Source organism: Leptonychotes weddellii, chromosome 6 (assembly GCF_054177405.1).
Source record: "Leptonychotes weddellii isolate Sample4059 chromosome 6, ASM5417740v2, whole genome shotgun sequence".
NCBI lineage: Eukaryota > Metazoa > Chordata > Mammalia > Carnivora > Phocidae > Leptonychotes > Leptonychotes weddellii.
In genome coordinates, this window is record NC_138374.1 from 14,810,502 (window position 1) to 14,882,590 (window position 72,089).

At 39.2% G+C, this 72,089-nt stretch overlaps 1 protein-coding gene across 2 annotated transcripts; it reads left to right on the forward strand.

Moving 5' to 3' along the window:
• Positions 1 to 11,021: 11,021 nt before the first annotated feature.
• Positions 11,022 to 58,846, forward strand: CCDC186 (coiled-coil domain containing 186). 2 transcript variants are annotated; one of them, XM_031039057.2, is made up of 17 exons: positions 11,022 to 11,237; positions 18,337 to 18,474; positions 21,402 to 22,094; positions 26,581 to 26,707; positions 30,864 to 30,992; positions 36,198 to 36,410; positions 37,338 to 37,457; positions 42,012 to 42,116; positions 42,575 to 42,673; positions 42,842 to 42,928; positions 43,973 to 44,115; positions 47,032 to 47,287; positions 48,177 to 48,366; positions 49,537 to 49,617; positions 51,316 to 51,526; positions 54,245 to 54,464; positions 55,098 to 58,846. In XM_031039057.2, exons 3-17 carry the CDS (start codon positions 21,436 to 21,438, stop codon positions 55,179 to 55,181), a joined length of 2,724 nt encoding a protein of 907 aa, XP_030894917.1. In that variant the 5' UTR covers positions 11,022 to 11,237; positions 18,337 to 18,474; positions 21,402 to 21,435; the 3' UTR covers positions 55,182 to 58,846. The 2 variants fall into 2 exon arrangements, with proteins under 2 accessions (XP_030894917.1, XP_006743261.1); XM_006743198.3 differs by lacking the exon at positions 18,337 to 18,474.
• The last annotated feature ends 13,243 nt before the right edge of the window (positions 58,847 to 72,089 follow it).

Genomic DNA, 72,089 nt, shown 5'->3' on the forward strand with positions numbered 1-72,089 from the left:
AAAAAATTAGAGAAAAAAATTAACTGTGATACCTCTACTAGACAGAATATTAACACTACCATTTAGAATCCTAGTTTTCAAAAACATCGTAAAATGTTGTAAGAATAGCAAATGAAAATCAGAAACACTGTATAATAACTGCAAAAAAAAAAATAACCCCTCCATGTAAGCAAGATCAATGACATACATTAAATTTTAAAAGAGTGTTATGGGGAAGTAGGTTGACAAAAGCAATTTTTACAGTCTTTTTCATTTTCAAATTATGTTTTTTTTTTTAAGATTTGACAGAGAGCACATGCACGAGTGTGCAAACACAAGCGGGGGAGAGGGTGAGGGAGAGGGAGAAGCAGGTTCCCCACTGAGCAGGGAGCAGATGCGGGGCTCGATCCCAGGACCCTGAGATCATGACCTGAGCAGAAGGCAGACGCTTAACCAACCCAGGTACCCCTCAAATTATGCTTAAAAATGAATTACTTTAATAGAAAAAAGCATTTTAAAGATTAAAATATTAATATTGCATTTAAATTAGGCCTATTTTTCCTCGTGTGGCTAATTCTAAATCAAGTAAAGGATCAATATTTAAACCACAAAACTAGGATATAGTCCTTTTCTCAAGACACCAGTGGGACCCTCAATACACAACAGGTAACTCCTGAAATAGCCTTTCCTCTGTCCTTATTTGGTAGGGCTGACAGTCAATCCACAATCAGCTCCTTTCTATCCTGTAGCACAGTTAGCTATAGACAGTTATGTCTGTGTTCTGGATTATTTTAAGTACCTTGAGTGCAGAAACCAGGTTTTATTAGAAACATTAACAAGGGCGCCTGGGTGGCTCAGTTGGTTAAGCGACTGCCTTCGGCTCAGGTCATGATCCTGGAGTCCCGGGATCGAGTCCCGCATCGGGCTCCCTGCTCAGCAGGGAGTCTGCTCCTCCCTCTGACCTTCCTCCTTCTCATGCTCTCTCTCATTCTCTCTCTCTCAAATAAATAAAATCTTTAAAAAAAAAAAAACATTTAAAAAAAAAAAAAGAAACATTAACAAAAAAAATACCCTGATTTCTCATGGCACCTACCATGTTTTGTACAATGAGGCATTCAAAAGATAACTGTATGACAAAATAATTAAAATGTACTATTGCACTGTTTTCATGACAATCTGGACAGTGAAAATGAAATTCACTGACTGAAATTACATGTGGCAGTCTTAAATGGAGAATTACATCACGTTATGAGGGTTTCTGAAATTTAATAGCAAAACTTCAAGTCTTATATCCACTCTTCCAAAGTCCAAAAATTAGTAAATAAATTTGACTTCAGAAAAAACAAGTCTTAGAAGTTTAAGCAGCAATTAAAAAGGATTTAAGCTTAAAAAGAGCTCCACCTAGAGTGGAATATGTAGGTTAGAAAGACACCTCACTTGCCTCACCCTATTCAGGAATTTTCATTACAATGCCCAGGGCAAATAGATGTGTAGGCCTGTTTTATAACTAGAAGCTTCTAACTTCTTTAATTTTGGACAGCCAACTGTACTGCACTCTTCTTTATGAAATGGTTCACTTCCCAACTGACGGACTCCTGTTGCTGTTTCCATAACCTTTCAAATACCTGAGATGTCTACCATATCCACTTTCCTCCAGGTCCTTCACCAGTTGATGTAACACCTTCCAGGGTCCTCACAAGTCTGGACTTTCTCTAGTTCATCAGAAACCCTCACATAGACATCCTTCTCCTAACTGAGCACAGGACTAAAGATGAGAGCCAACAGCCAGTCAGCAGAATCATCATACTACCCCTTACTTTGAAAACTACCTACTTAAAATTATGCACTAGCTTTTGGAGTAGCAACCAGGACTACTGTGAGTACACATAAAACTTGCAGTTACCTAACATCTTTTGGAATTTAATTTTTTTAAAAAATGTGTTTATCATATAAAGATTGCCTTTTTTCTTTTGATTTACAGTCCTATGAATTCTAACCCATGTATTTCAACGTTAAAAAACAGCCGTAAGAAAACTGCAATTATCCCTACTTGGCTTCATCCTGTGTCAACCACTGGGCGTATCTGAATCTGGAGTGGACAGACACTATTCCATAATGCTGTGCTTCCCAACCTTGGGCTGCTGACTTCTGGTATTCAGGTACAGGTGTGTTACAGACATCGCTCCAAGGGTCATGATACCTCATGGGCTAATCTTACCCAGTTTTAAAACAAGCAGTTTCCCCTATATACAATCTACTGTTTTTTTACATGCTACTGGTGACGAATAAAAATGTATTTATAGGGGCGCCTGGGTGGCTCAGTCGTTGGGCGTCTGCCTTTGGCTCAGGTCATGATCCCAGGGTTCTGAGAGCAAGCCCCGCATCGGGCTCCCTGCTCGGTGGGGAGCCTGCTTCTCCCTCTCCCACTCCCTGTTTGTGTTCCTTCTCTTGCTGTGTCTCTCTGTCAAATAAAATCTTTAAAAAAAAAATGTATTTATAATCATCCCCAAATCCAAATTAGTTATATATTTCCTTAACACAAGAGGTTAATTAGGAGGGTCCCCAAATTCCTTCATGTTAAAGGGATCACTGATGTAATAAAAGACCAGTGGAATGGAAGTAACTGCTATAGTTCTACAGGCAAACAGAAGGCCTTGGCTTTGTATTGTCCTTTTGTTCTGTGCTTCATGATCTGACACTAATAAAATGTGAAGCTCCCGAAGGGGCAAACCCTTTCTTGCACTCTCTTGGAATCCTGTTGCCCCTCCACCATCTGGCCAAGAGCATCCCACAATACACCTGCAACCAGTGACTGTAAGCCCTCTCCTTCCTTCTCAGAAGAATAGAAGCTAGAGTAAAATTAATTCTTAGCACAGTGAATTAATTCCTTTAATACCAAAAGTACTTGCAGCAGATACATAGCTATAATTTTCTTTTTCTTCTCTAATGTTTGCTTTTGTTTTCCTGGTAACCACACACATTCAGAAAGAATGGCTACTCAAAGGAAACATTCAGTTTTTTGGGGTTTTTTTTTTTAAATTTAATTTTATTTAAATTCAATTAATTAACATATAGTGTATTATTAGTTTCAGAGATAGAGCTTAGTGATTCATCAGTTGTATATAACACCCAGTGCTCATTATATCACGTGCCCTCCTTAATGCCCATCACCCAGTTATCCTATCCCTCTAACCTCCTCTCCTCCCGGAACCCTCAGTTTGTTTCCTATGGTTAAGAGTCTCTTATGGTTTGTCTCCCTCCCTGATTTTGTATTATTTTTCCCTCCCTTCTCCTATGCTCCTGTTTTGTTTCTTAAATTCCACATGAGGGAAATCATAATTGTCTTTCTCTGCTTGACTTATTTCACTGAGCATAATACCCTCTAGTTCCATCCACATCATTGCAAATGGCAAGATTTTTTTGATGGCTGAGTAATAGTCCATTGCATACATATACATTTTCTTTATCCATTCATCTGTCGATGGACATCCGGACTCTTTCCATAGTTTGGCTATTGTGGACATTGCTGCAAACCAAAGAGATAAAGGATCTGTACTCTGGAAACTATAGAATATTCATGAAAGAAACTGAGGAAGACACAAAGAAATGGGAAAACGTTCCATGCTCATGGATTGGAAAAACAAATATTGTTAAAATGTCTATGCTACCCAGAGCAATCTATACATTCATTGCAATCCCTATCAAAATACCATCAACATTTTTCACAGAACTGGAACAAATAATCCTAAAATTTGTATGGAACCAGAAAAGACTCCAAAGAACCAAAGGAATGTTGAAAAAGAAAACCAAAGCTGGAGGCATCACAATCCCAGACTTCAAGCTCTATTAAAAAGCTTTAATCATCAAAACAGTATGGTACTGGCACAAAAACAGACACATTGATCAATGGAACAGAACGGAAAACCCAGAAATGGACCTCAGCTATATGGTCAACTAATCTTTAGCAGAGGAAAGAATATCCGATGGAAAAAAGACAGTCTCTTCAAATGGTGTTGGGAAAATTGGACAGCCACACGTAGAATGCAACTGGACCATTTTCTTATACCACACACAAAAATAAACTCAAAATGGATGAAAGACCTAAATGTGAGACAGGAATCTATCAAAATCCTAGAGGAGAACACAGGCAGCAACCTCTTTGACCTTGACAGCAGCAACTTCTTAGGAGACATGTCTCCAAAGGCAAGAGAAACAAAAGCAAAAATCAACTTTGGGACTTCAAGATAAAAATCTTTTGCACAGCAAAGGAAACAGTTGACAAAACCAAAAGACAACTGACAGAATGGGAGAAGATATTTGCAAATGCTTTATCAGCTAAAGGGCTAGAATCCAAAAATCTATAAAGAACTTATCAAACTCAACACCCAAGGAAACATTCAGTTTTAAAGCTATGGAACTCAATGGTTCAGCAGAACATGAGCTTTAAAGTGGGTCAGACCCAAATCTGAGCAGAGTCTCATCTTCCTCATTTAGCTATGCTATCTCAGGCAAAATCACTTCATCTTTCTTGGATTCAGTTTCTGTAAAATGTTGCCAATCTTAGTAACTTCCTCATAACTCTGAACTGTGATGATTAAATTCAAGAATGTATGTAAACTACTTAGCGCAGTGACCGGTGCTTACTAAGTTCTTCGGAGGCAGCTATTAAACTTTACTTTTAAACCACAAAGAATTTCTTCCTTTCATGTGTAACTACTTTGCACACTGAAATAATCTGAGGATTAAAGCATTCTTACTTCCTTTATTCCTCCAGGTAAGTAAGGGAGACCGGAGCAGATGAAGTAACTTGCCAACCCCCTCAGCGCAAGGGCCCTTACACAGCTGAGCTGAACATCCAGGTCCGATTCCTAGGCCATGCCACTTCCCATTCAATACCCTGAGGGCTCAACAAGGGAACTAGAAGCAGCTTCTCCTACTCTAGAGGCCAACAGGGCCAACGTATTTATATCCGGGACCCAAGTGCCAAGAAATGCGATTGGCACACAGCAGACACGCTACAAACATGCAACGTGAACCAGAGCCGGTTTACCCGTACCTAGCCAAAGCCATGGTGCATCCACCTTTCCTACAGAAGGTAGGAAGTGTTAGTGTTGTTTGCACTGCAGCTTTGAGTTAAACAAAAGCACTGACTGAATCCATAAACTAGATTCTTTCAGAGACAAGAGCAAAGAGCTCCTCTATCGGGATGCCAGCGGACGTTCACATTTCGGAGAGTCGTGCCTGGAAGTACTATTTTCCAAACCTACTACAGGGCCCCCCTTTACCCAGGGGCTCAATTCTCACTTCCCTTGCCCCTCCCCCACCACAACCTTCAACCCTAGACCTGCCCTTCCCCAGCCAAGGCTCCATCCTCTCTCCACTTCCAGGCCCCCGGTGCCCGCTCAACGCCCGACCTCAACGTCCAGCGCCCAACGTCCGGTCGCCAACGACTGAAGCCCCGCAGCCCTCACGCAGTCCCTTTCGCTCCCTGCCACGTGCCTGGGAACCCTGACCTGGTAAGAGGCAAAAGGGCCGCTGACCCCGAGCCGTCTCTGAAGGCTGGCCGTGGTGGCGTCCACTGGTGCCCGGCAGCCTCGCCGCCCAGACGCGCTCTCCGCGTTCACCTCACCTCCAATGGCTAGCTCTGCGCCAGCGCGGCGCCTGCGCAGTCCGCTCCCACGTGCACCCTGCGACGCCCACGCACATCCTCCGCGCGCTGCCTAAGCCGCGCTGTGCCCCGGGGGCGGGGGGCGTCGCTGTGCGCCAGGGTTCCGTGCTCGCAAAGTTTCTCCGCCGAGACTATATAGTTATTCCAGCTGCTTCTAGCAATGTAGCCCTGAGACCTCGGATGGAGTTCGAGCTCAAAGATGCAGACGGTATCTCGGTAATGGTCACTTTCGGTCGCATTAACCGCTTAAAGTCTTAAAAGGTTTTTCAAATTAATCCGCTAACTCTGCCTGAAAAGTAAATACAGGTGATCACTTTTTCCCTGACTAAGCACACCTGGTTATATGTTGGTGCCGCTCAAATATTTCTAAACCTTTTTTGGGAGGGGACTAGGGACCTTTCAAACAAATTCGGGAGAAAAATGGTACCCCCATGTATTTATCAACTAGTTTCAACGTTGTCAACTCACGGTCAGTCTTGTCTGCATCCGTACCCCCCACACACTTCTCCCATTGTTTGGAAGCAAATTCTGACTTGAATCTTTTTTTCTTTGTAATAGGTTTTTTTTAGAACAGTTTTAGATAAAAATTGAGAATTGAGAAGATAGTACAAAGTTTCCCAGATTAACCATACCCAGTTTCCTGTATTATCCATATTACATTAGTAGGGTACATTAACTACAATTAAGGAACCAATATTGATACATTATTACCGAAGTCCAGAGTTTATCTAGATTTCTGCAGTTTTTACCTATTGTCCTTTCTCTGAGCCAGAATTCCATTCAGGATACCACATTATTACATTTAGTTGTCATGTCTTCTTAGGCTTTTCTTGGCTGTGGCAGTTTTTCAGACTTTCCCTGTTTTGGTGATCTTGATAGATTCCAGGAGTACTGGTCAGGCATTTTGTAAGATGCCCCACTGTTGGAGTTTGATGTTTTTCTAATGATAAGACTGGAGTTAAGGGTTTTGGGAAGGAAGGCTATAGAGGTAAAGTGCCATTTACACAGCACCGTATCAAGTGTACATCCTGTGAAAATGATTCATGACAGTTGACATTTTCAACCTGTAGGGAGCAGGATGGTGTCACTCGTGTCAAGTAGTGATATAATCAGAAAAGAAGCCAAGGATATTGCAGCTAAGACCAAATATCACCAAAACCAGTATAGACTGGGAGTACCAAGGACTATAACCTGTAAGGCCTAGAAGAACTAGGAGCTGATAATCACTAGAGACAAAAGAGGCCTGCAAAGGCACAAGACTGATTAAACTCTTGTAAAAAGAGGATTTCTACAGCAAACTGCCAGACTCTCTAGACACTGACCCTTCCTCATCTGACCACATTAAAAGGCAACTGCTGTGGTGGGTGCCTGGGTGGCTCAGTTGGTTAAGCGACTGCCTTCGGCTCAGGTCGTGATCCTGGAGTCCCGGGATCGAGTCCCACATCGGGCTCCCTGCTCGGCGGGGAGTCTGCTTCGTCCTCTGACCCTATCCCCTCTCATGTGTTCTCTCTCTCTTTCTCTCTCATTCTCTCTCTCTCAAATAAATAAATAAAATCTTAAAAAAAAAAAAAAAGGCAACTGCTGTGGACTGTGCCTGATTGATCTCTGAACATAATAGAGATCCTCCACTTTTAAAGATTTTTTTTTTTTTTTTATTCATGAGAGACAGAGCGAGAGAGAAAGGCAGAGGGAGAAGCAGGCTCCCAAGGAGCAGGGAGCCTGATGCGGGACTCGATCCCAGGACCCTGAGATCATGACCTGAGCCGAAGGCAGACGCTTAACCATCTGAGCCACCCAGGCGCCCGAGATCCTCCACTTTTAAACATATTAAGCAGTAAGTGCCTAGAGCTGGCCTAGACCTGACCAAGTCCTCATCGTAACTGTGTTCACAGACTGACTTGGTTTGATTCATTAAGTTCTTTTTTTTAAAATTTTATTTATTTATTTGACAGACACACAGCGAGAGAGGGAACACAAGCAGGGGGAGTGGGAGAGGGAGAAGCAGGCTTCCCGCTGAGCAGGGAGCCAGATGTGGGGCTCGATCCCAGGACCCTGGGATCATGACCTGAGCCAAAGGCAGACACTTAATGACTGAGCCACCCAGGTGCCCCTGATTCATTAAGTTCTTACCCTTATTGTATCTTGTTTGTTGCATAACTTTGTATTGTACTTTGTGTGATGTGTATGAAGCCAAATTAAATGCACAGTGAAATGTCATTGAGTTTAGAATCCTGAACCTGCTTTCAATTGTATTAACCTTGCTTTATGAATGAATAAAGCTGACATTGCAGAAAGACACAACTCTTGTACACACCTTTATAACATACTCGAGACACCACCACCTGACTAGTGTTCTTCAGGTTTCTAAAGTTACTCTTGTTTTCCCTCCCTTTGCATATTATACACTTTGGAAGAAAGTTATTACACACAGTCTACACCTAAGAAAGAGAAGTTATGCTCCCCCTCCTTAAGGGCCAGATACCGAAATTATTTCAAATTTGTTTACATAGATTTGTCTCTTCTCCATTTATTAATATATTTGATCATATATACTGTATATGTATTATTATGAACTCATGTTTATTTTATACTTTAGGTTATAATCCAACACTACCTCAATTCCTTGCTCAAATTTTTCCAATTTTGGTCATTGGGAGCTCTTTGAGTTGGCTCTTGTTATCCTTTGACATATTTCCATCAATGTGGGGTTGTTTTTATTTTTATTTGGGGGATTTTTTTTATCACTTTTACTTTTGGGGATATTATATCTTGTTATCTATACATATTTATGTATCTTTAAAAGATAATAACTTTTAAAAGCAGCACCAAAACTTAACAATTAACAATTTAACATTTTCTTAACAACTTCTGAATATCATGAAATTAGTGTTTAAAATATCCGGAGTCTCAAATGATTTTTAATAATTGGTATGTTCAAATCAGGCTCCAAACAAGATCCTATATTTGTATTCAGTGATGTATTTTAAAAAGATATTTCCTTTTAATCCTTTTCTTGTAATTTATAAATTGAAGTAATGGCAGTTTTTCTTAAGTTCAACTGTGAGCATATCCCCTCTGGCAAGTATACTTCACAGGTGGTATTATGTTCCTCTGTAGCATCACATCAGAAGACACTTAATATCTAGTTGTTTCTCTTTGGAGGATACTAAAATTGATCTAGCAGGTTCAAGTGATGTCAGCCCCATCTACCCATTATAAAGTTTTCCACGGGCTTTTTGTCTAATTCTAGACTCACTGATGATTGTTACCTAGATCCATTATTTCATTAGGGTTTGCAAACTGCTGATAGTCTGTTTTCTGCATTTATTATCTGGAACTCTATAAAGAACTTTCCCACATTGACTATTTGATTGAGATTCAGTTTGTAACAGGAAAGTTAGGATGCTTGATTCTTTTATCAGTTTTCAGACTGTGATGATTCTTTGGCATCTTCCAAAGGTGACCAGTGATGTTTTAAAAAAATCAACACACATTAATTTTTGACATAGTAGAAGAGTCTCAAATGCTGTTATTATTTTTAATGTTAAATTGTCCTTTGACCAGTGGGCACACTTTTGAATTGTCTCCTGAGTCTTTGACACAACTCCTATTATTTTTCTTCTTTGCTTTCTGATACACATATCTTAGACTTTCTTTCTTGCACCTTTCCTGCTCCAGACTTAGAATCAGTCCCTGATTTCCAAGGGGAGTCCAAGTGACTTTTTGTGGGAAATTATATTTAGAAATGATGGGGGATAGGGGTGTGTATTGTGCTGATTGTTATTCCAGGCCTTTTTAGTGGACACTTTTAATGAAAAAAAAAATACCATGAGTTCATACTGATATTTCTAAATTCAAATTTAGAATTACAGAATTTTTACTTAATTTCTTTGATTTTGTATTTGTATTTCCTTTCTCTAACAATGAAAATCGTGGTATCCAGAAACAATTATTAAATGCTTTAAACTAATATATATATTTCAGAAGTAACACTGTGAAGGTTATTACTAACAATATGAGCTGTGAAAAAGGCTTACATTTTTTCCCCCTTGGAAAAATATATCTCACTAGGAATGTTTGGTCGATTGACTGTTTTTTTTGTTTGTTTGTTTGTTTTTTTTAAAGATTTTATTTATTTATCTGACAGATAGACAGCGAGAGAGGAAACACAAGCAGGAGGAGTGGGAGAGGGAGAAGCAGGCTTCCCGCTGAGCAGGGAGCCCGATGCGGGGCTCGATCCCATGACCCTGGGATCATGACCCGAGCCGAAGGCAGACGCTTAACGACTGAGCCACCCAGGCGCCCCATGGTCGATTGACTGTTTTAAAGTCAATTTATTACTTCACTGTCAAAAACACTTTAACTGCAAAGTATGTCTCACTGCAGTATTTTCATTTAAGGAGGGAGGTGCCGTTTCCTGTTGAAAAGGAAAGAGGAATAAAGTGACATAACGTTGATTTTTTAAAGTGATTCCCCCCCCTAGCAGTTAGCGTCAAAGAAGCTTAACAGAACAGGAACAAGCTTTGCTTTACAAACTCTCACGTTGACAACTTGACAGAATTAACTACTTTCACTCATGAGTTGGATGAGTAGGAAGTCCTAAACCAAAGAACATCACTGGACAGCGTAGATTTCAATTCGCAGATTGAAACTTCCCCTTATCTGGACCCGATTAGGCAACTGTATTCAACACACTTTTTCCTCCAATACACTTTTTGTTGCTAATTATTGAGTAGCTCCTGCATGTCAATCCCCACAATGCGAACCGGGACACCCAGCCGGGAGAGGACACTTCCCGCGCTCAAGGCGCTCACAGCCTGGTGCCAGGGACGAACGCACGAACAGTTTATTATTAAACAATGGCAGTGTGTGCCAGGTTGAAGATACGAACGCGGTGTTATGGAAACCCCCAGAATCTCTCCCAGGGTTGAATTGTCAGAGGGACAGGTAGGCTCCTCCTGCTAATTCCGCCTACGTCAGGTGCAAGGTTTGCGCATCAGAGCTGGGAAGTCACAATTTCGAATTCTTTTATTGCTTTATACCCCTGACTAATAAGAGAAGAGTCAAAGAGTGAGGTGGGTTTATACCCAATGAGAACGTCCTACAGAAAGAGAACAGGCTTAGGGTGGGAGTGGCGTGAGAGACAGGACAGGACTAGCAGGATTGCTGGCTAGCCGACTCAGTCTGGGCGTGGGTGCCCAGCGAATGTGAGTGCCGGGCTGGGCCCTACGGGGGCAGGAGGCGGTGCGGCCCCGGCCCCGGCCCCGCCCACTGCAGACAGGTTACACTGGCTCCGAGGTGCGTCGCGTCACACCGCCCGCGCCTCGCTGATTGGCTCCTCCAGGGAGCCCCACCCCCTCAGCTGTAGTGGGGCCGGATTCGGCGTCGCCGCCATCTTTGTTGATGTGTCAGCTCCGCGGGGGTTTGGGGAAGCCGTGGCGGAGGGAGCGCGGTGTCGGGCTTGTCCCTGGTCGCTGTTTCCCCCCCCCTCACCTCCTGGTCTGCTGGACCCCGCTATGGAGAAATTAGGCCCTGAGCCGTAGCTTCAGCGGCCTCGTTAGGGGTGCGGCCTGAAGCTCGGAGAAGTGGGGTGAGTGCTTGACGGGCGCCCGGAGCCGACCGCAGTCGCGGTGGCGGCGCGGAGGGACTGCCCACCTACCCCGCGGTTCTGCAGGTCCTGGGTCGGCTCTCCGCCTGGCCTCTCTCGCGGGCAGTGGAGGCCGGCGAGCGCTGGGGGACGGAGTTAGGAATCCCTCCCTCTCCCTGCCTTGTTCCCTGGGTCCCGGGCCGACTGGAGAGGAGGCGGCCGAGGGATCTGAGGGGATCGGGGGCCGCGCCTCGGGAGCGGTGCTTGGAGAGCAGCTTAATTTGGGCCGATTGCCTGATCTCCCAGCGCGAACTGCAGCTAAGCCCCACCTGCTCGGCTATTTTTCACTCAGTTGCCTATTTCTCTTTCCGTTTTCAAGTTGACTGTTTTATGTTTACTGTTGTGGCGACTTTTTGCCGTCTTACCAACTCTTCCGTTACTGTGATTTTAAGTAACTTAAAGATGGTTCTTTGGGATTTTGGTTTTGAGAGATACTATTATTGGTTTTTATGTTGCCTTTCTTCAAGCAAGGACGTCAGGCATTTGATAAACCTTGGCTGGTAAGGATATTTCAAATTTGTGTCAATCAAACTTGTAACATGGGAAAGCCTCTTTTACGTTTCCCCCAGCAGCAAGACTGGGGAAAGCGCAGGTGTAATTAATGCTTAGCTGTTAGCAATTTAACAACTGTAGCTAATATTCACATCTTCGTTTTGTTTAAAGAGGCCTGAATTTAGCGTCGGAGCATCTGGACTAGAATCTGCCTCTTTCGGGACGCCTGGGTGGCTCAGTTGGTTGGGCGACTGCCTTCGGCTCAGGTCATGATCCTGGAGTCCGGGGATCGAGTCCCGCATCGGGCTCTCTGCTCAGCGGGGAGTCTGCTTCTCCCTCTGACCCTACCCCCTCTCATGCTCTATCTCATTCTCTCTCTCAAATAAATAAATAAAAAGAAAAAAAAAATCTTTAAAAAAAAAAAGGAATCTGCCTCTTTCACTTGATAGTTTTGTTACCTGTGAGGATTAGTATAGTAAAAATAATGGTGTATACAGTGCCAGGCATTTGGCAGTTTTCTTCGTGTGTGTGTTTGTGATGTTCCTTGATGCCTAGCGTTTTTACTTCTTCCTAAATGATAGGCTGGAAGTTTTTGTAAGAAAAGTGTGCAGTAAGTCAGTGGAACAGTATTTCAAAAGGTGTGCTGGTAGTCATTAAAAAAAAAAAAAAGATTTAGTGTGTAGGTATGCAAATTGTGGGTGTAGCCTTCCTAACTACAAACTACACTTTCATATTTGCAGAGTTAATCTTGTGGGAAAGATTAAGGTTCAAGAGACATTCACAGTGAAACTGAACTATCTCCTTGTGAATAAAATCTCTTCTCTGTACAGCTACTTTTCAAATTTTATTCATCATTGCAAAAATAGAAAAGTGATGATTGGCCTCTTAATTTTATTTAAAATCAGTAAAGGTATTGAGTAGTTCACAAATCTTACAAAGAATTAAAACTCCTTTTTGCATTGTAGTAGGCAAACATATACTCAAGAATACCTGGAAATGCCTCGCTTGTGTTTATGTCTGTGTTTTTCCCTGGAAATGCATGGATTGTTTTTATGTTGATGTTATTATTTTTGAAACCTTGTCAAATTCAGAATACCAGCATATAAACCTAGAGATTTCTTTAAACAGTGAAGGTTCCAGAGGGTGTCATTGGTATTTCAGAGTCTTACTGCTAACATGAAAGGAGTGGTATAGCACAGTAACTACTCTGTGACCTTTTAGTTCCTTCACCCATAAATGCAAGAGTTGTCCTTTAGTACTATTCAATGATAGCATAGCTGATGGCAATTTCTTAGTATATTCAGTTTAAAAACGTCTATTTACATCTATATGCTGACATCAGCAAGTGGGGTAAAACAGTACAGAATACTCTTAATGAAGAGATTAATAGGTCAAAGCAGCCTCTTTTAGAAATTAGAAAAATCATCTTTCCCTTTGAAGAATGACTAGTAATCTGTATTAGTTTTCCAAATTCATCTAACAATTTCATGTGAAAGAATCCTTGACCTCAAGTTCTGCTTTTTTTCTTTCAATAAAATTTAGGTTTTTCTTTTATCCCTTATTTCTGGCTTTAAATAATAAAGCCAAGGGGCACCTGGGTGGCTAAGTCAGCTAAGTGTCTGATTTATGCTAGGACATGATCTCAGGATCCTGAGATTAAGGCAGCCTGGAGGTCACTACTCAGCCAGGACTCTGCTTCTCTCTCTTCCTCTCCATCTGCCCCCTCCCCCAGCTTGTGCTCATGCTCTCTCAAATAAATAAAATCTTTAAAAAAATAAAGCTGATTCTTGAATTTCTCATAAACATTCACTAGGCTTAGGGTATTGCAAATGTTATATTTAGTGTTGCAGGGCAACAGTAGGAGGATAGATCATTTAAATTTACAAATAACCCTCTAATCTTATATTTTTTCAGACTTCTTGAACTTTTTTAGCTACTGATATTTAAAAAATCTATTTGGACTAAGTAAACAAAAGGAAAAATATTGACATGAAGGGACAATAGACACAAAGTCAAAATTAAACCCACCAAAGAAAGTATTGATTGGATTGTGAGTATATTTGTCATTAAGACATGAACTGATAGTCTGCTGTAGGGATGATTATGTAGTAAGTACTAATGAATAATGTTTTTGGTAAACTGTATCATACCATATTAACTGAACGCAGGCCAAAGGTAAGGTTTCAAAATTTAAACATTAACCAGAACCCCTTAATAGAAGGCAGACTTACAACTTACCTTTAATTTTTTTATTAGTCTTCCTTTTTGAAAAGGAAACTATAGGTCAATCTTTTTTTTTTCTTTTAATTTTCAGATTTGGGAAAATATTAGACAAAAATACTTTTTGTATTTCCTGAGACTCATTAAAGTTTATATAGTGAGTGCTCTACAGATAGCTTCAAAATAAGATTTTTGTATTAATAACTTTTTGCTTTAAAACTTAATAGAGTTATAAAATTGCATTGTCTAAGAGTAAACTGATAATATGACAGATAACTTGATAATGTGATAGATGGTATGGCCACTTACCTCTTTTTCTTTTTTTTTTTTTTTTAAAGATTTTATCTATTTATTTGACACAGAGAGAGAGACAGAGAGAGAGCACAAGTAGGCAGAATGACAGGCAGATGGAGAGGGAGAAACAGGCTCTCCGCCGAGCAGGGAGCCCGATGCGGGACTCGATCCCGGGACTCCAGGATCATGACCTGAGCCGAAAGCAGCCGCTTAACAGACCGAGCCACCCAGGCGCCCCCACTTACCTCTTTTTCCTGGAATCCTGATGGACCATAATTTCTCTTTCTCTTGTTATCCTGTCACAGGATTTGGTACTATTTGGGGAGGGACTCCTGCTGCATCTGTTGCCCTGAGTTTTTTTTTTTTTTACGATTGATTGGTTAATTGATTATTAGAGCACGAGGGAGCAAGCAAGCAAGCACAGGAATGTGAGGGGCAAAGGGAGCGGGGGAGAGAATCTCAAGCCGATTCCAGCACTGAGCGTGGAGCCCCATGCAGGGCTTGATCTCAGGACTCTGAGATTACAACCTGAGCTGAAACCAAGAGCCACTCAACCAACGGCACCACCCAGGCACCCCTTGAGTCTGTCTTTCTGACATCTTTTTTTGTAATGTAATGCACATAACTGTAAAAATTACTCTGCCCTGAGTCTTAGGTGCAAAGCTAAACAAACCCCCACAGGGATAATTGACCTTGGTTTCATACTCTTTTAACTGGTAGGATAAAGGCAACTTTTAAAATCTAGTGGTATGTTTCACAAAAAGGAAACTCATTAAGGTTAAATTTTACCTACAAACTTAATTAGAATGTGAGTACCATACAAAATATTTCTCCCTTTTGATAGAATTTAGAGTTCTTTGAAATTGCTAGCTTAGTCTTTTTTTTAGTTTTTAATCTGATTTGCATAAATTCACCTGTTAACTTCAGTGTCTGGTATTTTCATCATGTGAAACAAAGTTTTCATGTTTTTTTTTTTTTTAAGATTTTATTTATTTATTTGACAGACACAGCGAGAGAGAGAGGGAACACAAGCAGGGGGAGTGGGAGAGGGAGAAGCAGGCCTCCTGTGGAGCAGGGATCCCAATGCGGGGCTCGATCCTAGGACCCTGGGATCATGACCTGAGCCAAAGGCAGATGCTTAACGACTGAGCCAACCAGGCGTCCCAGTTTTCATGTTTCTTACACAGGTTCCTTTCTATTAGTTTAAAACTATGTTTAAAAACTTTATCCAGGAATGTGTTTGTATTTTAAAGCTAACCTCCATCAAAAATCACTTACTTGGAATTGTGATCAGATTATGTTGGACTATGGATGCATTTTTGATGTAATTTATTGCTTCTGATTTTAATTGCCATATCAGAACCTTGTTAGAACTGGTCAGATAAATTATTCTTTTGTTCATGCTGCTTTTAAAGTTTATTTGGGGAATATGTGAAAAACCTTTTAATGTGCTTGGCCTACAAAGGACAGTTAACCATTATAGTGAAGAACAGGAGTGCTCTCACAGACTCAACTTGCTTATCTTAGTGGAGATGATTTTAAGAAATATACAGGTGGTGTTTGAGATTCATATGGTATAGTTTGTAACTTAAAAATTTGTTGTTTGTTGTAAATATTTATGCTGAACTGAGCCAGATTTTTCTGTTGGATTTAAAACATTTATGTGTATCTTACATAGCTTCAGGGGGAACACGGACAGATGTTCATATTAAAATGCTGTAAACACAAAGAGTAAAAGATTTAAGATGGAGCTTTTTTTTTTTTTTTTTTAACATAGAGCTTTTACATATATTGGTCCACTATACCCGAACGTAAACTCCCTAACGGATGCGTGTTTTCTCTACTATCGTGTTCCCAACGCATAGAACAGTGCCTGCACATAATATGCGCAGTACATGTTTGTTGTATTAATTAATAGCTCAGAAATGTATTTGTAACTTGGTACTTTTCTATGAGGCTTGTTTGTTTGATAACCTGTTGCCAAATATCTGTGGATTGGATTCATTTGTATTTGCAGTTTATTGAGTAAGCCTGTTTTTTTTATTTATACTGCTAATTACTAAGAAAAAAGGTAATTGTACTAAAAGCTGTTAAAGACAGTGTTTTTATTTGTAAGGCTCTTAATATGGAAATAATTTGGTAGAAATAATGAGTTCTTGCATTAAGAAATAAAACAGAGGAGGATAATGATTCGCTTTAAGGTAAATAAAAAATGTTTCTTGACCAGTTGCCTACAGCTGATGAGCTCCAGTAAGAGCGAAACCAGTTCTCACTTCTCTGATACTGAAGTGTGAATTGGTCCTGTAGTACTGTGTCAGAAACAACTCTGAAAAAAAGTGCTTAAACTGAGGAATTTTGTGACTGTTAAGTTTTAAATATAGTATTTTCCTCTAATGAGTAAGAGTTGCTAAAAAGTCAAATAACCTGTATTTTTTTTAACCTCAAAAAAGGAATTGATGTAATCTGTATCTTTATATGTGAGTATGGATTTGATTTGTATAAGCTTCTTTTTAAAACAATCTTGTAAACAAATGTCTAGTTTTATATCCTGTCCCTTTAAACTACTCTTAGGCTATTGGATCCTCAGTAATTTTGATGACAACTACTCCTGTCCCCCAAAGAAAAAACTTGGACACAACCAGACTGGCCCAGATCTGTATGGCCAGCTGGAGGCCCACAAGAGGACTCAGCTCACTGTTTTTTTCCCCCCTCTTATTACCTGGTTAATTATGGATATAATCAAACTCATTGTGGTGCCTCTCCCCCCCCGCCCCAGTCTTTTGCAGTTACTTAATCTTTGATGATGGCTTTGTTGCATATATACACATAGATTTTCCTTAACCCATCTCCTTTTCCTTTTGTGTCCAACTAGTATTCATTTGAGCATCAGAAAACTCAGTTTGCAAGCTAAGTGGTTACCAGATGTCAATTTATGTGAAGACTTTTTCAAAGGTCAGGGGCATATTACTGATCAACAGTATAGAAAGTACTTGTCTTTTGAAGTTAAACTTAGTTTTCTTTAATTTACAAAAGGATAATATATAAAACAGTCTAAGCTGAGGTAATCATAAACACAGGCTTATTGTTTTGTTTTGTTTTTTTTAACCTAGACGAATATTCAGAATGAGACAAACTTTTATTGTTCTGCACATTACAAGTCTCAGATCATTGTATAAACCCAGTGGACCCCACCCTCATTGAGAACTGAAAAGCATTTAATATTTGCAAGAATGAATGCAAATGTAGTAGAGAATATATTTGTTGATTTATTATCATTATTGCTGGAGATTTAAGAGGTTTGATTCAGTTCAGAGTGATGTTCCTCCTTGCCAATACAGAGGTCATTTAAAAGATTGTTCAGAAGTGTCACAGGGAAGGCTGTGACTGTGTGCTTAATGAGTGTAAATGCAGTATGTTTTCATTTACATGAGAGTATTTTTGTACTTACAATGAGAAAATTTGGAGGAAGATGAGGTGTTAAAATTGGACCTTTAAGTATAATTAGGCTTTGGATAGACTGAAGAGAAGGACATTCTAGATGGGAGCAAAGCCATGGAAATGTTAATGTGCAGATTGGAGGAATCTTGAGTAGACTGGTCAGGGACTGGCAGATTATAGCGAAGTCCTAGGATTTTAGGAATGTGTTGAGAGAGAAGACTGGGAAAGTAGTATGATTGGTTTACTGAGGAATTGCAACTCTGAAGTGTAAACATAAAATGGTTTTAGTTTTTCCTTATTGGGTCTCCCATCGTACTGTGTAAAACGCCCCCATCCTTTCCACTTCCCTCTGAAATATAGTCCCCTAATAATGTACTAATTAGATGTCATATCTTTCTGCCACTTTTGATTACTAGAGAAAATTTATTCCAGAAATTAAGACAGGTTTCAATCATTTAAAAAAAAACAAGCAACAAAAAACATTAATCACAAACTCCTTGTTCTACCTGAAGAAAGGTTGAAAGTGTTAATTCCCAGCTGCTTGGATTAAAGAAGAGGTAATTTGGCTCTAAAATATGTCCTTTCTTTTTTTCTCTAGCTAGCCCTTTTGGAGTTGGGGGAAGAAGACCAGCCAGTGGAAGCAGAATTCTTATTACAGGAACCTCTAAAGAGGGAAGAGATAGCCCTGGCCTCAGTCTGATTCGTGTGGTTGCATTTGGTGGAGGTCTCTGTGGAGGTAGTGTGTGGATTTTTTAGGGTCAGTGTTGTAGCTCCCTGGTCCCCTGTGCTATCGAGGGCTAGCCCACTTCATAGGGCATCTCCTGTTCCCTCTTGGCAGAGCCATTGTAGTACACACTTCAACCCCTTCTCTGAATTGGGTGACACTTGACCTGGTGCTGTCTCAAGTCACTTGCTCATTTCATGGAGTAAGATTGAGAAACCAACATTTTAAGTGTTACAGGTATGAAGTGATTACACCTGGATTGGGTTACAGGTAGGGGACAGTGGCAGTAGAAAGGAGGGTATAATTGGAGATATGAAATTGGTAAAAGAATATGAGGGCAAAGGAAGGAAGGAGTCATGACTAAGAAAAATGATACCATTGGAGCGCCTGGGTGGCTCAGTCGGTTAAGCATCTGCCTTCGGCTCAGGTCATGATCCCAGGGTCCTGGGATCAGCCCCACGTGGGGCTCTTTGCTCAGTGGGGAGCTTGCTTCTCCCTCTCCCTCTGTCTACCACTCTGCCCCACTTGTGCTCTCTGTCAAGTAAATAAATAAAATCTTAAAAAAAAAAGAAAAAAAATGATACCATTGACAGAAATAGAAAGGATTCACTGGGAGTGCTCAATTATAGGAGCTATAATTTGCTTTGGGATTTATGCCATTTTGAGTTTGAGGTTATCGTGGAACATCCATTCAAAATGTCTGTATTCAGGTGAAGATTTTCATATGGACATAGAGTGAAGGCAAGCAGGTAATTTGTTATCTGTAACTCAAGAACACAAGACTGAAAGTAACTAATGTGGATATCAGGAGTTGTTGGTTCAAATTATCAAAGTGGTTGAATTCTAGGAGGGAAAATAAAGTTGAAGAGTGAATTGTGGAGAATATGAAAGCTGGATAAAAAGATAATTCTTTACAATTGATGCTTTTCTCTTGACAAAGCATGGCACACATTCTCTAATGATAGTTTCTTCTTACTTGCTTTATGCTGGAGAGTCATAATCCCTTTATATATTCTCATTTAAACAGATTATCTGTTTTGGTCTGTTGCTATTAACATTGGTTATGATGTGAATTCAACACATTCACAAGTTGCATCTTAAAGTGACTTACTTTAGGGAGAACTATATAGTCTAATACCCCTATCTGAGAATTACTTTACTTTGTCCTTGATTTTGGGATACAGTGTGCTTATGAGGCCTTTTATTAACTTACTGCATTAATTTGTATTGTCTAAACCAAGCCTTTAATACTAGTAGGGGCTTTGTCTTGTATATAACATAACATATGCAGCAAGATAATGATAATTTCTTTTTTTTTTTTTAAAGATTTTATTTATTTGAGAGAGAGAGAGAATGAGAGAGAGAACACGAGACGGGGGAGGGTCAGAGGGAGAAGCAGGTTCCCCGCTGAGCAGGGAGCCCGATGCGGGGCTCAATCCTGGGACTCCAGGATCATGACCTGAGCTGAAGGCAGTCGCTTAAGCAACTGAGCCACCCAGGCGCCCTGATAATGATAATTTCTATTTGGTTGTTTGGAAATATGTTATATAGATAGTAATTTGTAGTGTTAAGGTCAATGTCTATACTAGTTGATGGCCCAAAGGGAGAGAAAGCAGAGGAGGAAGTCTATATACTTCCTTTCTTAGAATTATTCTTCCCCATTTTCTGCATTCCTAGAATAATGTTCCTCAAATACTAGTTTTATCCTACCACTTCTGTACTTTAATTCAATACCCGAGAATCTGTGTGCTAGAAACTATAGTATAATAAAGTATACAAGTCTATCATGATTTATTGTCATAAAATTCACTTCTGCATATCATTCTGAGGATTCTGACAGTCTTCTCTTACCCTTTTTCACCACCCCCCAACCAGGACTTTTATCACAGACCAATAAAAACATCTATCTTTCTATTCAAAAATTTTATATTTGTTTTATTTTCCATAAGTACACCTTCCATCTGAAATTACTTCTTTTCTAGTTTGTCAAAGCTCTGATTTGCCCCCTTTTTTATCCAACCTTATATGACACTGATAACTCATCAACCCTATAGGTGCTTTGTTGATGTGTGATGAAAGAAGATGACAAGTCTTTTTCATCAAGATTGCTGGAATATTTTGTATTTATCTGTCTTAGGATAATTTTTGAAGTTGACTAATTTTCAGAAAATAGCTAAAATAGCAACCATCATAATAAACAGCATAAAAATGTATTCTAGTTGTTGAATTAATCAGTGTTTCCTTTATGAGCTGGGCAGTGCATATGGGCTCCATTTGAGTTGCACTGAACATTGTTTATTCTTGATGAGAATGTTTGGAGATACCATGGTACTTCTTGGATTTTTGCCTGGATGGAAAACAAATTCGTGTCAGGGATCTTTAACACCCAGACTTATTTTAGCTCAGCTTTAGGTGCCTGGGCTATAGATAGTTGTGTTTTTTTATTTAGTTTTCCTTCTTAGTAAATTTTTATCATCATTAATGTGTTTTATAATCTTTCTCTTCTAGTGTTTCCACTGCTATCTTATTTCCCCAATATTTTCTTACAGATTCTTGAAATGGTCTTTTCCCCCTCATGGGCTGAAGAATTCTAAACAATTGAATTCTAACAACTTAAACTGTAGATATTTCATACCCAACATCTTATGGGGGTGACTAAGGAATGCCAAACTGCAGCTGAAGTGAAGTTGTGTGAATGAATTAAAGGAGGAAAGAGTAAGACTTTGTAGGACCCTACTGATAGCAGCACACTTGGATTGTCTGTCCTATTTGGTTTTTGTTCTCCCCCGCCCCCCACCAAAGAAAGTCTTTTAAAAGAGTTACTAGTGGTAAAATTTGTGGCCTCAGTTATTCCACATCATGGAGTTTGTGCAAATACATATGAGGTCTTGGTTTAAAAAACTTTATTTTTTTAAATTTTGATGTTTTGACTTTTTTAGATGTAAAACGAAGATCAGGAACAGATTTGAAGAAATGCAGAGTGAAGTGGTGTCAATCAGCATGTCAGAGACAGAGCATATAGCTTCCATTTCCTCTGATAAAAATATTGGGAAAACATTTGAATTAAAGGAAGACTTCTGCAACTCGTTTTCTGTTGATGAAAGCAGCAGCTTAGAAAATGAGTCTAAACTGTCGTCATTAAACTTTGATAAAACATCATGTCAGCCTAATGAACATAATCAAATTGAAGCACAGGAAAATTGTATTCAGGATCATGGTGGAGGTGAGGATTCTTGTGCTAAAACAGACATATGCCCAGAAAATTCTGAACAAGTAGGTAATTTTCCTGGTGGAGATTTGACAAAGCAGATTTCAAAAACAAATGAAACGGAACAGACAGTAACACAAATATTGGCAGAATTAAGGTCATCTACATTTACAGAAGCAGCGAATCAAAAGACTTATTCAGAAAGTCCCTACGATACAGACTGCACCAAAAAACTTATTTCAAAAATAAAGAACGTTTCAGCGTCAGAGGATTTGTTGGAAGAAATAGAATCTGAGCTCTTATCTGCAGAGTTTGTGGAAGAACACCGAGTACCAAATGGAATGAATAAGGGAGAACATGCATTAGTTATGTTTGAAAAGTGTGTACAAGAGAAGTATTTACAGCAAGAGCACACCATAAAGAAGTAAGTTTTTAATTTTTTAGGGTTTTCTCCCCCTGCCGGGATTAAAGATTGAATTCTTTAAAGAAAGGTATCATCTTGTCCATTCTTAATTCCACAATAGACATGCCTGTTGTAGTTGATCAACAAATAATGTATTTACTGAATAATTGAGCAAATGTCAAGTTTGTCTAGTTATTTAATATATGCCTAAAAGAATAAATACTAATGTGAGTTCATTAAAGATCTAGAAATATTTATAAAGACAACTCAAGTTTTTCAGTTTTGAAAGAATGTAGAGCATAATATTGTCAAAACTATGAGAAATTCAAAAGAAAATGAGAAGTCTTACAATTCAAAAAGATTTTCTTAAAATTTCCATTGTAAATTCATTGGTTTTAAAAATTAAAATTTAGAGAAGAGTTGGTTATCAGTAATTAAGAACACATTTTTAGACTTCCCTTGGATTTTTGAAGTTAATTTCTATATTAATGATAGTTTTATTTTATCCTTTTCTAATGGTATTATATCATCCTGTATTTTTATTCTAGATTTTTATATCTAAGTGTTGCAAATGTTTAGGTAGTCTTTTTTTTCTTTTAAGATTTTATTTATTATTAGAGAGAGCTTGAGCAGGGAGGAGAGGGAGAAACAGGCTCCCCGCTGAGCAGGGAGCAGATCCTAGGACCCCAGGATTATGACCTGAGCCAAAGGCAGACATTTAACTGAGCCACCCAGGTGCCCCTAGGTAGTTTTTTTATAACGTTTAAGAAAGGAAAATAAAACATGCTAGCCTTCACTAAAATACAGACTGATTCTCTTTTTTTTAAATGATACTTAAAAAAAAATTTGGAATGGGAGGTATGTATGTAGAGAAAGCGGAGGAGGAAGTCTCTATACTAGAGGAGGGTGACAGAAGAAAATATACCATAATCCAACTATTGCTAGATATGTAACTGGCTTTTTTTTTTTTTAAGATTTTATTTATTTGAGACAGAGAGGGAGAGATAGAGAGCACAAGCAGGGGGAGAGGCAGGCAGAGGGAGAGGGAGAAGCAGGCTCGTCGTTGAGCAGGGAGCCCGATGCGGGACTCCATCGCAGGACCCTGGGATCATGACGTGAGCCAAAGACAGTTGCTTAACCAACTGAGCCACCTAGGCGCCCCTGTAACTGGCTTTTAATGATCTACTTGCTCCTAGTGTTTACTCTTCTAGATTTTCTTACTCAGTGAATCAGTCTTCCCCAAACCAGCTTACCCTTCATTGGTTTATCCAGTGAACTTTAATCTCTTAAGCATCCAGAACTCTTCCTTTTTTCTATTTTTTGTTTTTATTTTAGATTGTGACAAAATACACATAAAATTTACCATCTTAACTGTTTTTAAGTGTACAGTTCAGTAGTGTTAGGTTTATTCACATTTTTGTGCAACCAATCTGCATAGCTTTTTCATCTTGCAAATCTGAAACTCCCTACCCATTAAACAACTACCTATTCCCCTGCCATCAGCCCCTGACAACCACTGTTTTACTTTCTTTTTCTAAAGTTTCCTCTTGTTACTTTATATAAAGTGCAATCATAGTATTTGTCTTTTTGCAACTGGTTTATTTCACTTAGCAAATGTCCTCAAGGGTTATCCATGTTGTAGCATCTATCAGAAATGCCTTTTTAAGGGTGAATAACATTTTATTGTATGTATATACCATATTTTGCTTTTCCATTCATCTGTCAATGGACGTTTGGGTTGCTTCCACATTTTGACTATTAATAATACTGTGAACATGAGTGTACAAATATCTCTTGAGACTCAAAGCCCTTAATACTACTCCAAAATTAATGGCTGCTACTTTTATTCATATCCTTGCTGGAATGCTGCTATTATGAATGAACTATGTGATTTTGAACTTAGACCATTAGTGCTTTTACCACTTTGGTTTTTTAGGGTAACTTCCTCATTTTCCTATCTGTACCTGTTCTTTCAGAACTTTTTTTTTTTTTGAGATTGTCCTTGATGCCTCTTCCCACTTACCTTAGATCTGGACTCATCACTTTAATGCTTCTCTTGTAAATTGTAAGATGTTATACATTAAATAATAGCAAATACTTATATGCTGTTAATTATGTGCCAGGCACTTTATATATATTCATGGTATCAGAACAGTCCTCTATGGTATGAACTATTACTCCCATTTTACAGATGAGGTACCTAAAGCACAGAGAGATTAAGGAACTTGCTCAAGGTCACATGCTAGTAAATGCCTCAGTTAAAATCTGAGCCTAGTTAGTCTGGCTTCAGAAGGTTTTTCAATGTGGTTATCTGAAATGAACTAGTTAGAAGTTGTTAACATTATCTAAAAATATTAGGAATACAATAGAAAATTCTTTTTTGCCCCATCCTGTCAGAACTGTGGCAGCATGGTAGACTGGGGTAAGCACAGTTTTGGTCAGAAGCCTGCAGTTGGAAGATTCCCACTTGCACTTGCAAATTCTGATTTGTTCCTATCAACCTCTCTAAATCAAAATTTGTCATCTCTGTGAAGGGGACGATACCTGACAGAATTGTTTTATAGACATTAAGGCGTTATAAAAATATTAGATACTATTTTAAATAAGTTAATCTTTTGTTATACACATAATAGCATAATTGTGACTCAGGTTAGCTCTAGAACACTAATATTTTTTTTCTTTTGCCTTCATTTAATATTCTATAAAGAAAATTGCCTTTCAGTTCCTTTGGCTTAAATTTTCATGAATGCATCTATTTCCAGTTGTCTTTGTATATACATCCATTGCTCTATTTTCTAACAGTGAGTTGTCCAAGGTCCCAACCGGAATTCTTAATTAAGAACCGTTAGTTGTGCATTGGATGTGACAATTTGAGGGTTTGCTGCCTCTCTAAATTGCTTACTTGTGAACTCTACAGCTAGGATTCTTATGCTGCAGGTAGTTTTCTGCAACAACTTGAGTGTACACCGAATCAAATAATCTAAGTTAAACCACTGTGCCAAAAAGACTTGAATAAACTTGCATGCTGCATTTTTCTCCTTCCCAAACATTTGCATGATTTGCTTCCTCGCTGTGGTCCTGTGTTCCTCAGAGAGGCCCACCCTGACTACCTTATCTAAATGCACTGCTCAAGGGGCACCTGGGTGGCTCAGTCGCTTGAGCACCTGACTTTGGCTTCTGGTGATCTCAGGGTGGTAAGGTCTAGCCCATTGTCGGGCTCTGTGCTCAATGGGGAGTCAGCTGGAGATTCTCTCCCTCTGCGTGCGCCCCCCCCCCCGACCATGCTCACACATGCGCGCTCTCTCTCAAATAAATAAATCTTCTAAAAAAATAAAATCACTGCTCAAGTCACTGTCTTCTTGCCGTCCTTTAGTTTTCTTAATAGGACATGATTACGGCCTGATACTTTATTATGTTTATTTTCATTTTTTCCCTTTGAATGTAAACACCATGAGGGCAGGGATGGTTTGCTGACATACTTCAACACACAGAAGAGTATAGGTACATAGTAGGTACCCAGTAAGCATTTGTCTATGATCTTCAAAGTAGGAGAAAGGCCTAGGCTATGGAACTAGACCTAGGTCTAAATCTCAGTTCAACCACTTACTAGCTGTGTGACCTGGAACAAGTGCTGGGCTTCAAGTTTTTGTTTTTTTTTTTAAATTCATAAAACAGATAATTTCATAGACTTACTAATTTCATAAACCTGAATATTAAATAATGCACTTAAACTTAGTAAATATTGTGAAGTAAGTGTTAAGTAATAGCTATTGCTATTAGTAATCCCAAAATATTAGCTGTTAACCTTGTTAGGTGTCATATTTTATAGTTCTGAAGACTTCACAGGTAATTTTTAAGGCTTTATTTGTATTTTTCTAGGGGACTCAAAATGAAATTTCTGCTTGAACTTTTATATTTTGTTTTATATATTTTTTAAATTTCTTCTGTAACTATTATTAGAATATCATTGAAATATTCTTAAAATCTAAAGCAAGATTTTTCACCCTCAGCATTGTTGACATTTGGGGGCATATCATTCTTTGGTGGTGGTGGGACTGTACTGTGCATTGTAAAATGTTTAGCACCATCCCTGACCTCCACCCAAAAGAATCCAGTAGCAAGCCCCACCCCTGTTGTGGCAACCAAAAATGTCTCCAGGCAAATGCCTGGAAGGGCTTTGCCTCAGATTGAGAAAACACTGGTCTGGAGGAGTTCAAATACTGAAGGGATGACGTGCATAGCTGAGATACCCAAAGTGGTAAACTTAAAAAAGGGTGTGATTTTCTTTATCTGATTATATTTCACTTGATTTTAAATATACAGATTCCTAGGAAGAAGTTAATAGCCTGACTGCCAGAGAATGTTTTATAAATCATAATATATCATTACAGAAGGACTACTTAGGAATGTTGATATATTGATCATAAGTATCTATAATCTGCAAACATCCTATTTCACATCTCCGTTTTTAATTATGTTTTACTTATACTGCTCTTTTTATATTTAGGTTAATTAAAGAAAATAAGAAGCATCAGGAGCTCATCTTAGACATTTGTTCAGAAAAAGACAATTTAAGAGAAGAACTAAAAAAAAGAACAGAAACAGAGAAGCAGCATATGAGTACAATTAAACAGGTAAAAAGACAAAAATCTTTAAACACTATACTTCAATTTGTAAAATAAACACATTCCTGAAAATTTGTGTATAAATTGAAGTTCTGTAAGCTAAATTGTATTTTAATTGCAGAGGATTGCTTGGTATGTAAAGCATTCTTTTTTATGAAATGGGAATCATAGCCTGATTTTTTTCTCTTATGTAAATTTGTATTTTTCTAGGATATGTGTGAGTATATTCTATATATAATAGAAATCTGAGGAAAAAAGATTTGATTTGGCAGTCAGACTTGCTACCACTTAAAAGAAGAAGCAACATATACCTTAAAGTTTATATCTAGCATTAGAATATTTCTAAGCTTATCGTTTAAGGTGATTCCATTCTCAGTCTTATTGTGTACTACACTGGAAGACTGGCTCTCCTGCTTCAGATTTTATCTGGCTAGCTGGCTTCCCCAGTTTGTCTTTCCTCATTTTCTTTCCTTTTAAAATTTTTTAAACATGAACTCTGATATATGGATCAACAAAGTGAATATTCAGACTAGTGGCAAAGCTGAGCTGCTCTTTATCTTTCTGAGCTGCTTTTTTTCTTCTGTGGATAGGATTAGAAGCATTTTAGCCTTAAAAGTCCTTCCTTTTGTCTCATCCTTCACCAAAAACTATATAATGAAAAAAAACCAACACAATAAATAATTGATAATAAAAAATTAAACCAAGTTTCACTTGCTTATGTGTTGGTATACTTAATGCACCATTACATGGTTGGAGGGTGATTGTATTTGTAAATTTTACGTAATCCTGATTTTTACGTGCTTTAGAGCTATACCACAGTAAACCAAACTTAGAATTTTAAAATGTGAGGGAAGCTTAATAATGGATGGAAGACACATTTGGGTAGGCAGGTTATTGCTGGTGACCAGAAACTTCAGACTGAATATATGGGAGAGAACCACGGCTGTTCTTTTCATAAGCTTGTTAGTGGTTGTGCCTTTATTAAGGAGAAAATTGGATTCTTCTTTCTTTTGCTAGCCAGTATAGCAGGATTTTTTTTTTCTTAGTTTTATCTCTAGATCTCCACCTTTCAATATGGCAGCCACTAGCCACATAAAGCCTTTGAGCACTTGAAAGGTGGCTAGTCCAAATTAAGAAACGCTGTAGGTATGAAGTACTTAATTTTGAAGACTTGGTTTAAAGTAAAATCTGTCAGTTTTTCAAGTTGATTATCAAAGTGATAATATTTTGGATATATTAAGTTTAATATTCATTTCACATTTTGCTTCTTAAAATGTGCCTACTAGAAAATATAAATTATACATATGGCTGTATTCTATTGGACTGTGTCACTCTAGGTAATTTTGTTATAAGGAAAATACGCATATTCTATAAGCTAACATTTAGGGTTTTTTTCAACAGCTTTATTGAGATAGTTTAAATACCATGCAATTCACCCATTTCAAAGTGTACTGTTTAATGGTTTTTAGTTGTACAACCTTTACCACAATCTTAGAATACTTTATCACCACCCCGCACCCCCGCAGTGAAACCCCATATCCATTAGTAGTCAGTCCTTAGGATTTTATGTATACAAGATCATGTCATCCGCAAATAGAGAGTTTTACTTATTCCTTTCCAATCCAAGTGCATTTTATTTCATTTCTTATCTAATTGCCTGGTCTGGACCCTCCAATATGGTGTTGAATAAAAGTGGCAAGAATGGATATCCTTCTCTTGTTCGTGATCTTAGGGAAAAAGCATTCAGCCTATCACCATTAAGTTATAATGCTACCTGTGGGTTTTTCACAGATGCTCTTTATCAGGTTGAAGTACCTTTTTATTCCTACTTTGTGTTTTTATCATGAAAGAGTTGAAATGCTTTTTCTGCATTTATCAAAGTGATTGTGTGTTTTTGTTCTGTTGATATGGTGCATTACATTAAATGATTTCTGGATGTTACGCTGGCCTTGCATTGCTAGGATAAATAGCTTTAGGTCATGGTGTATAATTCTTTTTATATATTGCGGGATTGTTTTGCTAGTACTATAATTTCCTTTGATCAAGACTTTGTCTATATTCATGAGAGATACGGTCTTACAGCTCTTTTTCTTGTGATTTCTTGGTTTTGGTGTCAGGGTAATACCCCATAGAATGAGTTGGGAAGTGTTTCTTCTTTTTTGGGGAAGAGTTTGTGAAAAATTGATTTGGTATTAATTCAAGGCACCTGGCTGCCTCAGTAGCATGTGACTCTTGATCTTGGGGTCATGAGTTTGAGCCCCATGTTGGGTATAGAGATTTCTTAAAAATAATGTCTTAAAAAAAGAATTGAGGGGCACCTGGGTGGCTCAGTTATTAAGAGTCTGCCTTCGGCTCAGGTCATGATCCTGGGGTCCTGGGATCGAGCCCCACATCGGGCTCCCTGCTCAGCGGGAAGCCTGCTTCTCCCTCTCCCACTCCCCCTGCTTGTGTTCCCTCTCTCGCTGTGTGTCTCTGTCAAATAAATAAATAAAATCTTAAAAAAAAAAAAAATTGGTATTCTTTAAATGCGTGATAGAATTTATCTGTGTAGTCTCCTGGGCTTGAATATTTCTTGGTAGGTTTTTGTTCATTTTTTTTACTAATTAAATCTCTTTACTTATAGGTCTACTCAGATTTTCTGTCTCTTCTTGAGCTAGTTTGGGTAGTTTGTGTCTTTCTAGGAATTGTCCTTTTATTTCATCCATGTTAAAATGACCAATTTTTTTATTTCTGTAAGGTCAGTATGTCCCTCTTTTATTTCCATTCTAGTAATTTGAGTCTCCCCCCACCCTCTTTTTTACCTAAAGGTTTGTCAATTTTGTTAATCTTTTCAGAGAACCATTTTGTTGAATTCTCTGTTTTTTCTATTTTCTATTTAATTTTCATTCTAATACTTATTATTTCGTTCTTCTTGCCAGCTTTAGGTTTAGTTTGCTTTTTCTTTTTACAGTGTCTTAAAATGAAAGTTTGGGTTATTGATTTGAGAGCTTTCTTCTTTTTTAATATAGGTGTTTATAGCTATAAATTTCCCTCTAAGCACTGCTTTAGATATATCCCCTAAGTTTTGGTATGTTGTATCTTTATATTTCTAATTTCTTCATATTTTCTAACTTTCCTTGTGATTTCTCCCATTGGTTATTGAATTTGTTGTTTAATGTTTACATATTTGTGAATTTCTGATATTTCTTGCTGCTACTGATTCTAGTTTCATTTCCTTATGGTTGAAGAACATACTTTATAAGATTTCAATCTTTTAAGTTTATTGAGGTTTATTTTATGACCTAGCATATATTCAGTCCTAGAGAACATTCCATGTGCACTTGATGAGCATGTGTATTCTCCATTTGTTGGGTGGAATGCTGTTTAGATGTGTTAGATCCAGTTGTTTTATAGTTTTGCTCATGTCTCCTATTTCCTTGTTAATCTTCTATCTAATTCTGTCCATTATTGAAAGGTATTGAAGTCTCCCAACTATGAATTGCCTCCTTCATTTCTGTCAGTTTTTGGTTCATATATTTTAGTGCTATGTTATTAGGTGCATATATATTTAGAATTATTATAGATTGACCATTTAATTATTATGAAATATTCCTCTCTGGTAACATTATTTTGTAGTTTATTTTGTATATTAGTATAGCCACTCCTGTTTTCTTATGGTTGTTATTTGCTTGCAGTGTCTTTTTCCATCCTTTTTCTTACAGTCTATATTGTTGGATCTTGTGTTTTTACTCCAGTCTGACGATCTCTGCTTTTGATATGATTATTTAATACAATCTCATTTAATGTTATTGACAGTAGATTTATGTCTGCCATTCTTTTCTATGTCTCATGTTTGTTTTGTTCCTCTATCCCTCCCTCACTGCTTTCTTTTGCATTAAGTAAATAGTATTTAAATTTCTTTCATATTTTCACTATATTTTTTTGAGTTATTTCCTTAGTGATTGTTCTAGAGCTTACCATATACATCTTATCAGAATCTGCACAGCTTTATACTACCTTAATTCTAATGAGATTTAGAAACATTGTTAACATTTACTTTTGATTTCTGTTTGAAGTATATTCATTACATTCTCTATGTTCCCTTTCATTGTTTATATTTATTTGAAGTGTTGGTGGTCTGTTTGGTATAGCTATAAAAATAATCTGGAAATAATTTTCTTTACAGTTAGAATCAAGAATAGAAGAACTCAGTAAAGAAGCTAAAACTTCCAAAGATAAACTAGTAGCTCAAGACATTGCAGCTAAAAATGCAGTTCAGCAGTTGCATAAAGAGATGGCCCATCGAATGGAACAGGTATTTTTCAAATCATTATCATTATTAACTTTATATTCTGGTGACTTTCTTGTTTAATATAAACTAATCTGTTAGACTGTTTTGCATATCAGTGGTATCTTAAGAATAGGTAATTATCTTTTTTAAAAATGCTAAAGCAATACATAAATACATGCTAACTACAAAAACATTTTTAGTAAATTAAGGAAGTATACAGGGGCATCTGGGTGGCTCAGTGGGTTAAGCGTCTGCCTTCAGCTCAGGTCATGATCCCAGGGTCCTGGGATTGAGCCCCACATCAGGCTCTCTGCTCAGCGGAGAGCCTGCTTCTGCCTCTCCCTCTGCTGCTCCCCCTGCTTGTGTGTGCGCGCGCTTTCTCTTTCTCTGTCAAAATAAATACACAAAATCTTTAAAAAATAAAAATAAATAAAGAAAGTATACAGAACAAAAAGTGAAAATCCTCCTTCATTTGTACTTCTCTCTTCCTGCTCCCAAATCCCTGGTATTCCATTCCTTGTTCCAAGGCTCATTATTGATAATTTTGGTTATGTATTTTACCACATATACACGTATAAATCACACAGGCTTATGTGTATGTATTCATATACTTATTTCTCCTACTTGATTGAAATCTTACTGTGCATCTTTTTGGGTTTTTTTTCCTACTTAATACACCTTGATCATCTTTTTGAGTTGGTATATATGGAGTTCAGAAGAGATCATTTTAAGCATTGTATTATTATTACTGGACTCTTTTTTTTTTTTTTTTAATTGGGACAGAGCTGCATGTGGGCGCACTAGCTGGGGGTGGGGGGCGTGTGTAGCACAGAGGGGAGAAGCAGACTCCCAGCTGAGCAGGGAGCCCGAGGCTATTGGCCCAATCGCAGGACCGAGATCATGACCTGAGCCAAAGGCAGATGCTCAACCAACTGAGCCACCCAAGCTCCCCTGAGCTCCTTAAGTATGGAATCTTAGTCATCTTCATTTCCTAGCACCATGCCTAACTGTTGGCCCTTATGGTGAGTTGAATCAGGAAGTATTAACTGACTGCTAACACTGTTAGTGAGATGGATCCTGTCCTTTCTACCTTGAAGCTCCTAGGTAGCTTTCTGGAAGAACTTTAGGAAACAGATGATCCTCATGAGACCTTTACTTCTTTGATTCTTTTCAACATGATCATTTAAAACCTATGCTATTAGTTCCCAAACTTTTTGTACTAATTGAAGAGAAAGAGGACGAAACCTTAAGATGTCAGTTTTTGTAGACTCAAAAATAGCTGATGATTAGAACCATCTGGTAAGCTTTTTAAACAATATATTTTTTGGAGTTTATTATATTTTAGAATAAAAACAAAATAGTAGTTGGATATATACAATAACTCACAGAGTAAAAAATGAGTCTTCTTCCAAACCTTTTCTTCCATTTTTCCCTTTCCCAGAAGTAACCATTGACGCAAGTTTCCTGTGTATTCTTTACAAAATGTTTGTTGCACAGACAAGCATGTATGTATTCCTGGGACTTCCTCCTCCCATTCCACTCCTTTTTAATAAATGGCAACATGTTGCATTCACTACTATGTTACTGTTCCCTTTATATAGATGAAGAATCTAGGTGAAGTTATTAATAATAGCTACTATATTGAGATTTACCTATGTGCCAGGCCATGTTTAAAAAACACTTTACAATTTATTTAATCTTCACAATGACGCTAAGAGGTGGGTATTATTATGTAGATTTTGGAGATTATTTCATTTAAATATTTCTACACCTGCTTCATTCCTTTTTACCCCTACCTTTTCCTCTCAATTTTTTGAGAGTTTTCAAGCCTGTAAAAAGGTGAAAGAATAGTAAAATGAACACTAGTTTATCCTTCACGTAGAGTCACCAAACCTGGTATATTTTACTTAGGAATAGATTCCCAACATGAGTGTGCACTTGCACACATACACGTGCACACACAGTACATTCCCCAGTTTAATTTTATAGCTTGAGATTTTTCCATTTCTTGGACTAGATAGGTGGAATGAATTTGAACCTCAAGCTTACAAGAGGGTGGTAGACTTATAAATTCTCAGGGACTTTACAGCATGTTCCTTTTATCCCCCACATGACCTGGTATTGGGAAATGTCTACAGGGCAATGAAGAGTTCAGGCTTAGCATACCATTCTGGATTCCTGCTTCCTCTTAGCTTCTTTGGCCCTGGGGAGTTTCTCATACTTTCTTGTGAGCTCAACTGTTTATTAAAAGGATATTTGTGGGGTGTCTGGGTGGCTCAGTTGGTTGAGTGTCCGACTGTTGGTTTCAGCTCAGGTTGTGGTCTCAGGGACATGGGATTGTGGGATGGAGCCCCGAGTGGGCTTCAGGCTCAGTGGGGAGTCTGCTTCTCTCCCTGTCCCTCTGCCCCTCCTCCCCCGCACGTGCATGTGTGTGCAGGCGTGCGCGCACTCTCTCTCTCTAATAAATAAATCTTTAAAAAATAAAAGGGTGTTTGTTGTATTTCATCTAAAACTTTTGGTGTTTTGAATGGGGATAGTTTATCTGCCATATTTCAAGAAGCAGAACTTCTTACATTTTATCTTAATTTTAACTGGCTGTTGAATCTTACTCATTATCTTATTCATGCTTGCTTTATGTTCATCCAAGTCAACGATAAACATCTTAAACTGGTCAAATCCGAAGACTTACCGGCTCTTCTTCCTTTATCTGTACAGTAGATGGACTTTTTATGGAAGCTTAAGTAGTAGTTACTTTATCATCTTGTTTAATACTCCCAGGAGTTCTGGGAAGCAGGTGCTGCCGTGGTCTGGGTTGAGACCTAGAAAAGTGAACTTTTAGCACCCTAGGTTATGCCTTTGCAACTGATTCATGGATGACTGGGTAACAGGACATCCCTGCTATAGTCAAGAACCTTGTAATAGTTTATCTATTTTAATTGTCTCTCTTCTGGTTTTTCTGCTTCTCGTCTCTCAATTTCAGTGAAGCTTCCATCCTGCCACCAGTTATCTTACTAAAACAGACATTTAATAAAAGGTTCCAATTTGTAAATCTTTTGGGTTCCCATTGCCTATAGGATAAAATCTCAACTCATTAGCATGATAAGAGAAGCCTTTCTTTGTTTGAAGATTTGATCTCTACCAGTCTACTTCTTGACTACTTACTCACCAGTCCAACCAACACACCAAATATAAATCCTACAAAATGTCTTGGTATCCTCCAAAAAATCATGCTATTTTATATCTTTAGGCATTTGCACATTTCTTTATATATTATATGTATATATGTTGTTAATGTGATGTTGTATAAATGTTTTGTTTGTATGTTGATCATACTAGGTAGTGAGCTCTTCTGGGACAGAAGCCACAACTTATTCTTCGTGTTTCTAAAAGCCAGTATGTTGTCTAAGCATGAGCTTATGAAACCTGACTTCTTTTTAAGTTGACATTACCATTAATTACCTTTTTTAAGGACAGTTATTCAGCTCTCTAAAAAATATAGCTAATTCTGTTAACCAGTTCAGTACAATTTTCTCAGTCCTTGTCCACAATTACATTGTGAAATCCTCAAGGATCTCTGACCTTCCTATTCCAATGTTTCCCTTAATTTCTCTTGAAAATTAGCAGGCTATTTCAGTGAGGAAAAAAAATCCCAATTGGACAATTTTAAAAAATATTTGTATGTATAGTATTTTGAGTGTCAACTAGATGTGCTTATCACCTGTACCAGAACTTCATGAAACATTCTTTGTCAGTTACTTTTCATCAGAGTTGGGAGCTTTTCCTACATTATCTTGACATTATACCGTCTTCGGGGTGCCCGGATGGCTCAGTCGTTAAGCACCTGCCTTCGGCTCAGGTCATGATCCCAGGGTCCTGGGATCGAGCCCTGCATCGGGCTCTCTGCTCTGCGGGAAGCCTGCTTCTCCCTCTCCCACTCCCCCTGCTTGTGTTTTTAAAAAAAACAAAAAAAACCCCACAACATTATACCGTCTTCAATTCAGTTATAGTATTAGTTGGCATTTACCACTAGATACCATTGAAAATCCCTAAAGTTTAAGGTTCCATCTTTTATAACATAAGTATGTGCTCCATCATATTTGCAAATTGTGAATTTAAATGTACTTAAATGAAGGGTTATCTGTAAAAGTTTCATTGCATAAAACTTCAGAATATGGAGTACCAGCTTATATTAGTAATTTTAAGAGTGTATAGATGTTACACTTAGTCCAATAAGGTATTTTTTATTAAGTGAAATACTTTATTTTTTCTTTTTTAAAGATTTTATTTATTTGAGAGCGAGCAACAAGCGGGGGGAGGGGCAGAGGGAGAGGGAAAAGCAGATCCCCTGATGAGCAGGGAGCCTTGCCTACAGGCTCAATCCCCGGACCCTGAGATCATGACCTGACCCTTAACTGACTGAGCCACCCAGGCACCCCATTAAATGAAATACTTTAGAAAGCTTTTCATATACAGGAAATCAAATGATTAATTAGCATATGGTTACTTACTTTTTGCAAGGGAGCTAAGATTTTTAGATTTTAGGAATTGTCAGCCATACAGTCAGGGTCCTGGCAGAAAACAGAAACTGCTGATTTGAAAATTTAATAAAAGGACTCTTTACAAAAGGTATAGACAACATTTAGGAGGCTCAAAGGGAAAATGCAGGGTCCTGGGGTGCTTGAGCTAAAGGAATAAGGAGAGGGAACAGGTAGTGCTACTGGGAGGGGCTAATCATATAGTGAGGGCACCTGACTTGAGCATTGGCCTTCAGCCAGCCTGTTGTGATTCTGGAGGAGCCAGATCTCACTCTTGGCCTATACTTCTGATCTGCCTAGTGCCGCCTTTTGGCTGACTGGAAGTTCGGAGCACAAGGAAACTTGTTGATATGGTCCATGATAGTCATCTTCCCAAAGCAAAGGGTGGGATAGGAAAGAGTGGAAAGTGGATCTGGAGGAGTAAACAGAAAGCGGCAGCTATGTCAGCCGAAGTTAAAAAAAAAAAAAAAAAGGGGTAAACACAAGTATTAGTGATATTAATATTGTTTACTGTATCATTTTTCTATAATTTTGAATTTTTCCTTTCATTAAAAAATTTCATGACACAGGTCCTGGGAATGTACAAAAACCAAAAAATACATTGGTAATATTATGGAAAATTATTATTTATTTAGATTTATTTTGGTTTTGATTTGAAAAAAAATTTTTATTAATGCTGGATATTTTTCCAAAGGCCAACAAAAAATGTGAAGAGGCACGCCAGGAAAAAGAAGCAATGGTAATGAAGTATGTAAGAGGTGAGAAGGAATCTTTAGATCTTCGAAAGGAAAAAGAGATACTTGAAAGAAAACTCAGAGATGCGAATAAAGAATCTGAGAAAAACACTAACAAAATTAAGCAGCTTTCTCAGGAGAAAGGACGGTTGCACCAGCTGTATGAGACAAAGGTAAAACTTGTGGTGGTGTACTTTAGTTGAAATTTATTCTTTTTGCTTTTCCTTATCTAATCAAATACTGATAATGTGGTTAAAGTCACTATTTAACATAAAGTTGTTTTTATTAGTTTACCTTCTAAGAACATGAATGCTTTAGTAACTTTAGTATCTCACTACCTGTTGGCAAAAAGTTTTTGCTGGGAAAAAAATGAGATATTGACACATGTTTATTAAATAACTTTTTCTTGATAGATTTTTTTTAAAACCTTCTTTTAATATCTATATGTTGAAGAAATGAGTTCCTGCTCCAAAAGAACATTTTATTTTGGTAAAATACATACATAGTAGGATCAAGATGTGAATAGTTTCTCAGCAAGAACTATGTAATTTGACTGGAATCTTATGTAACACTTATTTATCATGGAATAGAATTTATATTTTTCTTGTAGAAAAACATGTTCTTTTTAGATGCTGCTCAAAGAAATTTAATTACTGAGCTATTCAGAGTCCTTGCTGTTAACTAGCAGCCTCATGGCATGGTCTTATTTCTAGTCAGTCATCATTTCTTGATAATGAATGTTATTTTTTTTAATTAACTTTTAGTTCAGGAATGTTGTCATTGTTCTCAGGAATTCTGGAAAAAATTAATTTGTATTTCACCTTAATGCCAGCCAGTTGAGAAGAATCATAGAGATGTACTTGTACTTGCAACATATCCAGCTGTTTGAAATATGTTAATCATCTTATGTCTATTGATTGGATTTAGGATTTTGCTACTCTCTTCCATTTGAACTTTGAATTAGGTTTATGTAGGTCATAATATGCTAACCTCTGAAATATAGTGTTATTAAATTGATTATTTTGAGGAGGTATAAAAGATACACAAATAATTGGTTGATTGTTTAAATGAAAAAATATGACCTAGTGATATTGTTTTAGGAAAGTGAAACTACTAGACTCACCAGAGAAATTGACAAATTAAAGGAAGATATCAACTCTCATGTCATTAAAGTAAAATGGGCACAAAACAAATTAAAAGCAGAAATGGATTCACACAAGGTAAGTACTGTAATGCAGTGGAAAAATTATTAGAATCAGTTTTAAGAGCAAATGCAGGGGCACTTGGGTGGCTCAGTCAGTTAAGTGACTGACTCTTGGTTTCAGTTCAGGTCGTGATCCTCAGGGTCATGAGGTAGGGCCCGACGTCGGGCTCTTTGCTTAGCACGAAGTCTGCTTGGGACTCTCTCTCCCTCTCCCTCTGCCCCATCCCCTTGCGTGTGTGCATGTGTGTGCGCACTCACACTGTCTCTAAAATAAATCTTAAAAAAAAAAAAAACAAATGCAGTAAAGTTAATGAGGCATAAAGCTTAATTCAGTGACTTCTGTGGGATAGGTTGAGCCTGAATATTTGGTGATTGTGAAAAGATATTTCCTTGTGTGATTTACATAATAAATTAGAATGTTAAATTTTATAAATTGTAAAAAATATCGTTCATTGTTTACAGCTCCAAAATTGACTTTGTACTTCAAGCATTTCTTGGTATCTATATATTACACGTTGTCAGAAATTTGGGGGAAAAAGGGGTAGTATGCAAATTTAGAGAGCCAGGGAAAGTGTCACTGAGAAATGACAGATGGTTAAAGACCTGAAAGAAGGAGGGCAGAGTACCACAGAAGAGAAAGATTTGGAGATCTGCAGTGTGTTCCCTTCAGTTCTTCATTTAGCTCACTACTTACTGATCAGTATATGTGTATGAGAAAGTTAGAGGTGGAGAAAGAACTATCAGAAAGAAGTAGGGACAACAGTTACTAGGGCTCACAGAGGGCTAGTAGGAACTGTTCATGTTTCCCCCAGCCAAGAGAAAGCCCTCTTAACATAATAGGGCATCTGGTGGCCTTCAGAAGTGTGTTGCTTCAGCAGTGAGGACTAATTAGCCTGAGACTACAGTCTGTTATGGACCCATCTTAGAAAGCTTTGAAAGAAAGCCTCAGATCAAATTGTATCAAATAATGATGTCCCAGAAGAAAGCCCAAAATATTCAAGTGAGTTAAAAAGTCTCCAGGACCTAAGAACATAACACAATGTCTGGTATCCAATAACAAATTATCAGACATGCAAAGAAGCAGGAAAATATAGCCTATAATGAGAAGAAAAGAAAAATCAATTGATAGAAACAAAGGCAGAAATGACATAGATGAAAGAAGTAGATAAGGATGTTAAAACAGTTATTATAAAATATATTCCATATATTCAAGAAGATAGATTAAAAGTGTGAATACATTAAGGAAAAACATAAAAGATTGTAAAAAAGGCTGAACTGATACAATGTCTGAGATGAAAAATACAGTGGATAGAATTAACAAGATTAGATGCTACAGAAGATAAGATTAGTGAACTTGAAAAACATGAAACTTCAAAAACATATATGGAAACATAGCATAGAAAACTATACTAGTGATTCCTAGATTTATAACTTCTATACAGAATTCCATATTCTTATATTTAGGTGGCTACTTGACATCTGATGTCTTGGGTGACTCACAGGCATCTTCAGCTGAGCATGTCTGAAACTGCCCTCCATTGCTCCCCCATCTCAAGAAATGGCAATTCATCTTTATCCTTGAGTTCTCAGTCACCATATCCAGTCCCTTAGCAAATATTCTTGCTTACTTCTTTCAGGTCTTTACCCATCTGTCACCTCTCAGTGACACTTTACCTAGCTCTCTAAATTTGCATACCTCCCCTCAAACCTCCTTGTGCCCTTACTTTATATTTACTTCTTAGCACTTGTCATTATCTAATATAACATATTTTTACTTACGTATTTTATGTATTACCTGTGATCACTAGAATACCAGCTTTATGAGAGTAGAGATTTTTATCAGTCTTCTTAACAGTAATATTTCCTCAAAGCTTAGAAGAATGCCTTATATGGCAGGTGCTCACTAAATAAATGAAATGTAGTCCCTTAATCAAAATTTTTCTTTTATTTGGTTATTTATTTAATAATTACTTAGAATTATAGGAATCTCTCAGTTATTTTTTGAGTGAAGTGAGTACCTACTGTGTGCCAAGGTTTTTCAGTTATTGATGATACAGATGTGGGAAAAAAAAACATATAGGGTTTGGGGCGCCTAGGTGGCTCAGTCAGTTAAGCAGCTGCCTTCAGCTCAGGTCATGATCTCAGGGTCCTGGGTTCGAGTCCCACATCGGGCTCCCTGCTCGGCAGGAGTCTGCTCCTTTTCCCTCTTCTCCTCCCCCTGCTCGTTTGTGCTCGCTCGCTCTCTCAAATAAATCAAATCTTTTTTTTTTTTTTTTAAAGATTTTATTTATTTATTTTGACAGAGACAGCGAGAGAGGGAACATAAGCAGAGGGAGTGGAAGAGGAAGAAACAGGCTTCCCGCAGAGCAGGGAGCCTGATGTGGGGCTGGATCCCAGGACCTGGGGATCATGACCTGAGCCGAAGGCAGACTCTTAACGACTGAGCCACCCAGGCGCCCTCAAATAAATCTTTAAAAAAACCCAAAAAACAAATCAAGTTCCTTTAAAAGACCAGCAAGTGGAAGTATATAGCTAAGTACTTAGTTGTATGATAGATGTATCCAAAAACGACATAAAAGAAGTAGTGTGTGAAAATAGACGCAATTTAGATGGTTCAAAAGATGAAGAGAAACATTCCAAGTGGAGGAAGAGCAAGAGAAAAGGAAAAACGAGAGATGAGTATTTGATGTTTGGGAAGACCAGCCTCCCTAGAGCAAAGGCTTATATTAGTGATTCCTTCATAGATTCAGCAAATATTACATGAACAATTAATATGTGGCAAGGTGTTGTCCAGAAGTGGTGTCCTCATTGGAGGAAACATGTAATCTACAGAACAGGGTATCAGTTGTTCTAATCCAGGAATGCCCTGGACTCTGTCTTTGGGAAGGCAGATAACAGCTTCTACCCTTTTCTGAAGGGCAGCTACTAGGAGGTGACACCTAAACCCTGATTTCAAATCCACAATAGCTCAGGCCATGGGACTGGATGGGTGATCTGAAGAACTGTGGAAAAAGAGCTACAGAGCAGGGCTTTATCTGGAAAATTGCCACAGGAAGCAGAAAGCCAGTTGAGACAGAAAAGACAACAATGGAAAGGGAAAAACAGTAGTATGTTGTCTTGTAATAGAAACAGAGGAAGGATATCCAGAGAATCAGGAGTGGTCAGAACTGGATCAGGTAAGTCAAGAATAGAAAATGAGAGAAAGTAATTGAATTTGATGAGAGAGTAGTCCCTACAAACCTTCAGAATTGCTCTTTTAGGAGAGTGGTTAGGAACAGAAACCAAACTGTAGCATGGACCTATAAGACAGTTTTAAATAGATACCATGGCCGGAAAGCAAAGAATGGTCTTTTATGTGTGTGCAGAGAGCTGTTTAACACTTTGTTCCTCTTGTCTTACCAGGTTAATAATTACTTTTAGTGATTTACTAAAAACTATCAAATTTAACCTTATTTAATGGCTATCAGTTAACTGCACAGTCCACTTTGGTTTTTTGTCAGAAGCATAAAGTGTTATTTCTAGAATAGTATCTAACCCCTCAATGGCAGTGCCAGGACTACTCTGGTCATTGTCCTTACCATTTATCACAATACTGGGCCCAACCTTGTCACTGTCTGTGAAGGACAAACTGTTTTCCTTCTCCAGTGTAGGGAAGAACCCATTTCTCCCTACTGTGTGTTTCTTCCCTCTGAGTCTCGTTTACTTTTACACTGAACACTTTACCTCTGACACTTTGGTCACCAGTTGTGTGGAGGTTTTCCCCCACTACAAGTAATTCTGTGCGATACAACTAGGTGTCGCTACAGTTTCACTTGACTCTGACACATCCACCTGGAGATAGCATTGGATCCCACAGGTTAAGGGCTCAGTCATACAAAAAGGCCCCCCAGCCCCCCACCATGCACATACTTCAGATGCCAGCCACAAGGCCAGGTGCCCTTGTGACCAGCCAGCTATAGATCAGAAATTCCAGCGACCCCCTCCTTGGGTTTGAAGATTTGCTTAAAGAACTCAGGGAAGGACTTAGGTTTATCATGTTATTAAAGGGTATGATAAAGGATACAGATGAACAGCCAAATGAAGAGCTATATAGGGCAAGGTCTGGGAGGGTCCCAAACATAGGCGCTTCTGTCCCCGTGGAGTTGGGGAACCTCTTGGTGTGGTTGTATCTGACAGTCTGGAAGCTCTCCAAACCCCATATTGTGGGATTTTATGGAGGGTTCATTATGAAGGAATGATCCATCATCAGCTCCATCTTCAGGCCTTCTTTGGGGGCTGGATTCCAGACTGCTAATCATGACTTGGTCTTTCTGGTGACCAGCCCACATCCAGGAGCCCACCCAGAGGCGCCTCATTAGAACAAAAGACACTCCTGTCACCCAGGAAATTACAAGGGTTTCAAGAACTCTGTGTCAGGAACAGAGGTCAAAATCAGTACTGCAGCAAGAGATGCTCCTAGTGTTCTTATGACTTAGGAAATTACAAGGGTTTTAGGAGCTTTGTGTCCGGGACTGGGGCAGAGACCAATATGTGTCTTTTCTTATCTCACACTATCTTTTTGTCAATGCAGGAAACCAAAGATAAACTCAAAGAAACAACAACAAAGTTAACTCAAGCAAAGGAAGAAGCTGATCAGATACGGAAAAATTGTCAGGATATGATAAAAACATATCAGGTATGCTTAACTTTTCAAATAGATTAGTAATAAAATTGCACCAAATATCAGTACTCTTGCTTCATTAATGTTTTGTATCTGTAATATTTGAAGTGTGGAATGGATTTGGTAGGACAGTTAAATAAATGACAGGTTATTTCCTGTGTTAAAGTACTTGTAGCTTAACTAGAGATCTTATTAGAGATGTTTATAACCAAATAAAAACCCTAAAAAATATCAGAAGAATGAAGAGTACAAGGAAATTTATAACTTAAAACCCACTGTGTATTATGTTACATATCTTAAGGGCTATTCTTGTTCGTACAGAATTGACATATTTAAAATCTTTCAGTACAGTCATTTTTAGATACCCAAGGTATGCATTTCACAATTTGTAAACTTAACTGCCAAAGCCTTCACTTTCCAAAGTATAAAACTTTAAAAATTCAGTCATACTTTTTTCATTTCCTTCCCATTAGGAGTCAGAAGAAATTAAATCCAATGAGCTTGATGCCAAGCTTAGAGTCACAAAAGGAGAACTTGAAAAACAAATGCAAGAAAAATCTGACCAGCTAGAGGTGAGTGGCTTCGCTCTTTTCATGCCCTGGATTGGGCAATACATACAGAGCGAGAGAAAGAATGAGTACTGTCACCCAATTTGAAGGCCTTTTCGAAGGAATAGGCAATAAATTTTAGGTCTTGTTTAATACATAATGACTTGTGGTTTCTTTTAAACTTTACAAAAGATGCATCATGCCAAAATAAAAGAACTGGAAGATCTGAAGAGGACGTTTAAGGAGGGTATGGATGAACTACGAACACTCAGAACAAAGGTAAGGAAATCTGTAGTCATGATTTCAGAGGAAGGCTAAATATCTTTAATTTTGGACTCCTTCTAATTTTTTTAAGTGTTAGGGAAACACTTTCATTCCAAAATGAAAGAACTCAGAGGAGTAGAATATTGATTTCCTAGCAATACAAGGGACTCTTTTGTTGAAATGATAATGTCTTCCACTTTGGTCCCTTTGAAGTATTCTCCAGACATTCCTATTTTATAGCACATTTCCTGTTTCTGTCACTTATCCTTGGGCCCCTAACGTAAGGCAGTCTTATCAGCAAATTAATTGGAAAGATAGTTGGACTTTAGAACTGTAAGCGACAGAAAATAATAGACTTTATATTTCTCCTGGGTAGTCTTGTACAGTTTTAATTTCTAACAATCTAGTATAGTCTTCATTGGAAAAATAGTATCCTTTAATATGAATGTGAAATATCATTGTATATCAATTCATTTCTTTAGAAATAGGCTTTTAAGTAACCACCTTGAATTTGCCATCATTTAATAATTTCTAAAGTGTCCTTCATGTGCCTTTCCATTTGTTCTCTGTGCCAGTTCTTTGAGGTAGGTGGGGAAGGTATATCTTGTTTTCAGGTGAGGAAATGGAGATTCAGCAAAAATAATGTGACATGCTAAAACTCCTGTGACTAAATCACGAGAAATCTGAGACTGAACCCCAAGACTGTTAATGTCCCATTATATTTTCTTCACATTAATCCTTATAACTTAGCTTAGATTTTTTTTTTTTTTTTTGAGCAAGAGAGAGAATGAGTGTGCGAATGTGTGAATGGTGGGGGAGGGGCAGGGGGAGGGAAAGAGAATCTTAAGCAGGCTCCACGCACAGTGCGGAGCCCGATGTGGGGCTCGATCTCACAATCCTGACATCATGACCAGAGCCAAAATCAAGAGTCTTGACGCTTAACCCACTGAGACACCCAGGAGCCCCTAGCTTGGATTATTAATATATAATCACTGTATGAAGTAATTAAGGAACAAGAAAATACTGTTTATAGTCTAACTTGGTTATGAATTTTGATAGGTGAAATGTCTAGAAGATGAACGATTAAGAACAGAAGATGAGTTATCCAAATATAAAGAAATTATTAATCGCCAAAAAGCTGAAATTCAGAATTTATTGGACAGAGTGAAAATTGTGGATCAGATACAGGAGCAACATCAAAGGTATAAACCAAGCAACTTCTGTTTATGCTAATCAATAGGCTTTTTAATTCTATCTCAAGATTCTGTTATTAAATGTAATTATTACATTAAATAAGAATTTTATAATTTTACTAGCTAAAAAATTTAAAATTCCTGTTTTCATTTGAACTTTTTTGGATTATCTTTGAAGTTCCTATTATGGCTTCTAAAAATCAAAGTTTATATTCCCTAAATATTGGAAGTGGCAATTTATAAAACAATGGATTTTAGTTTCTTATTCTTTAATGTTCAAATTATGCTACTATTACTAGTGCTTCTAAAAGGTAGATATATATGTACATCTGTACCTTTGTGTGTATTGTGGTGCAAGGTCAGGAGTTGACATTCCTTGGCTCCTTGTAAAACCATTTAGCTAAACTCTACTCATGACGTCATCTGGCAGAGCCTAAATTCATCCTTAATCCAAATACCTTCTTTTTGATACTGTCCCAGCGGCTGCTGCTCAGTATTGCCAAAAATCCTCACCATCATCCAGGTTGGTGCTGTGACCTCAACTGGGAATGTTAGTGACCTCTAATCCTGCCATATGTCTTTAGGTTACAGCCTCTCCCCCACCTCAAAGCATCTATTCCAGACGTTCCTTCTTTCCCACTTCCGGTCTCCCTCTCCTCGCTATTTACTCTTGGCAGGTGATTACCTCTTATTTACTTCACAAGAGAAGTGGGAGCTGCAGGTAACTGTTCTCGCAACCTCTTTCTGTCTCTTCTGTGAACTTGCCTTCATCTGCAGCTATTCTTCTTTCTCTTCCTTCTGTTATTACAGAAGACATGTTCCTGTTCCCCTCTGAACTGAATTGTTCTCTCTACTTCTGTGGATCCCATGCTCTTCTGCCTTCTCAGGATCTTTCTGGACTATTTCTTCTTTATCCTTTATCTCTTACCTCTCTCTACTTTTTGTTTTTCTACATTTCAATATTAAAAACGTCAAAACTAATGTGATGTCCCCCCACCTTTCTCATGTCCTTCACAACCAAACATCCTTGTAGAATCATCTTTACTCTTCCTCCATGCCGTCACTTCCTTTGTCCTCCTTTTCCTCTCCACTTCAGTCTAGCTTCTACCCCAACATCCCATTAAAAACTGCTAATGCCTCCTTAAATCTAGCAGACACTTCCCAGAGTAAGCCTTGCTTGAATTTTCAGTATTAAAACCATTAAGCCCATTATCTTTCCCTTTTTTTAAAGATTTTATTTATTTATTTAACTGACAGAGACAGCTAGAGAAAGAACACAAGCAGGGGGAGTGGGAGAGGGAGAAGCAGGCTTCCCGCCAAACAGGGAGCCCGATGCGGAGCTCGATCCCAGGACCCTGGGATCATGACCAGAGCTGAAGGCAGCCACTTAACCAACTGAGCCACCCAGGTGCCCCAAGCCCATTATCTTGACATGCTCTGTTCCTTTGGCTTCATATCATGCTTTCCTTGGTGTTCCTCCCCACTTTCTGGCCACTCCTTTTCTCAGTCTCCTTGGCAGTCTTCTCCTTGTCATAAAACTCTTTTGTTACTATTTTATCATACCCTGAATGGCCCAGCTATTGCTGTAGTATGCTGTAGGACCTTCAAGTCATTATCTTCAGCCCTTTTAAAGGCTCAGGCCCAGACATACAGGTATCAAAGGCACCTCAGACTTTTAGAATGTCCCAAACTGATTCATCCATCCCACCCATAAATATGCTCCTCTGATGTTCCTGAGATGAGCGATGAGTGGAGCATCCACGTGATTTTCCAGCCCAGGAACCTGGGCGTCCTTCTTGGTTTCCTTTCCTTCCCCTCATACATCTAACCAGTCACAGAGTATTATTGATGCTAATGCTTCAGTATCTTTCAAGTTCATTTATTTTTCACACTCCTACTACTGCTGCCATTGTTCTTTTATCTGGAAAGCTGCCATAGCTTCTAAATGGGTTTTTTGTGGGTTTTTTTTTTTTTTTTGTCTTCCCTTGCAGTCCATTTCCTACACTGTAGTTAGCATAGTCTTTTTAAAAAGGAAATCTCAAAACCTTTCAGTGATTTCCCATTGCCTCAAGGACTGTCCAGTAAGTTCAGATGCCACAGCATGGCTTGGAAGATCATTAGTGACCTTGCTTCTCTCTCTGTGCTTTCTCTTTTCGCACTCTTGGATTTCAGCAATAGTTGTTTACAAATGTGGATTGATTGTCTCCTATGTGCATGCGCTATATTAAGTGCTGGGCATATAGTGCTGTCCTTATCCTCATCAGTGTTGAACATGTGTTTGTTAGTACCAACAAGAAAGTCATTCTCGTTCCCTTCCCAGATCTAGCACATCCTGTTTCTTGTACCTGGAACATATTTTGTTGTCCCACTCACTCCTACTTTTTCTTCTGATCAGGAAGTAGCAAACTGTGGTCCACGAGCCAAGTCCAGCCCACTGCCTTTTTTTGTAAATAATTTTTTCTTGGAACACAGCTACTCTCATTCCTTCATGGATTATCTGTGGCTGCTTTCACACTGCAGCGGCAGGGTTGAACACTTGCCGCAAAGACCATATGCCGTAGAAACTTAAATTGTTTAAGTTTGGGCCTTTCACAGGAGAAGTTTGCTAGCCCCTACTGTGTTAGTTTAAACACCACTTACACTAGGTTAGGCAACCCACCCTGTGCTTGCATCGTCAAAAATATTTTATCACGCATGTAATTTCCTTAATGGAAATCTTTGAAAGCAGGGCCCATGTCAGTCTTACTTATACTCACAGCTCTTAGTTCCTAGCATATATTAGGTAGTCCTGCAAATCCAAATAAATAATTTGGCTGAATGAATAAAAGTGCATTTATAAAGTATTTTATTTGATGAAAATCCCAAACCATTAATGTAATGTCTTTTAGTAGTTTTTTTTTCTTAAGTATAAACTTTGTTTTTTAGAGGTAAACAAGAAATTGAAAATTTGAAGGAAGAAGTGGAAAGTCTTAATTCTTTGATTAATGATCTACAAAAAGACATCGAAGGCAGTAGGAAAAGAGAATCTGAGTTACTGCTATTTACAGAAAAGCTCACTAGTAAGAATGCGCAACTCCAATCTGAATCCAATTCTTTGCAGTCACAATTTGATAAGCTTTCCTGTAGTGAAAGTCAGTTACAAAGCCAATGTGAACAAATGAAACAGACAAATACTAATTTGGTAAGTACACATTTACATTTAACTTTTAAAGTGACATACAAGAGGCACAAATTAAATTTTCCTGTTAGCATAAACCTACTGGTAGTTAAGTTGAGCTCTTTTTTTTATTGGCCTGATTTTCTGGTAATTTCAAATGCTGTGAGAAGTGTCAGTTTTTCCTTCTAACTTGTTTAAAGTGTCCTTTTTCCTTCCTATATATAATTTATAATAAAATACCTTCCTAAAGTGTTTATGAGAAAGTATTTCACTTTTGAAAATAAGAAAACCATGGTTTTTGTCATTAGTAACTGGAATTACCACGTGTGTGTGTGTGTATATATATATATATATATATATATTTTAAGATTTATTTATTTTGGCGGGGAGGGGCAGATGGAGAGGGAGAGAGAGAATCTCAAGCAGACTTCCTGCTGAGTACGGAGCCTGACACGGGGCTCGATCTCGTGACCCTGAGATCGTGACCTGAGCCGAAATCAAGAGTTGGACATTCAGCTGACTGAGCCACCTAGGCACCCCTGGAATTACTATATATTTTTTAGAGTATTTCAAATATTCTAGATTTTTATAGTTTAAAAATGGTTTAATATTTCTAAGTGATCAGAGTGTCTTCAAGTTACTCATAAAAATAATTTGAGATGTTAGTCCAAAATAACCAAAGACCTCTGACATAGACTGTTTTGCATGTATAAAATGGCAAATGCATTAATATGCCCCCTGCATTCCCACACAAGGAATTTGAGGAGTGCGGGAAACAAAACCTGGTAAGGAACAATTCTGGAAGAATCTACCATCAAGGACCTTGTATTTTCAGGTTTTAAACTATGAGCAGTAATGGAAACAAACAGGTGTTAAAATTGGTGTTTTTTATTTGATCTCATTTAATATTTAGGAAAGTAGATTGTCAAAAGAGGAAGAACTGCGAAAAGAGGAGGTCCAGACTCTGCAAGTGGAACTCACCTGTAGACAAACAGAAGTTAAAGCATTGAGTACCCAGGTCGAAGAACTAAAAGATGAATTAGTAACCCAAAGACGTAAACATGCCTCCAGTGTCAAAGATCTTACCAAACAACTCCAGCAAGGTATAAAATTCTCACACACTTAGACCTTAATGTTGCATCTTTTAGTCATTAAGGATTTATAGAAAAAATATATTTTACATCAGGTTCTACCACACTGATTAGTGCCATATGTTCTTTTTAATGTATTAATGTTTATAACCAAATCGCTAAACCTCTTGGAGTTCCATGAATAGTCTATAACATCTTCTATGCTAAAGGACGTTTATGCACAGAACCCCAGAATGTGAGAGTTGGGAATATACTTGAGGGCAGTAGTGTCTAAACTTTTTTGATCACATACTCCAATCAGTAAAAAGTATTTAAGCATTTGTTCTCAGATTTATATGTATTTATTTATAAATTTAAAACATGTATCACTCTACATTAAAAAACATGAAAAGTAGAATCTGATTAAAACATAATAAAAATTAAAATTAAAAAATCTTTTCAAAGATCAGATGAAATGTAAGTATAAATGGAAATTCTAATATTTTCTCCCTACACATGCTATGAGTTGTTTTGTGCAGCATCTAGGGTACCTGCAGCCCACCTTGTAGACCTCTACCTTAGAGATCATTGAGCCCTAACCCTTCATCTTAGAAGAAACTGAGACCCAGACAGGTTATGAATGACCTGAACAAATGATTAACAGCTGGGACTGGAACCCAGATTTCTTTCATTTAAAAATTTAAACAATTTAAACTGTGCTATGTGCTTGGATACAAAGATGAGTAAGATATGTGTTCCGACTTCCTAATCTCTTCTCTTCTCACTACTTTGTGTTATTATTGGGTGAAATATAGTATTAAGATAAAAGAGATTTAGTATTTACTTAATATGAATATATTCAGATATTTGCCATAAGAATTGTTTGTTTTTAAAGCTATAATTGAAGGGAAATTTCTGATATTGTAGAGGTCATCTAAATCCATCAGGACTCTGAATGTTAGGTCACTATGCCTAAGTGATGTCATCATAGTGTTGTTTCTATGTATTTTGTATTTGACCCGTACATTTCTAGATATCATTTTATATGAATGACAACTATAGCCCTCCTGTCTAAAGTATGTATTCCACAAATTTCTCTTGTGTTTAAGCCATTTTTGCCTGAGCGATTTTAGCAATTAAAATCAGAAATAGTGGGGCAAATGGTCATAATTGTCACAAGTAATTTGTTTATTTTTCCTGTAGCACGAAGAAAATTAGATCAGGTGGAGAATGGAAGCTATGATAAAGAAGTCAGCAGTATGGGGAGTCGTTCTAGTTCATCAGGTAAAAAAATTTCTGGTTTCAGTTGTTATCTAGTGATTGTAAAAAGAACTAGCATTTTTTTGTGTTAAAAAGTGTTGATATTTTTTTTTCCCATTTTGAGTTATAAAAAGTGGAATTATTTCCAGTTAAATAAGTTCTCATCATTTCCCAGGGTTTCATGTTTGTCATGGGGTTCTAGATGATCTGTCTCCCTACCTCCTATTATCTTACCTGCATCTTCTTTATTCTTTGTGACGATTTCCTCTTCCATTTTTAAATTTAGATTTCTATTTATCCATATAGAAGATTTGTTATAATATGGTCTCTCTTTTTTTTTTTTTTACTTTTATGTTACTTTTAACACCTGAAAACTAATGAAATGATCATCAATATATTTTAAGATTTTTTTTATATATACATATGTTTAAATCTTTTAGCTTTCCCATGGTAAATATGCCTGTAGTCTGAAGTGAAAATGAAGAGAGTCCATAAAATTATGATTGATATCATTGTGGAAATGGTAATTAGCAAAATATCATGTGTTTGTCATTTTAGAGTGCCAGGAATCACGCCAAGCACTTTAAGCATATTATTTACTCTGCAGAATAGTTGTGTGAGGTGTTACAATTCGCATTTTAGTGCTGAGGAAACGAAGGTTCAGAATGGTTCCATGACTTGCCCCAAATCCACAGTGACAGAACTCTCAGACTCGAGAATGAGTGCATGCCATGACACTGCACTCCCTCCCAGGAGTTGCACATCGACTATTACAGTAGTGGGAAGATCACACAGTAGAAAGAACATGGGTTGAAACTACACATAGGTATTTATTTATTTTTTAAAAAGATTTTATTTATCTGACAGAGACACAGTGAGAGAGGGAACACAAGCAGGGTGGGTGGGAGAGGGAGAAGCATGCTTCCCGCTGAGCAAGGAGCCCGATGCGGGGCTCGATCCCAAGACCCTGGTATCACAACCTGAGCCGAAGGCAGACGCTTAACGACTGAGCCACCCAGGTTCCCCTACACATAGGTATTTAGAAGCCAGTGCGTGACCTTGAATAGGATATATTACTGTCTTAAATCTACAAAATGGAGTTGAAAAAAGACTTATGTTTGTAGGATAGAGAGGATCAGAAATTTTTCTCAACTGATGTTGATAAAAGTAATAGCTAACATTTACTGAGTGCTTACTTATATGCACTGTTCCAAGCACTTCACATATATTATCTCTAAATGAGGATAACAATCCTACGAGGTAAATAATAATATTATTCCCATTTTAAGATGAGGTGACCAAGGCACAGAGAATTAAATAACTTGTCCAACATCACGCAGCTAGAAAGTCGAGGAGTAGGATTTGAGCCTCGGGAGACTGGCTTCAGAGCTTAACCCACTCTGTGTTCTGTCTTCTCTGTCTCTGTCTTTGGCTCTCAGTTTCACTTCAGACTTGTTATTCTGACTTTTTCTTGAGTTTCTTGTTTCTCTATTGCTGCTTCCTCATCCGGTTCCTGAGAGACATAATAGGCCCTTTTGGTACTTCTGTCATTCATATATTCAGAAATAAGAACTCAGGCCAGGTATGACTTGTATTCTGTGCCCGACTCTGTTAGATCGAATATTTGCAGTTTATACTAGAAGAAATAATACGTGACATTAGCAGATGACTCTAGACTGAGTACAATACCCTAAGTGATTTTTTTTTTTTTTTGGTCTTCAGGGTCCCTCAATGCTCGAAGCAGTGCAGAAGATCGATCTCCAGAAAATACCGGGTCGTCAGTAGCTGTGGATAACTTTCCAGAAGTGGACAAGGCCATGTTGATTGAGAGGATCGTAAGGCTGCAAAAAGCACATGCCCGGAAAAATGAAAAGATAGAATTTATGGAAGATCATATCAAACAGTTGGTGGAAGAAATTAGGAAAAAAACAAAGTATGTATTATATAACACGATCTGTGTTTGAAATACCATTACTTATATGGTAAAGTTACTGTTTTCAAAATTAATCATATCAAGAGCCAATCTTTCAAAAAATAAATCTTGTTTTTTAAAGATTTTATTTATTTGACAGCGAGCCCTGCAGGCCTCAGGGCTCAATTCCAGGACCCTGGGATCATGACCTGAGCCGAAGGCAGACGCTTAATGGATGAACCACCCAGGCGCCCCTCAAAAAATAATTTTTTTAAATAATTTTTTATTGTTATGTTAATCACCATACATTACATCATTAGTTTTAGATCAAAAAATAATTCTTAATTTTAGTCATTCAGTTCCCAGTCTTTTATTGATCATTTACTATGTTCTAGGTTTTGGGAATACAGAGATGAACAGGTCTTTAAGGTGATCTAGAGTTCAACAGATCTTAATTTTTTTAGGTTACTAAGATAATGTTGGATTTAATAAAAGCACTCTGTTAGCTTTTGATTTTCATGAGATATGGGGTTGTGGATTATCTTTCCTGTTGGGTAGGACAAGTGGGTAATTTATTGGGCACCTGCCAAGTACAAGATTCTGTGCCTATGACTTAAACTTTCATTGATTTCTTAAAACTCAGGGACAAATAAATTAACTGGTGGTGTTCAGGTCAAATCACTAAATGTTCCAGAGTCACCACTAATCCAGTAAGTGACAGACCAAGAGCTGGGGATCTGGGCCCAGCTGGGACTAGGTCAGTGTGACCTAAAGTCAAAAACTGGCTTCTCAAGCTCCCAGTAGCTGGGCACCAGGGGCCTTGGGCTAAGAACCGGCTTTTTGAATGGTGACCTTGGGGGCCTCAGGGCGTCCTGGCCCCTGAGCAGGGGGTACTGGCTTTCTGTGAGGTGGGCGGGATGCCTGGTCAGCACAGCCTGGAATCTGCTGTGCAGTGCGTTCCATACACGTTTAATTTGCACTAATGTTCTTTGCTTTGGTACCATGCATGAAACCTTACTTTTTCTCAGTCACTTTTATGAGACAGATTTTCATGCACTTTTGTTTTCTATTTCGTCCCCCTGCTAACTGACCTCTGGCATGGTTTTTTTTGTTCATCTCACCTGCGGGTTCTCCATCCTGACCCTGTGGCCTGTGATCTTTCCTCTTCATCCCTCCAATGGCTTGTTGTCCCCTCCCAGGAGCTGGGCTCTCTGGGGCTTGGGCCTTCCTCACCTGGTAAAAAGGAAAAAAAAATTTGCTGTGCAAAATTCCTCTTAAAAATACCATATTCTTGGGTGCCTGGGTGGCTCAGTTGGTTAAGCGACTGCCTTCGGCTCAGGTCATGATCCTGGAGTCCCAGGATCGAGTCCCGCATCGGGCTCCCTGCTTGGCAAGGAGTCTGCTTCTCCCTCTGACCCTCCTCCCTCTCATGTGCTCTCTCTCATTCTCTCTCAAATAAATAAATAAAATCTTTAAAAAAAAAAAAATACCATATTCTTTTAAGATATTTTTTATATATTGCAACTTTTTACCCATGACTTTTTAATTTTTATTTTGAAATAATTTTAGACTTAGCGAAAAGTTGGCCCATGACTTTTAAAAGAAAAAGAAGGGGTGCCTGGGTGGCTCAGTTGGTTAAGTGTCTGACTCTTGATTTCAGCTCAGGTCGTAATCTCAGTGTCGCGAGATTGAGCCCTGTGCCGCCATTTCCCCCTACCCCTGGTCTCCTGCTTGCGCATACATTCGCGTGCATGCTCTTTCTCTCTAAAATCTTTTTTTTTTTTTTTAAAGATTTTATTTTTTTGACAGAGACACACAGCGAGAGAGGGAACACAAGCAGGGGGAGTGGGAGAGAGAGAAGCAGGCTTCCCGCAGAGCAGGGAGCCCGATGCGGGGCCTGATCCCAGAACTCTGGGATCATGACCCCAGCCAAAGGCAGACACTTAATGACCGAGGCACCCAGGTGCCCCTAAATAAATAAATCTTTTTAAAAAATGAATAAAGTTCTAAGTTTAATAACAAGAAAATAGAAAATATTAACCGAAATGGAGTCATAAAGAAATTGCTCAAAAGTATTTTGATTAGGGGCACCTGAGTGGCTCAGTAGGTTGGGTGTCTGCCTTCGGGTCGGGTCGTGTTCCTGGGGTTCTGAGATCGAGCCCCACATCGGGCTTTCTGCTCAGCAGGGAGCCTGCTTCTCCCTCTCGCTCTGCCTGCAGCTCCCTCTGCTTGTGCTCTCTGTCAAATAAATAAATAAAATCTTTTTAAAAATTTAAAATATTTTGATTAAAGTAATAAGGAAAGAAATAGAAAAACAATGTTTATATATCTTTAATGTAAATACCATTTGAATAAAAATGGGATTAAGACATCATCTGGGGGCACCTAGGTGGCTCAGTCAGTTAAGCATCTGCCTTCAGCTCAGGTTATGATCCCAGAGTTCTGGGATCGAGCCCCAAGTCCGGCTCCCTGCACACTGGGGAGTCTGCGCTTCTTCCTCTCCCTCTGCCCCTCCCCCCTGCTTGTGGGTGCACGCGCTCTCTCAAATAAAATCTTTAAAAAAAAAAAAAAGATACCATGTGAATAAGAAAATTTATTTTCTAACATATTACTGTTATTAACCTAATAGGTACTTGTTTTACGCTAATCATCTTCATGCTTATGATTAGTTGACTCTTGTAAATTTTAATGTTTTTAATTCTGCAAGTATATAACTGACCGTGTCATTTTATTTTGCAGAATAATTCAGAGTTACATTTTACGGGAAGAATCAGGCACACTTTCTTCAGAGGCATCTGATTTTAACAAAGTCCATTTAAGTAGACGGGGTGGCATTATGGCATCTTTATATACATCCCATCCAGCTGATAGTGGATTAACATTGGACCTCTCTTTGGAGATCAACAGAAAATTACAGTCTGTTTTGGAGGATACATTACTAAAAAATATTACTTTGAAGGTATCTGTATTTCTCATTTACTTACCAGCCAGTAAGTAAGCATCGCATAATGGTGCCTCTTTCATAGTGTGAGCTAGCCCGTAAATGGACTAGTTCTATAATGCAAGGTAGCCATTTTACCTGGAGATAAAATTTTTGTGTTTTTCTTGAAAAATACAATTTTTTAAGCTAGCAAGGAAAGGAAGAAAGAGCAGAAAATCAGCTTCGCTATTGTATAGACAGTTTATTTTGCAGTGGGTGGCCTTTGACCTGTATAATTAGTTATAATCAATCACTGAGACTCTATTTTAAGATTAGGGCATTCATTTTCTAATGTATTTTCCAGCTTTACTTTTGCGGCTTTTACCCGACCCCACTGTTCTATTTGTGCTATGTTTGGGCCTTGATAGTAAATAAAGTTGTAAATGTAGTAATAAATCTATGCACTAAAATTTGCTGCAGCTTCAGTAAAGATTCTGAAATGTACAGGACTGACTGAAAACTGCTGTGCACCTGGTTTATGCTGCAGAGCACTGAAGACTAATCCTCACCCTTTCAGTGTCAAAATTCAAGCAAAAACAGTTCAAACTGGATCTGTATACTTATGATACTTAATGGTTCTGTTTTCTTTCCCCCTTTTTCTTATTGGTAAAGGAAAATCTACAAACTCTTGGAACAGAAATAGAACGTCTTATTAAACACCAGCATGAACTAGAACAGAGGACGAAGAAAACCTAACACACAGCTCTCGGTCACTAAACACAAAAGCCACACAAGGAGCAGGTGCCACTCTGCCCAGTGTTGTTGGAAAAAGTTTCCCTGCTTTGTGTGTCAGCCAGTAAAAAATTGTTTTGCTTCATCTGTATAAAAAAGCATCCTTTTACAATATGAATGCATTGCTGTGTGTACTGTAAGAGAATGAGCTTTGATGAAATTTGTGTTTGTATAGTGACAGCCTGTCACCGAATCAGAGCAACTGAAATTGCTAACAGTCCTACGAAGTGCCGAACATTATTGCAAGGGCTTTCGAAAATCCCTTCTCCGTATTTCTTCCTTTGAAAATATATAACGTCAAAAATGATTCAGCTTTTTAAAATTATGCATGAGAGGACACGTGTTAATCATTCAGTAATACGCTATTTCTCCAACATGAAGAAAACTAATGTGATTAAAGTTTTGTTTGACATTCCAGTATAACATTTGGTTTTATTTTAGGGATGCCAGTGAGTCCTTAAATCTTAATTTTAATGGAAGCTAATAGGAAAGCCAGCTCCTGGTAGCTAGCAGTTATCAGACATTGCATGTCTCTGTCTGGTTTCCTTATCTGTGCTAGGTACGTTTTTTTCAGATTCAAATTGTTTGAGTTAATGTTGAGGTTTTTTTATTTTTCAGTTACACAAAATAGGATTTTAAATAACATGCTCACTTAGATTTGTGGACTTCAGTTGTATTTTAAAATGTGAATTAGATTAGTCATTAGAGCAGAGAGATGAATGATGAATTCTTTGAAACTGGAATACTTTAGTTTTGCTAACATCAAATGTAAAGATAAATGTTTAAGATATTTATGAAGAACCAGTTCCCAAGAGAATCCAGCATATGGCTCTGTTAACCATTTCATTTGAATACCATTCTTTACCATTATATAATTCTATATTCCAGTGGCGTGATCTTACAGTCCCCGATGTGATGTGTTTCAGTATATTTATTTAAAATACAGAATAATTACATCTCTGTAACCAAAGGAATGTTAGAGCCAAATTTGTGTATCCTGATGGATTTTTACAATATTTAAGATGTGCACTTAAATGTTGCCAGTCATAGTATCAGCATTTCTACATCATTGAATTTTGTTCCTTCTTCTTGTAAGTTGTAACTTATTATCATTTCTGAGCGTGGCTTTTCACATTTCCTTATGTTCAGATCATTTCCGTAATAGGATACCTTGGCTAATATGCAGATGTTGCCACAAGTGTCCCTTTTGTTTTAGATTTTTGCATCCTTTTTTTCTCTCCTTAAGAGAAGTAAGCTTTGGGATGATGAATTAACCTTTAAGGAATTGTATGACTCTAAAAGTTGGGCTCATGGTGGCAATATCCCTTTAATGTGTTTTAACACTTTTTTAATCAACATTGTTTAAAAAGATCATTTACTAAATTTTTACGAAGGATTCAGTGCAGCATCTTATTTTTTCTGTATGTCAAGTTATGTCTTGCCATCCAAAAACAAAATCTTTTCAAACTGGAAATATAAGTCCAAAACACCTTCTTAAAATAGCTATAACAAGTGTTACTCTTACCATAATGTGTCTTGTTCTTTTTACCAATAATAATTTATCAAAATAAAGTAAGAGGGGGTAAGTGCAAACAAATCTGAATTATTTTCCCATTTTTCTAGACATACTATTGATATTCCTAAAGACTACTTAGAGTAGCCAACATAACTAAATTTCATGATTTCTTCTGTAATGGAGCTTCATAGACTACAATATTTGTTTTTTTCCTCCAAAACACAAAATGTGTGAATGGAGACCAAGCAGTGATCAGATCTAGAGTGTCCTATGTCTATACACTTTTTAAAAATATATACATTTTATTACATACAAAAGTGAAACATTCCAATATTAACATGTGTGCCACCACCATTCATTTGGAGAACTCAAATGGTGACACTACTTTAGAGGAAAGCTATTTATTATAAACAATATTCTGACTTTTATTTTTCAAGCTATGGAAAATTTTTGAAGAAAATGCTTTTATTGTCCTTTTGTTCTTCAGTTTCTATTGTATCTTTTTGTGTATGGATTAGAACTGAGCAAAGTAATGTACAAAGAGGTGGATATGTCAGATCTTTATACCAATCACAAAAAGCTGCTAATGTAAGGATTGAGAGGGTCTTCTACTCTTAATATATTGAATATATGGAGAGAAGAATGGGTGTCTGGAAAAGGAAAATGGTCTGGATAAACCTGAGATCTGAGGCAAGATTTATATGTTCATTATTAGTTATACACATCAAAGGCTGTTTTGGCTAGTTAGCACTGTTTTGATTTCTTTGAGCAGGTAATTTTTTGTGTATGTGTACATCTGCATATGCTTTTCTAGGTTTTAATTTTGAAGTGAATTCTTACTGTGACTCCCTTTTTTCCCATACCACTTCACACTTTAGCCTGCTCAGTGTTAAGGATTGAAAATAGTGGGTTTGAGCGAAGAAATGGGTTTGAACTTTGATGTTGTGTGTTGTTTTTTTTTTTAACTTTCTATCTTCATCACCATTTAAAGTGATTTATCTTGAATTAAATTTTATCAGGCTACCAGCATGTTATGTATTCACTTAAAAAACATATGTATTGAAGACCTGCTATTGCCAGGCAGCATCCGGGGTATTATGGTTTTATTGGTGAACAAATCAGACGGGGCACTTGTTGTCCTCATGGTGCTGTGGTCTAGTGACGATGGCGGGAGGCGGTAGGAGCCACTCTTTGAGGCCCTGCCGCAGAAGGAAGAAGGTTAATCCACTTGTGCAAATAGTGGCCCCAGAAATCTCCCTGTGGTATGAAGCTTTGGGAAATGAATCCTTGCTCTGGGTTATGCTGAGGGCAGGTGGTCTCACAATGGTCTACACATTCCCTGTCACAGTTTGATGTTTAATTATTCTTTAAGAAGAAAAAAAAAATCCAAAGACCGTAAAGAGATACTTGATTTTTGCCCTTTTAGTAAATTGTTAATGCCTACTTGACGCTCACAAAGATAATTCTAATCATGTTTTCATGTGTATTACTAAACTTTGTTTTACCAGCATATTATTTTCTAAAGATTTTTTGCATATAAATTTAAACCAAGATTTACTGGTAGAAAGAAACCAAAACATTAAAAACCATTAATATTGTAAATGCTACTGTGGTGAAAATATTTTTATCAATCATGTTGCTACTCAGTATGGTTAGTTTGCCTTATGAATGTTGACTCTAGTAGCCTGTTTTTCAATATCCTTTTTTAAAACAATCTTTTTTTGACACTAAGATTGTTAATTTTTAACACCAGTTGGTGGCACTAGAAACCTGAAATTTTTCAAGGCTCTGAACAAGAGAAAATAATTGGAAAAGTATCCAAACATGAAGAATTTTCAGGAAGATAAATGAAAAATATAATTGTATATTAAAGATGTATTTTCTGGGATGGAACCCTTTTTTAAAATGCATATGGCTGTCCATTTTGACTACAATGATGAAACTTGTTTATCTTCCAAAAGTTCATATATATATGTGTGCATTTTACAGATAATCTTTAATTTGATTACACTGTTCATTTTGTAAATGTTTCTGTATAAAATGAAGCTTTTCAAGAGAATTCTATGTATATATTGTACTTATTAAATAGGTAATGCCTGTTTACTAAGTTGTATTTTAGTAGCATCTCTGATTATTTATTTACATACACGACTTGCTAGACAGACTGATTCTCCAGACTGTTGGCAAGGCTGCTTCACATTGCTTGAATTTTCTTTTTTAAATCACACTAGGAATTTTTGCTTTCCACAATTATCTTTATTATACCAATTATTATTAGAAGTCACTGAACAATAGTAAACAGATTAAATTGAATGCCAGGTTCTATTTCAAATTTGTGTTTTAACTGGTAACAAAATTTGACCTTTTACAAAAGGCAGATTTTCACATGCCTGTTTTCACAGACATTTTCACATGCCTGTGTGAAAATTTCTCATTGAACTTGATAAGCCAGTAATATATTCATGTTCTCCACAAATCTATGTACTCACTTGCCCAAATTACCTAGCCTTAATAATAAGGATCTAATATAGTTCAATAAAAACCTATCGAAATGGCATTAATTTCATGAAGTTAACGTGTGTGGTAGGTATTTCACATCACGCCGTGTTGTTTTCCATTTCTCTCAAGTTCTGGTACACTTAAAATTATGCCACATACCTTCATGACTTCACTATTGGAAAGAATCCCCTAAAAGCAGGATCCTTGGAATAAGAGTAGAATTAAAAGAATAGAGGAAGCTTACGTGACGTCCTCAATAGTCTGCTTTCCGGTAGCCTACAGATTTGTCTGCAAGGAAAGGAATGTATGCGGGAAGAGAGTGAGTGAGGGAAAGGGATACTGGCTGGGGTGGGTATTTATTTTGTTGTTTATTTTGGCTTGTAGTTCTTAACTGGTCAGTGGACCCTCAGGCATGAGATTGGAAAGACCATTCCGCTGAACTTATATCCATGTCTGTTTTGTTCTTAATAACTCTGCTCCAATCAATGACTACAGAATGAGGACTCACTTCATTAGGACTAGAAGCTTAAGAGGATGCCTGTGTCTGACGAGGACCAATGCGGTTTTTTTTTTTTAAGTATTTATTTGAGAGAGAGAGAATGAGAGAGAGCACATGAGAGGGGTTAGGGTCAGAGGGAGAAGCAGGCTCCCTGCCGAGCAGGGAGCCCGATGTGGGACTCGATCCAGGGACTCCAGGATCATGACCTGAGCCGAAGGCAGTCGCTTAACCAACTGAGCCACCCAGGCGCCCTTGTCATCACATTTTAATACATAGTAGAAAACAACATTGTCTGAGGATGACTTCAAGTTATATTTTTAAGTTATATATTCTACTTATAAATGTATTTTTATATTTGAAACATTTTTGTTTCCCCTACCAAAAAACTCCCTTGGCAGAAATTTTGCTAAAGATCCAATGACACAGAATAGATTTTTGTGCTGACTACTTTGGTTGATTTTGATTTGTCAACACCCATTATACAAGCTCTCTGAGCTTTAATGTTCATTGGGTAGGACAGGAGTATGGTTTATCGTTTCTAAATTCCATTACAGTGGCACCTGGGTGGCTCAGTCGTTAAGCGTCTGCTTTCAGCTGGGGTCATGATCCCAGGGTCCTGGGATCGAGCCCCACATCGGGCTCCTTGCTCAGCGGGAGGCCTGCTTCTCCCTCTCCCACTCCCCCTGCTTGTGTTCCCTCTCTCGCTGTGTTTCTCTCTGTCAAATAAATAAAATCTTTAAAAATAAATAAATAAATAAATAAAATAAATAAATTCCATTACATAAAAATAAAAATATTGCCCAGATAGACCCAAGATTTCAAGGCCAAGTACAGCTACTGACCAATTGACATTTCTTATTCTAACCCAATTAATGGACATGGATCAAATATCTGTTGTAAAAGATGCACAGAAGGTACAAAAAATATTCAAGTAGAGATCTATAGATTAATCATATGAATGTGACAAATTACTGCCTGGTACTTAATCATTAAAGAGGAAAATTGAAAAAAAAAAAACCTTTAAATAACCTCAAATGATGGAAGTCCAAGTTTTTCTGGAGTATGCTCCTTTTAATTTTATTAATTTTGACATTTCTCATTACTTTATCCTCAGCAAGCATACTTTCTCTAAATGCAAATGAATTTCAGATGAGCACCCTGAAATGACAAGAACATCTAACAGAATTAGTGACACTTAGCATTAAAACCTTGGGTGGCTTTAAAAAATTGAAAACTTTTCTGAATGATTTTGTTTATGTCAAATCATTAAAAAACCATTCTATGTGCACTTGAAAATGTGTAAATTGAAGTAGTATTATTATTTTTTAAAGATTTTATTTATTTGATAGAGAGAGAGAGACACAGAGAGGGAACACAAGTAGGGAGAGTGGGAGAGGGAGAAGCAGGCCTCCTGCGGAGCAGAGATCCCAATGCGGGGCTCGATCCCAGGACCCCGGGATCATGACCTGAGCCGAAGGTAGACGCTTAATGACTGAGCCACCCAGGTGCCCCAATTGAAGTATTTTTATGCTGTCACATTTTGCTTGAAGTTTTGAGTTTTGATGTTTGTGGTTTTTTTGTTTTTGTTTTTTGTTTTTTTATTTTATTTTGTCAAAAGAATGGGTTTTGATAATCAGTGAAATTAGGTTCCTAATTTGTTCGCTTGCATACAAGGGGCTCAGTGTTCAAATTCAGATCAAATGAGATGGGCTCGTTTTCAGGTCCTTACACCGTATCCCACTGCAAGTTCTTCCCCTGGAATGGTTCTGGCAAATTGTAAGCCAGACTTGCTTGTCAGAAATGTGCAACAAGTCTTTCCATGTGTTGTTTATTCCCAGGCTACTGATTTTGTGCTAGGAAGTCCTTGACATCATGTGATAGGCAATGCAAATAGGACAGCCATCTCCTGGACTAAAGCTGGTGTTCTTATGGTCCAAGACCTTATATTTGTGGGTAGTGACACCCTTGGGCAAACAAGTTGATCAGCCTGAAAAGTTAATAAAAGAAGTTTTGCACCATCAAAAACTCCAACAGCAGGGATCTGATATGAACTTGAAGAAAGCTGTGGTGAAATGGGTAAGAGAGTGTACACTCTGGAATCAGACCACCTGGGTTTGATCTCTTGATCTAACTGCTTGATCTAACTGCCTCAGTTTCCTCATATGCAAAATGATGACGGGAGAGAGATTGTGGTGTTGTCATGAGATTCAAATGAGATAATGAGCATAGGGTATGCCATGCACTGTCACAGAGAGTGAGCACTGAACAAACGTTAGCTGTTGTAACGTGGAGAATTCAGAACATCGGCATTGAACATGGCTCTTCCAAGCTTGGGAACAATGCAAGGTCATAGGCAGCAGGCGGAAAGGCTGCAATCATGCAAATGGCATGATGTAATTAAAGACTTGGCCTTATCTTTATAAAAGAATTCCCAAAAAAGTACAAATTGTAAAGGCATAGTCACAGAGTTATTGTAGAACTCCTTGCGTCTAGTGATAAAGATAACAAGGATTTGTGTGTGTGTGCGTGTGTGTGTGTAGTCTTTGTGCTGTGGATCACGTTATCATGAAAGAATGAGCTGTTACCCACTACAAGATACCAGGCTCAGTATCCTTGGTGAAGTGGTTTGGGCTCATCACCCAACACACCAGCACAGACCCAGAGTCCAATCTCATTGATCTTCTCTGATGAGCCTCACCAGGTATTTTTTGAAATTGTTTTTTTGAAAAATAAAGATAATTCATCAAAGCCTTGCAGATTAGTCCTATAGAAGCTCCTAGAAAGTTCTGTGGGACTTAAGTTTATGCTCTAAACGCCACTAGGTGGCAGAGGAATGTTATGAAACCCCTAATCATCTCAGCGGTTTGGTGCATCCCCCTTTCCTTCTCATCACTGGGTGGGTGGCCTGTCTGCAGGATCCTGAGAGAACTTTGCTGTAACGTGGACTTTTAGTCCTTGCCCTTCCACATACTCAGCCTCCAGAAGAGTCTGTGCCTCTGGACGACAGACACTAGCATCATCTAGCAGATCAGGATTGTAATTGTACTGTTGCCCAAATCCCTAAGCCAAAAATATCAAAAGCTTTCCAACCTTTGAAAACTTTATTTTCAAGTCTGGACATTGGGAAGAAAGGCAACATTCTTGCAGGCACATTGCAGGACACTTGTTAACGAGGATGAGCCCAACACACTGGGATGCCATTTTTCCTCCTTACATCGGCCAGATCCACTTCTCAAACCACCCCGTTCCCCACTCTATTTCTGTCTAAATCTTTAACTTCTTAACCTCAGAAATCACTCTTTGGGATATTGAGCGTTTCTTGTGCTCCAAAATTTGGGAGGCTAGTTTGGACTAAACTTGGGTGATTTAATCAATTGGTCTTATTTTTCATTTTTTAAAAGATAAGGTCCTGAGTCTGAGCTGGAAGGCATTCTTTTTATTCCTGGGGTGTAGCTGTGCTGTACTCTATCTGGAGATAGTTCAGGATGGGTTTGATCAAGCAGCCCTTGTAAGCAGAAAGGAAATCTCCTTCTGGAAAAAGAGCTACTGTAATGTCATGTCATCACCACATGAAGCAGAAATCCAGCAGGTTTTGCTTTATGATTTAGAATAATACTATATTCAGTATAATTTGCTAATAATAACAATACTTTCCCTCTATTCTTTATAACCATCTGATTAATTGTTCTAATTTCTGGAGAGAAACCAAAGGTAGCTAATTGACGCCCTTGGTTTAAGAATCAAGTCTTCCCCCTCTCTTTCCACATGGCGGATGCTGACTGGAGATTAGAGCAGGGCCAGCTGAGGTGACAGCAGGGCATGTGGCCTGAAAAGGATTCATGTAAAGAGGCATGATCAGGACCTCACTGCCTCAAAGGACACCTTATCGAGGTGGGAGGGAGTTGAGTTCAGAGGTGGCAACTAAGAGTGTGTCCTCCCACAGGACCCCCTTCCTCCCACCTCTGTCCGAAACCCTCTATGGGTCCCAGATCTGTCAGGGCCTTTGCCAGACACAGGCGTGTTCTCTAACTGATGAGCCACTAACCTCTGATGAAAGCGTTTTCTGTCCATCCAGCCCCCTCTGCAAGTGATTGCCTCAGTGCCCATGTGCTCCCTCTGTGAGTGGAGCTTTCCAGCAAAGGATCTGTTTCTTGGCTTTGGGGAGAAAGTGGGAGAGAAAAATCCAGCTTTCCAATAAGGACAAATCAAATTCAGGGGCTTCCAAATTAAGTCCACATACATTTCCTTCTTTATTTCTTCTTATTTTTAAATTTAAATTCAATTCCCCAACATACTGAACACTCATTTCCTTCTTTAAAGAACCCTCTGCCTTGGTAAGCCGGGAGCTGGGTGCTGGGCTCCTCCTGCTTCCCATAAGGGGTGACTGGAAACACAGCCACCCATGCAGCAAGCAGCCCAGCCGCCCACTGTCAAGGGCGGCGGGGGCGGAGAGCGCAAGCGGGAGAGCTGAAATGTAAGGGAACAGCCGCACCCTCCATTCTGAGCCTCCCATCTCTGTGACCAGGTGTCCAGGCTGGGCTTTGAAAGATGCCATCGAAGTGGAGAGCGAGTCGGAACAGCTCCCCCTAGGAGCCTCCAGCCACTTCATTCTGCCCGGGCTGCGAGTCCTTGTCCCCTCCCAGGTCGTCACTCGCAGATTCCCCGAGCGGCTGGAACCACTGCCCTGCGCCTTCTTTCTCCTTCTAGAGCCCCAGCTCCCCCTGGCTGCTCGCGGAGCCCGTCTCTTCCCGTGGCCCGGGCCCCGCGCAGCCCACGCGGATGCTGACCACGCTTCTTCCCGCCCCTGGGAGCCTGGTCTCCGCTCCGTGCTTCCCCCCTTGGAAAGAAAGTCACTCTCATTTCTGTCTCTCCTGTGCTGGATGGTTTCTCATTTGTTAGTGGGGGAAATTTTCTCAAGGAGCCATTTCCATTTCGTGTAAGTAACATTTACTTTTGCAGCTAGGAACATTTCTGGAGCTTTGAGAATAATATTGGGGCTTACCCAGAAATTTGCAAACTTGCTTTCAACGGTGAGTGAAAAATACGGTTTTTCCCATTAACGACTCTGTTGTGCTGCATTGGGAAGGGGTAGTGCACCTTTCGGTGGGGGCTCTTTAGAAGATGGACAAGCGCCCCCCCGCTCCGGGGTCTCCACACCTCATTTCATGGTGCTTGGCGACCCACAGACTTAAATTTGCCACTGGAAGAGCGGGGAGAGCCCTGTGTCACAGTCTGTATGAGATGCTGACTTCACTTGGCATGAAGCCCACAGATTTGAGGTTAGCCTTTATTGGCATGATTTAGTTTTAGCCAATTGGGCATGTATTGACAAAGACCCAGTGATCATCCTGAAAACTGTAAAGATGATCCCAAAGAAGACACCAAGGCATATATTTTTTTTAAGATTTATTTATTTCTTTGACAGAGAGAGACACAGTGAGAGAGGGAACACAAGCAGGGGGAGAGGGGGGAGCAGGCCTCCTGCGGAGCAGGGAGCCCGATGCGGGGCTCAATCCCAGGACCCGGGGATCATGACCCGAGCCGAAGGCAGACGCTTAACGACTGAGCCACCCAGGCGCCCCAAGGCATATATATATATTTTTTAAAGATTTTATTTATTTATTTGAGAGAGAGAATGAGAGACATAGAGCACGAGAGGGAAGCGGGTCAGAGGGAGAAGGAGACCCCCCGCTGAGCAGGGAGCCCGATGTGGGACTCGATCCCAGGACTCCAGGATCATGACCTGAGCCGAAGGCAGTCGCTTAACCAACTGAGCCACCCAGGCACCCCCCCCCAAGGCATATTTTTGATAAATCCGGCTAATATGTGGCACGAACATTAGTGAACAGGAACCTGCATTTTCAAAACACTTGGGTTTGGTTCTAGAACTGGGCAGGGTACAAATCATCATGGAGGCCCACCCTTAGCGAGACCTGAGATGGAGAACCCAGAATGTGACATCCCCCCCCGCCCCCCGCGGTGGCTGCACACATGGGTTATGTCACGACCACTTTCGGCAGTTACTATTTTAACCAGGTAGTGCCTGATCTCTGCCTGCTGGGAAAGTCCTCCAGCGTGCTTCCTCCTGTCTCCCTTGCCCCCCAGCAGTGACAAATTCTAGCCCTTTCAGCAGGGGACACGTTCTGCCCAGAATAGAAGCTTGGCTCCTGGGCTACCAGTTGCAAAGCTGTCTTCATGACTGAGGGGCTCTTGTACCCTCTACTTTGAGAAGTGTCCCCAGAGGTCAAGCCCAGTGGGGACTCAGTGAGTGTCCGCTCCTGAGGCAGGGAGGAAAGGGGAAATGGGCTTGTCAAGCAAAGTATTGTTCCCACCCAGGTTTCACTTCCGTTTCAGAATGCAAAGTGACAGAGGGTACTCCAGGCTCTCAGAGAGTAAGGGGGAGGCAGGGAGAGCAATAAGAAGAGAAGTAAAAAGGTGGCCCCTTGGAGCAAACAGTCACCCCTGCTTGGGCAGTGGGGGGCAGTGCCCTTCAGTTACCCCTAAAGGCAGTGAGTCCGAGTCGAGGGTCTGTTTTAATTGGTATTTGGTCCACCTGAAGAAGTCGAGTTTTTCTCAGAATGTCATGCTTTGCGTGTGTATCAAATAGGAAATGTGAATATTGGGTAAATCAAGACAGATAAGGAGGGACGTTTTAGCTTTCCTCTGGGGCGAACAGAGAGTGGGAACAGGGGACCCTGAATTATTTTCCAGTGCTGCCTAGGATCAAAGGAATGTTTTACTGTAAATACGAATTGAACCAAAATGCACCCGAAATGAAAGGAACATTCTTTGTGTCTGTGCGCATAACCCCTTGGGCAATTCAACAGAGAAGAAACAGTAAGTAAATCAGAGCCCCATTACACATTAGCAGTTCTGAAGCAGGGTTCTTCCCCCTTAAGTAAATTGTTTTATTTGATAAAGGTTTTTCACACTGGGGCATGTGGCCTAAAGTTCACTCTGCTTCTCACTGGGTGTTCACCTCCTTGAGCCTGTCTTCGTTTGCTTGGGCTACCATTAACAAAATATTGCAGACTGAGTGGTTAAATGACAGAAATTTATTTTCTTAGTCTTGGATGCGAAAGTCGAAGATCAAGGTGCCGGTAGGTGTGTTTCTTTTTTGAGGTCTCTCTCTTTGGCTTGCTGATGGCCGCCTTCTTGCTGGGTCCTCCCATTGGCTGTTTCTATGAGCACATGCCTGATGTCTTCCTCGCTCTCTGTGTCCTAATGTCCTCTACTTTTAAGGACACCAATCATATTGCATTAGGGCCACCCTAATGACCCCATTTTCACTTAATCATTTACTCCGTTGGGCACAGGGTCAGTGTAATCCATTATCTACAGATGATACAAAATAGCAAGTTGGCTTGATGAATTTTATAGGAAATTCCATTAAGCAGGAGAAGCCTCCTAATTTGTCTTCTTATGTAGTTTCTGGGGAGCTTCCCCTAAAATATATCTCTTGCCTTCAACAACTTCCCCCTGACTCTTCCTTCCTCAATCACAGAAGGCTGTTCAGGATCTGAAGGTTCAGAAGAAGTTGGAGGTCATCCTGGGTTTGAGACTGGGGCCACACGGGCTGCACAGAGGCTGGAAAAAATTCAGATTCTGTCAGTCTTAGAGGCTGAACATCTGATACAGTGAGGCAAACCTAGGTTCTGTGAAAATCAAGGGTCAGACACACACTGCACACACATACACACAACATGCCTGTGCCCACACACACACACACACGAGTGCACAGAGACCAGAAAAGTTTGCGCCTGTCATTGTGTAAAGAAAGTAGCATTGGTATTTTTTACTGCTAGGGATTCCCAACCTGTGCTGAAGAATGCCCTTAGTCCATAGAGGGTAAAATAATACCATCACCACCCTTGATCTCTCTCTCTCAAATTTTGAAACTTCAAAGCTGAATGAGGAGCATAATACCCAAGTCTGCTATGTCAGCCATGGGAACCCCTTGTCTGTTGGCTTCAATGTCATATTATGGGGCGTGGGCAAGATGGGAAATGGAGCTACACCCTCCTTGGGTGTCCGAGAGCCGAGTGGCAACACCTTGATCTTTTTCTGGTGCCCATCCCCCTTCTGAAGGGCAAGAGTGCCAAGAAGGAATAGGAAGTCTAGGGCCACAAAACAACTGATAAACGGAGGCAGAAACTGGCCTCCGGCACTAAGGCGGGAAGGAAAAACAAGAGAGCATCAGGAGGGCGCCTGGGTGGCTCAGTCGTTAAGTGTCTGCCTTCGGCTCAGGTCATGATCCCAGGGTCCTGGGATCGAGCCCCACATCGGGCTCCCTGCTCAGCGGGAAGCCTGCTTCTCCCTCTCCCACTCCCCCTGCTTCTGTTCCCTCTCTCGCTGTCTCTCTCTCTGTCAAATAAATAGATAAAATATTAAAAAAAAAAAAAAAAAAGAGCATCAGGAAAGTACAGCTTGCTGCATGAAAAAAAAACAACTCAAAAGAATGGGAAGAAGAGGGACCTCAGGAATTTAACTTTTTACTTTGGACCAACAGACTGTTTTGTAGCCCAGAAACTCCTTTTCTTTGGACTCCAACTTTGCTTTATGTCCAAAACGGGACTGGAAATGGGCATTATGAAGCCAAAAAAATCAAACAGCCTTAGATCCTTGGTTAAAAACATTAGCAGCAACACACTACAAAGCTCACCTCCCCCATTCTTCACATTTCATTATGAGAGGAAAACCACAGGCGGAACTTAGCAAAGGCTGTTATAATTAACTCGCAAACCTTTGTGTGCTTGCTAGTGGTTTCTGACTCTCTGAGGCTCCGAAGTAATGTAAGATGGGCTTATTTAATATGCCTTACGGAAGGAGGAAACAAAAACACATTTTGAGTCTCTTTTTGCTAAACAGCGGCCCAATTCTATTACATCCATTTCATTTACTGTTTCCAGGCTCAAGGCAATCATTTCCTGGTAATTTACCTACATAAATTTGGAATTAAAGGAGTTAACATGTGTCAATCAGCGTTCTTAATGGCAAGTAACAGAGGCCAAGTCTGGCCCCTTAGAGCAGAAAGGAATTTATTGAAGTCTGTTAGATAACTTCTAAGAATCCCAGGAGGGCTAGAGAATGAAGCCTGCAGGCTGTGCAGTCAACAATAATCCCCGAAATCAATTCTTGAGCTGTTCTGGGGGCTGCTTCACTGCCTTCTCCCTGGGCAAAGAGATTGTTGCTTACACTGTGACCACTTCTCACACTGGACAAACTTCTGGATCATCTGTAAACTGGTGTAGTGGCCACCATCCTAGCCGGCATGCCCCCAGATCCTAACCAGGCTCCTCTGGTTCTTCTCCAGAGATCTCTATGCAAATCTCCCCCCTGCCCCAACCTCTTTTGGGAAACCCAACCTTATCCAATGGAAGGGGCCTCATGCTCTGAACTACCCACCCCAATGCACCCCAGTTGCTTTTGCTCGGGTTGGTGTTGTTCTGTCTGGAGTAGCACCAAGTAGACCTGGGTCTCCTTGTCTTCAGTTCTGCCATGGGCATGGCAGGCACTCTTGATTCTGGGACTTGACCTTTAGGGCAAGCCCATGCACACCTCCAAAGAAGGATAATAAGCCTCACAGGGCGGTATAGTGTAGACTCACATCAAGAGAGACAATTCTCACAAACATTTCAAGGCTCTCTTCCTTCCAACACAGCTAGCCTTATTTCTATGCTGAGTGGTCACCTTGGAGTAGTCCTAGATAGTAAAGAACCCACAGTACTTTCTGTTGGCTATTCTCATTGACTTCTTGGCAAGGGCTCCTGCTGACCATTTATGGAAAGGACTCATCCATCCTTTTGTTCTTCTGCATCTCCCTCTTGGGGGTGAAAGGCAGTACGGGACCTGGTGTCACTTCTTCCCATTACTGTGTCATGTGTCACTCTCCATGTATGAGTTCAAGGCCGTAGACTGAACATTTAATGTGGCAGAATCACCAGCTTGAAAATGAACTATGCTTATTTTTCTCAGCTGTAAGCTCATCAGGAAAGAATGAGACGTATTTTTTCCTTCTCCCAACAGAGGGACCAGGTTCTGTGTTCTGGATGTCTGGACTTCTCCTGTCTCAGGGGATGCCTTTGTTAGATGCCTTTGTTTTTAACCGTCTAGGAGACAGGACTCAACCCACCGGCATAAGGAGGGCTCTGAGGGTTGAAGGGGAGGGTGGTGGGGGTGGAGCTCTAAGGCTGGCCAGAGGGAAGGAGGTGAGGTCTTGAAATGGTGAAGGCCCATCCCAGGCTGCAGGCATTACCTCATGAAAGGTGACACCCTGGACACGGGCTGGTCACCTGGAAGCCAGGGAATGATCAGGTACTTCTTCTTTTTAAGATTTTATTTATTTGACAGAGAGAGACACAGCGAGAGAGGGAACACCAGCAGGGGGAGTGGCAGAGGGAGAAGCAGGCTTCCCGCGGAGCAGGGAGCCCGATGCGGGGCTCGATCCCAGTACCCTGGGATCATGACCTGAGCCGAAGGCAGACGCTTAATGACTGAGCCACCCAGGCGCCCCGATCAGGTACTTCTGTGCATGACTCTGACAGCCCTGGCAAATGCCCCCCGGTACTGAGCCTGGCTTGCAAGGAGTGGCGCACGGAGCATTAACTGCCTGCCAGCACCCGGACCAGTTGGCCTGGGCTCATGGAGCAAGCAAGGCTCACTTCGGACGGAACTGCAGCACTGGACAGACGGCTGTGGACCGCACCCACAGGTACAGCTGACCCTGGAACAGCACAGGTTTGAACTGCTCGGGTCCATTTATACATGGAGTTTTTTCAATAAATATAGTGCAGTACTGTAAACGTACTTCCTCTTCCTTAGGATTTTCTTTTCTTTTTAGTTCTTTTTTTATTTTTTAAAGATTTTATTTATTTATTTGACAGAGAGAGAGAGCACAAGCAGGGGGAGTGGCAGGCAGAGGGAGAGGGAGAAGCCTGACGTAGGGCTCGATTCCAGGACCGTGGGATCATGAACTGAGCCGAAGGCACACGCTTAACCCACTGAGCCACCCATTTTCCTTTCTCTAGCTTACTTTATTGTAAGAATATGGTACATAATATGTATAACATACAAAATATGTGTTAACTGACTGTTTATGTTATCAGTAAGGCTTTTGGTCAGCAATAGGCTATTAGTAGTTAAGTTTTGGGGCAATCAAAAGTTTGATGTGATTTTTGTATGTGTGGGAGGTCAGCACCGCTAACACCTGCAAGGTTCAAGGGTCAACTGTATATAAGGTGATGCAAGGCGAACCAGCTGAGCACTGACCCCAGACTTAGAGAGTTATTTAGGACACTACCAAATTCCCAGGGTTCCTTACAGCCCAAGACTGGAGCCCCGAAGTATGAAATGGATATTGAACTTCTCCCTGACCCTTACAAAACCTTATTTTGGAATAATTTTAGATTCACATAAATGTTGCAAAGACAGCACAGAGTTAATGTCATTGGTTTATACATTATGTTATACTAACTAAACCTCAAACTTTATTTGGATGTCTCCAGTTTTTCCACTCATGTCCTCTTTCTGTTCCAGGATCCAATCAAAGGGACCACATAGCATTTAATCAGCATGGCTCTCCAGTCTCCTCCAGTCTCTGACAGCTTTTCTGTCTTCCCTAATTTTTCATGACCTTGACGATCCTAAGGAGTATTGGCCAACTATCCTGTAGACTGTCTCCCAAACTGAGTTTGTCAGATATTTTTCTTATGATTGGACTGGGGCTGTGGGATCTGGGGAAGAATACCACAAGGGTGAAGTGCTCTTCTCATCACATCGTATCTCATCAGAGGGTCCACAACACCCACGTGACATCATTGATCATGTCAGCCTTCAACACTTGGTGGACGTGGGGTCTGCCAGCTTTCACCACTGTCAAGTTACGAATCCCAGTTCCCCATTCTATTCTTTTAAAACCAACCAGCCTTTTTAAATTTGCAATAGAAAAATAAAGAAATAGGATGCTGCTTGCAACTGAGTGTCACGGAACAGTTCTTGCCTGTTATATTTATATTTGAGCAAGGGTTTTCTTGAAGCCCTCTGCCTCGACCAAAAGTAGCAACTCTAATGGTAGGAATTTCAGGCTCTGTGACAGTTGGGTGTGGGCGTGTGGGCCTGGGTGATAAATGCAAGCAGCGTTCTCCATCCTCCCGCTCAGGCAGTGCCCTGCTCCTCTGCCTATATATAGGACCAGAGCATGGAGTATCCTGTTCATAAAATCTTGGTACAGATTTGAACACTTAACACACCCACACACATTTGAGGGACTATCCTACCACTTATTTTCTAACACGGGGTATAAGTGCAGATTTAGAAGGGGTGATGATTATTTACTCAGGAAATAAGCATCTTTGGTAGA

Excerpts from the sequence above, each read along its gene's own strand:
- CCDC186 (XM_031039057.2), top strand. The coding sequence starts at position 21,436 with ATGCAGAGTGAAGTGGTGTCAATCAGCATGTCAGAGACAGAGCATATA. Across the intron at positions 42,674-42,841 it reads AAAAATCTGACCAGCTAGAG|ATGCATCATGCCAAAATAAA; the intron begins GTGAGTGGCTTC and ends ACTTTACAAAAG. Across the intron at positions 49,618-51,315 it reads GAGTCGTTCTAGTTCATCAG|GGTCCCTCAATGCTCGAAGC; the intron begins GTAAAAAAATTT and ends TTTGGTCTTCAG.